The sequence below is a fragment of the Zea mays genome, chromosome 7 (assembly GCF_902167145.1).
Source record: "Zea mays cultivar B73 chromosome 7, Zm-B73-REFERENCE-NAM-5.0, whole genome shotgun sequence".
NCBI lineage: Eukaryota > Viridiplantae > Streptophyta > Magnoliopsida > Poales > Poaceae > Zea > Zea mays.
Genome location: NC_050102.1, coordinates 134523178 through 134595266, shown reverse-complemented (window position 1 = coordinate 134595266; position 72089 = coordinate 134523178). Strand labels below are relative to the sequence as shown.

The following is a 72089-nucleotide window of genomic DNA, read 5'->3' as shown; positions in this document are numbered from 1 at the left end:
CTGAAGAATCCTTTCAAGGTCTCTTGGGTTTGAGATTTTTCCTGCAAAAAGAATACCCAAGTGAAGCGAGAATAATCATCCACAATAACTAGACAGTACTTACTCCCGCCGATGCTTATGTAAGCAATCGGGCCGAATAGGTCCATGTGGAGTAGCTCAAGCGGCCTGTCAGTCGTCATGATGTTCTTGTGTGGATGATGAACACCAACTTGCTTCCCTGCTTGGCATGCGCTACAAATCCTGTCTTTCTCAAAATGAACATTTGTTAGTCCCAAAATGTGTTCTCCCTTTAGAAGCTTGTGAAGATTCTTCATCCCAACATGGGCTAGTCGACGATGCCAGAGCCAACCCATATTAGTCTTAGCAATTAAGCAAGTGTCAAGTTCAGCTCTATTAAAATCAACTAAGTATAGTTGACCCTCTAACACTCCCTTAAATGCTACTAAATCATCACTTCTTCTAAAGACAGTAACACCTATATCCGTAAAAAGACAGTTGTAACCCATTTTACATAATTGAGAAACTGAAAGCAAGTTATAATCTAAAGAATCTACAAGAAAAACATTAGAAATATAATGGTCAGGTGATATAGCGATTTTACCAAGTCCTTTGACCAAACCTTGATTTCCATCCCCGAATGTGATAGCTCTTTGGGGATCTTGGTTTTTCTCATAGGAGGAGAACATCCTTTTCTCCCCAGTCATGTGGTTTGTGCACCCGCTATCAATGATCCAACTTGAGCCCCCGGATGCATAAACCTACAAAACAAGTTTAGGCCTTGTTCTTAGGTACCCAAACTGTCTTGGGTCCTTTGACATTAGAAACAAGCACCTTGGGTACCCAAACACAAGTCTTTGAGCCCTTGTGTTTGGTCCCAACATATTTGGCAACTACTTTACCTAATTTGTTAGTTAAGACATATGAAGCATCAAAAGTCTTAAATGAAATAATCGGCTTATTTGATGCAATAGGAGATTTCTTTTTAGGCATTTTAACATGGGTAGAACGCCTAGAGCTAGAAGCCTCATTCTTATAAATAAAAGCATGGTGAGAAACAGAATGAGTCTTCTTTGCATTAATTCTCCTAATCTTATCATCAGGATAACCAGCAGGATACAAAATATAGCCCTCGTTATCTTGAGGCATGGGAGCCTTGCCCTTAACAAAATTAGACAATCTTTTTGGGGCATTGAGCTTGACATTGCCTCCCTGTTGGAAGCCAATGCCATCCTTAATGCCAGGGCGTCTCCCACTATAAAGCATACTATGAGCAAATTTAAATTTTTCATTCTCTAATTCATGCTCGACAATTTTAGCATCTAATTTTGCTATATGATCATTTTGTTGTTTAATCATAGCAATGTGATCATGGATAGCATCAACATTAACATCTCTACATCTAGTACAAATAGAAACATGATCAATAGTAGATGTGAGGGTTTGCATGCATTTAATTCATCAATCTTAGCATGTAAAATATTATTCTCATTTCTAAGATTGGAAATAGAAACATTGCAAACATCTAATTTCTTAGCCTTAGCAATTAATTTATCATTCTCAATCTTAAGGTTAGAAAGTGATGCATTCAACTTGTCAATCTTAGCAATTAAACTAGCCTTATCATTTTTAAGGTTGACAAGAGAATCATCACAAACATTTAATTTCTCAACCTTAGCAATTAATTTGTCATTTTCATTTCTAAGGTTAGAGATAGTGTTATGGCAAGTGCTTAGCTCACTAGTCAAATTTTCACAATTCTCTACTTCCTGAGCATAAGCATTTTTAACCTTAACATGCTTCTTGTTTTCCTTAATAAGGAAGTCCTCTTGGCTATCCAAGAGTTCATCCTTCTCATGAATAGCACTAATCAATTCATTCAATTTTTCCTTTTGTTGCATGTTTAGGTTGGCAAAAAGAGCAAACAAATTTTCTTCATTATCACTAGAGTTATCCTCATCACTAGATGTTGCATATTTAGTGGAGGCTCTAGATTACCTTCTTTTTGCCGTCCCTTGCCATGAGACACTTGTGGCCGACGTTGGGGAAGAGGAGGCCCTTGTTGATGGCGATGTTGGCGGCGTCCTTGTCGGAGGAGGAGTCGGTGGAGCTCTGAGAGCACCTAGAGGGGGGTGAATAGGTGATCCTGTAAAAGCTTAAACTTAAGGCCACAAAAACTTGATTAAGCGTTAGCACAATAATGCCAAGTGGCTAGAGAGGAATCTAAGCAAGACACGATAACCACAAGAAGATCGACACAGATAGACACAGTGGTTTATCCCGTGGTTCGGCCAAGTCCAACGCTTGCCTACTCCACGTTGTGGCGTCCCAACGGACGAGGGTTGCAATCAACCCCTCTCAAGCGGTCCAAAGACCCACTTGAATACCACGGTGTTTTTCTTTGCTTTTCTATATCCCGTTCGCGAGGAATCTCCACAACTTGGAGTCTCTCGCCCTTACACTTTGATGTTCACAAAGAAGCACGGAGTAAGGGAGGGATGAGCAACTCACACAAGACACAAAGATCACAGCAAATACACACACACAAGACCCAGACTTGAGCTCAAGAGACTATCACGAATTTCTCACTAGAACGGAGCTCAGATCACTAAGAATGTCGAACAAGTGCGCAAGAACGAAGTGTGAGTGATCAACTATGCTCAAAGAATGCTTGGATGTCTTCTCCATGCGCCAAGGGGTCCCTTTTATAGCCCCAAGGCAGCTAGGAGCCGTTGAGAGCATTGTAGGAAGGCAATTCTTGCCTTCTGTCGACTGGCGCACCGGACAGTCCGGTGCGGATTTCTTTCCTTATTTGGCGAAGCCGACCGTTGGAGATTCAGAGCCGTTGGCGCACCGGACACTGTCCGGTGCACACCGGACAATCCGGTGCCCCTTGTGACCGTTGGCTCGGCCACGCGTCACGCGCGGAATCCTCGACCGACCGTTGCCCCGGCTGACCGTTGGCTCACCGGACAGTCTGGTGCCTCACCGGACAGTCCGGTGAATTATAGTCGTACGCCGTTGATGGCTTCCCGAGACTGACAACTTCGCCTGTGAACGGCTCACCGGACAGTCCGGTGATTTATACCGTACACCGCCGTCGAAGTCCCGAGAGCAGCAAGTTCGCCAGAGCCAGCCTGGCGCACCGGACACTGTCCGGTGCACCCAGACTGCGCAGACTTTGGCTGAACAAAGCCATCTCTTTTCCAATTCGATTTCTCCTATTTCCAACACTTAGACACAATACATTAGTCCATAAAACAATGTACTAAGTCTAGAAACATACCTTTCGACTTGATTTGCACTTTGTCCACCACTTTGCATAGATTAACACAAAAGCACTTGTGTTGGCACTCAATCACCAAAATACTTAGAAATGGCCCAAGGACACATTTCCCTTTCAATCTCCCCCTTTTTGGTGATTTATGCCAACACAACAAAGAGCAACTAAAAGAAGTGCAATATCAATGCAAATGAGAACTCAAAAAGGTTTTGATTCAAATTTGGTATATATGGATCATACTTTGCCACCACTTGGTTTGTTTTTGCAAATCAACCTCAATTTCCTATCTCTAAGTCAAACACACTTGTAGAGACATAAAGAGAGTTGTTCCAATAGATATTGATCACAGTATCAAAAACTCCCCCTATTTCCCATAATCAACCATTCTCCCCACAAGAGACCAACTTTTGACAAAAAGAGCACAAGAGTATTTTGACAAAACAAAAGCTCTATTCTATTATTTTCAAAATTCTCAAGTGGTAGCTGATCCATTTATTGCTTTGGCCTTATTTTCTCCCCCTTTGGCATCAAGCACCAAAACGGGATCAATCTTGGCCCTTAAACCTCATTGCCTCACCAAAATCTTCACATAAGAGTACGAAGGCAATAAGGACATGAAGATGAACTTGGAATTAGTTACCCTCTCATCGGAGTGCAGTGGAAGTCTTTCATGGTCCAAGTCCACCTTTTCCCTTTCAAACCTCCTTTGAGACTAAATCAAGCAAACTCAAGCACATGGTTAGTCTCAATGGGTCAAGTTGTAGCACATCTCCCCCTAAATATGTGCATCACTTGCAAAAGGACTTGTGAGGTCCGGGGAGTGTTTGTACAACTTGAGCACCACAAGTAAGCAACAAAATGCATAAGGAACATGATCAAAGGCATAAACACATGTATGCTATAAATCAATCCAAGTTCCGTGAATCTAAGACATTTAGCTCACTATGCAGCCTGCAAAAGGTCTTCTCATCTAGAGGCTTGGTAAAGATATCGGCTAGCTGGTTCTCGGTGCTAACATAAAACACTTCGATATCTCCCTTTTGCTGGTGGTCTCTCAAAAAGTGATGCCGGATGTCAATGTGCTTTGTGCGGTTGTGCTCAACAGGATTTTCCGCTATGCGGATAGCACTCTCATTGTCACATAGGAGTGGGACTTTGCTCAGATTGTAGCCAAAGTCCCGGAGGGTTTGCCTCATCCAAAGTAGTTGCGCGCAACACTGTCCTGCGGCAACATACTCGGCCTCAGCGGTGGATAGGGCAACAGAAGTTTGTTTCTTAGAATTCCATGACATCAGGGACCTTCCTAAGAATTGGCACGTCCCCGATGTACTCTTCCTATCGACCTTACATCCAGCATAGTCGGAATCTGAATATCCAATCAAGTCAAAGGTAGACCCCTTTGGATACCAGATCCCGAAGCAAGGCGTAGCGACTAAGTATCTAAGAATTCGCTTCACGGCCACTAAGTGACACTCCCTTGGATCGGATTGAAATCTAGCACACATGCATACGCTAAGCATAATATCCGGTCTACTAGCACATAAATAAAGTAAAGACCCTATCATTGACCGTTATGCCTTTTGATCAACGGACTTACCTCCTTTGTTGAGGTCGGTGTGTCCGTCAGTTCCCATCAGAGTCTTTGCGGGCTTGGCGTCCTTCATCCCAAACCGCTTCAGCAAGTCTTGCGTGTACTTCGTTTGGGAGATGAAGGTACCATCCTTGAGTTGCTTCACTTGGAACCCAAGGAAGTAGTTCAACTCGCCCATCATCGACATCTCGAATTTCTGCGTCATCACCCTGCTAAACTCTTCACAAGACTTTTGGTTAGTAGAACCAAATATTATGTCATCGACATAAATTTGGCACACAAACAAATCACCATCACAAGTCTTAGTGAATAAAGTCGGATCGGCTTTCCCAACCTTGAAAGCATTAGCAATTAAAAAGTCTCTAAGGCATTCATACCATGCTCTTGGGACTTGCTTAAGTCCATAGAGCGCCTTAGAGAGCTTACATATGTGGTCGGGGTACCGTTCATCCTCGATGCCAGGGGGTTGCTCCACGTACACCTCCTCCTTGATCGGCCCGTTGAGGAAAGCGCTCTTCACATCCATTTGGAACAACCTGAAAGAATGGTGAGCGGCATATGCTAGCAAAATACGAATTGATTCTAGCCTAGCCACAGGAGCGAAAGTCTCCTCAAAGTCCAAACCTGCGACTTGGGCATAACCTTTTGCCACAAGTCGAGCCTTGTTCCTCGTCACCACCTCGTGCTCGTCCTGTTTGTTGTGGAACACCCACTTGGTTCCCACAACGTTTTGCTTGGGACGAGGCACCAGTGTTCAAACTTCATTCCTCTTGAAATTATTGAGCTCTTCCTGCATGGCCAACACCCAGTCCGGATCTAGCAAGGCCTCTTCTACCCTGAAAGGCTCAATAGTAGAGACAAAAGAGTAATGTTCACAAAAATTCACCAATCTAGAGCGATTAGTTACTCCCTTGCTAATATCACCCAAAATTTGGTCGACGGGATGATTCCTTTGAATCGTCGCTCGAACTTGGGTTGGAGGTACCTGAGGTGCTTCTTCCTCTTCAACTTGGACCTCCTGTGCTCCCCCTTGATCACGCGCCTCCACTTGAGGTACCTATTCGTCATCTTGGGTTGGGGGATTCACCATCATTGAGGAAGAAGGTTGATCTTGCTCTTTTTGTTCCTGAGGCCGCACATCTCCAATCGCCATGGTGCGAATCGTGGCCGTTGGAATATCTTCTTCATCTACATCATCAAGATCAACAACTTGCTCTCTTGGAGAGCCATTAGTCTCATCAAATACAACATCGCTAGAGACTTCAACCAAACCCGATGATTTGTTGAAGACTCTATACGCCTTTGTATTTGAGTCATAACCTAATAAAAACCCTTCTACAGCTTTGGGAGCAAATTTAGAAGTTCTACCTTTCTTCACAAGAATATAACACTTGCTCCCAAATACACGAAAGTAAGACACATTGGGTTTGTTACCGGTTAGAAGCTCATACGAAGTCTTCTTGAGGAGGCGATGAAGGTAGACCCGGTTGATGGCGTGGCAAGCCGTGTTCACGGCTTCCGAACAAAAGCGCTCGGGGGTCTTGAACTCTCCAAGCATCGTCCTCGCCATATCGATGAGCGTCCTGTTCTTCCTCTCTACCACACCATTTTGCTGTGGTGTGTAGGGAGCGGAGAATTCGTGCTTGATCCCTTCCTCCTCAAGATACTCCTCCACTTGAAGGTTCTTGAACTCGGACCCGTTGTCGCTCATTATCTTCTTCACCTTGAGCTCAAACTCATTTTGAGCTCTCCTTAGGAAGCGCTTGAGGGTCCCTTGGGTTTCAGATTTATCTTCCTCTTGTACTTAGATAGGCGACGGGTCCGAAGAGGTCCATATGAAGTAACTCCAGGGGTCTTGATGTTGTCATCACATTTTTGGCATGATGAGAGCTTCCCACTTGTTTACCTGCTTGACAAGCTACACAAGGTCTATCTTTTTCGAAATGCACGTTAGTTAGACCTATCACGTGTTCTCCCTTTAGAAGCTTGTGAAGGTTCTTCATCCCCACATGTGCTAAACGGCGATGTCATAGCCAGCCCATGCAAGTCTTAGCAATTAAGCATGCATCTAGACCGGCCTCCTCTTTTGCAAAATCAATTAAATAAAGTTTGCCGTCTAGTACACCCTTAAAAGCTAGTGAACCATCACACCTTCTAAAGACAGACACATCTACATTTGTGAATAAACAATTATATCCCATTTTACACAGTTGACTAACGGATAACAGATTATATCCAAGCGACTCAACTAAAAACACATTAGAAATAGAGTGCTCGGATGAAATAGCAATCTTCCCTAACTCTTTTACCTTGCCTTGGTTCCCATCACCGAATATGATTGAATCTTGGGAATCCTTGTTCTTGACGTAGGAGGTGAACATCTTCTTCTCCCCCGTCATGTGGTTTGTGCATCCGCTGTCGATAATCCAGCTTGAACCCCCGGATGCATAAACCTGCAAGGCAAATTTAGGCTTGGGTCTTAGGTACCCAACTCTTGTTGGGTCCTACAAGGTTAGTCACAATGGTCTTAGGGACCCAAATGCAAGTTTTATCTCCCTTGCATCTTGCCCCTAATTTCCTAGCAATTACCTTCTTATCCTTTCTACAAATGGCAAATGAAGCATTGCAAGAATGATATATTGTCGAAGGTTCATTAATTTTCCTAGGAACATTAACAACATTTCTCCTAGGCATATGATGAACAACATTTCTCCTAGACATATCTCTACCATGCATATAGGAAGAACTAGAAGCAAACATGGCATGAGAATCAAAAGCATCATAACTTCTATAGGCATTCCTAGAATGTCTCCTATCATGATACATGAAAGCATGGTTCTTTTTAGCACTACTAGCCATAGGGGCCTTCCCTTTCTCCTTGGCGGAGATGGGAGCCTTATGGCTTGTTAAGTTCTTGGCTTCCCTCTTGAAGCCAAGTCCATCCTTAATTGAGGGGTGTCTACCAATCGTGTAGGCATCCCTTGCAAATTTTAACTTATCAAATCCACTTTTGCTAGTTTCAAGTTGGGCATTAAGACTAGCCACTTCATCATTTAATTTAGAAATTGAAGCTAGGTGTTCGCTACAAGCATCAGTATTAAAATCTTTACACCTATTGCACATTACAACATTTTCTACACGAGATATTGATTTACTAGCTATTTCTAACTTAGCATTCAAGTCATTATTTATTCTCTTTAAGTTAGAAATAGAGTCATGGCATGTAGACAATTCACCAGAAAGCATTTCATTCCTTTTAATTTCTAAAGCAAGGGATTTTTGAGCCTCTACAAACTTATCATGTTCTTCGTACAAAAGATCCTCTTGCTTTCTAATAACCTATTCTTATCATTTAAAGCATCAATCAATTCATTGATTTTATCAATTTTATTTCTATCTAAACCTTTAAATAAACTAGAATAGTCTATTTCATGGTCATCACTAGACTCATCATCACTTGAAGAAGCATAAGTGGTATCCCGAGTACATACCTTCTTCTCCTTCGCCATGAGGCATGTGTGATGCTCGTTGGGGAAGAGGGATGACTTGTTGAAGGCGGTGGCGGCGAGTCCTTCATTGTCGAAGTCGGAAGAGGAGCAATCCGAATCCCACTCCTTTCCAAGATGTGCCTCGCCCTTGGCCTTCTTGTAATTCTTCTTTTCCCTTTTGTTCCCTTGTTCCTGGTCACTATCATTATCGGGACAGTTAGCGATAAAATGACCAATCTTACCACATTTGAAGCATGATCGCTTCCCCTTTGTCTTGGTCTTCTTGGGATGCTCCTTGCGGCCCTTTAGCGCCGTCTTGAAGCGCTTGATGATGAGGGCCATCTCTTCCTCATTTAGTCCCGCCGCCTCAACTTGTGCCACCTTGCTAGGTAGCGTCTCCTTGCTTCTCGTTGCTTTGAGGGCGATGGTTTGAGGCTCATGGATTGGGCCATTTAGCGCATCATCCACGTATCTCGCCTCCTTGATCATCATTCGCCCGCTTACGAACTTCCCAAGAACTTCTTCGGGCGACATCTTTGTGTACCTAGGATTTTCACAAATATTGTTCACAAGATGTGGATCAAGAACAATAAAGGACCTTAGCATTAGGCGGACAACGTCGTGGTCCGTCCATCGCGTGCTTCCGTAGCTCCTTATTTTGTTGACAAGGGTCTTGAGCCAGTTGTACGTTTGGGTTGGCTCCTCGCCCCTTATCATCGCGAATCTCCCGAGTTCGCCCTCCACCAACTCCATCTTGGTGAGCATGGTGACGTTGTTCCCCTCATGTGAGATCCTGAGGGTGTCCCAGATCTGCTTGGCATTGTCCAAGCCGCTCACCTTATTGTACTCTTCCCTGCACAAAGATGCTAAAAGGACAGTAGTAGCTTGTGCATTTTTATGGATTTGTTCATTTATAAACATGGGACTATCCGAGCTATCAAATTTCATTCCACTCTCTACAATCTCCCATATGCTTGGATGGAGAGAGAACAAGTGACTTCGCATTTTGTGACTCCAAAATCCGTAGTCCTCCCCATCAAAGTGTGGAGGTTTGCCAAGAGGAATGGAAAGCAAATGTGTATTTGAGCTATGCGGAATACGAGAATAATCGAAAGAGAAGTTTGAATTAACCGTCTTTCTTTTGTTGTAGTCGTTGTCGTCGTTGTCCTTTTGGGAAGAAGTGGACTCGTCGCTGTCGTCGTAGTAGACGATCTCCTTGATGCGCCTTGTCTTCTTCTTCTTCCCATCTTTTTGTTTTGGCCCGAGCCCGAGTCGGTAGGCTTGTCGTCTTTCGGCTCGTTGACGAAGGACTCCTTCTCTTTATCATTGATCACAATTCCCTTCCCCTTAGGATCCATCTCTTCGGGCGATTAGTCCCTTTCTTGAAGAGAACGGCTCTGATACCAATTGAGAGCACCTAGAGGGGGGTGAATAGGTGATCCTGTAAAAGCTTAAACTTAAGGCCACAAAAACTTGATTAAGCGTTAGCACAATAATGCCAAGTGGCTAGAGAGGAGTCTAAGCAAGACACGATAACCACAAGAAGATCGACACAGATAGACACAGTGGTTTATCCCAAGGTTCGGCCAAGTCCAACGCTTGCCTACTCCACGTTGTGGCATCCCAACGGACGAGGGTTGCAATTAACCCCTCTCAAGCGGTCCAAAGACCCACTTGAATACCACGGTGTTTTGCTTTGCTTTTCTATATCCCGTTCGCGAGGAATCTCCACAACTTGGAGTCTCTCGCCCTTACACTTTGATGTTCACAAAGAAGCACAGAGTAAGGGAGGGATGAGCAACTCACACAAGACACAAAGATCACAGCAAATACGCACACACAAGACCCAGACTTGAGCTCAAGAGACTATCACGAATTTCTCACTAGAACGAAGCTCAGATCACTAAGAATGTCGAACAAGTGCGTAAGAACGAAGTGTGAGTGATCAACTATGCTCAAAGAATGCTTGGATGTCTTCTCCATGCGCCAAGGGATCCCTTTTATAGCCCCAAGGCAGCTAGGAGCCGTTGAGAGCATTGTAGGAAGGCAATTCTTGCCTTCTGTCGACTGGCGCACCGGACAGTCCGGTGCACCACCGGACACTGTCCGGTGCGGATTTCTTTCCTTATTTGGCGAAGCCGACCGTTAGAGATTCAGAGCCGTTGGCGCACCGGACACTGTCCGGTGCACACCGGACAGTCCGGTGCACACCGGACAGTCCGGTGCCCCCTTGTGACCATTGGCTCGGCCACGCATCACACGCGGAATCTCGGCCGACCATTGCCCCGGCTGACCGTTGGCTCACCGGACAGTCTGGTGCCTCACCGGACAGTCCGGTGAATTATAGCCGTACGCCGTTGGTGGCTTCCCGAGACCGATGACTTCGCCTGTGAACGGCTCACCGGACAGTCCGGTGCACCACCGGACAGTCCGGTGATTTATACCGTACACCGCCGTCGAAGTCCCGAGAGCAGCAAGTTCGCCAGAGCCAGCCTGGCGCACCGGACACTGTCCGGTGCACCCAGACTGCGCAGACTTTAGCTGAACAAAGCCATCTCTTTTCCAATTCGATTTCTCCTGTTTCCAGCACTTAGACATAATACATTAGTCCATAAAACAATGTACTAAGTCTAGAAACATACCTTTCGACTTGATTTGCACTTTGTCCACCACTTTGCATAGATTAACACAAAAGCACTTGTGTTGGCACTCAATCACCAAAATACTTAGAAATGGCCCAAGGGCACATTTCCCTTTCAAGCTCTCATCGGAGTCCCACTCTTGGCATACATGGGCATCGCCCACCTTCTTCTTGTAATATCTCTTCTTTTCCTTCCTCTTTCCCTTCTTGTCGTCGCCCCTATCACTGTCACTAGAGATAGGACATTTTGCTATAAAGTGACCAGGCTTACCACACTTATAGCAAACCTTCTTGGAGCAGGGCTTGTAATCCTTCCCCCTCCTTTGCTTGAGTATTTGGTGGAAACTCTTGATGATGAGCGCCATTTCCTCGTTGTCGAGCTTGGAGGCGTCGATGAGGACCCTACTTGGTGTAGAATCCTTATTTTCTTCTTCCGTCGCCTTGAATGCGACGGGTTGCACCTCGGGTGTTGAGGTGGTGCCTTGCTCGATGATTTGTTTGGAGCCTTTGATCATCAACTCAAAGCTCACAAACTTCCCTATAACCTCCTCGGGAGACATTAGCTTATATCTAAGATCACCACGAATTAATTGAACTTGAGTAGGGTTAAGAAAAATGAGTGATCTAAGAATAACCTTGACCATCTCATGGTCATCCCATTTTGTGCTCCCGAGGTTGCGCACTTGGTTCACCAAGGTTTTGAGCCGGTTGTACATGGCTTGTGGCTCCTCCCCTTGATTGAGCATGAATCGACCGAGCTCCCCCTCGATCGTTTCCCTCTTGGTGATCTTAGTCACCTCGTCTCCTTCGTGCGCGGTCTTGAGCATGTCCCAAATCTTTTTGGCACTCTTCAACCCTTGCACTTTATTATACTCCTCTCGACTTAGAGAGGCGAGGAGTATAGTAGTGGCTTGGGAGTTGAAGTGCCAGATTTGGGCAACTTCGTCCGAATCATATCCTTCATCCCCTACGGATGGTACCTGTACTCCAAACTCAACAACATCCCAAATACTAGTTGTGGCAGAACCTCCAAGTTATTGGGCCCACATGCACCCGTCCTTGTCCCAAAGACCTCAGACGGCCATGCATGTGCACCAGATAACTCAACAGGATCTGTCCGATTGCCCCAAGGACATCGGATAAACCACTTTCAACCAGAACCGCGGGATTAAGTAACACAAATCACACACACCAATATTTTTGCAGCGGAAATACTATTACCAAATTTTACAAGTTACAAAAATTTTATATTATTTTATCGGAGTGGTTACAAAAGTATAAGTTTGAAATATATGCTAGCTCAAGTGACCATCCTCAATAAGAAGTATAGAAGGGTTACTTAGACTTATAAGAAGGCCGAGCCCACCGGCACTTAACACCATCAACAGCATCACAAAGTTAGGACCTGAAAAACAACAGGGAATAAAACCCTGAGTACGGAATTACTCAACAAGACTTACCCGACTAAGGAAAAGACTCTCAAGGGTATGCTGGCTAGAGGGAGTCAAGGTATGGTTTATCAAGAATCAAAGACTCTGTTTTGCAGAAAAGCTTACTAGGAGTGGATCCTTAAAATCCAATTTTATTGTCAGGTTAAGTAAAGTTACCTGCATCTAGAGTTCTTTCTACCCTAGTTCAAGCACTTGGCCTATACTAGCCGTTTTCTTATCAACCCTTCATCTTCATTGGATTGCTACGTGTAGGGCAGTGACCAAGTCTTCATAACCGCGAAGGTACGGCGATCCGAATCGATTATACTCAGCTGAGGATCTCCAATCACACGACATATGTAGCACTTAACCCTTGCATATGTCAACCCGCCACCAGGTTTCTTAAGACCAGATCAGGTTCACGCAAACCGAGAGCACAGATACACCACCGTCCAGCCTCTTGCTACGGAGGGTACACGCTACTCTCGCCACTGCTCCACGCCCATTTCGTGTTATCTTATTCTGGCCTTAGTCTGCCTGAGGCAAGGCTTACCCATGACGAGGCATGTGACCAGTTAAAGGGTCCTCGATCATCAAGCCTACATCGACAAGGTCCTTAATCGACTCAGACGGAGACACAACACCGAGACTCTCTTCTCGTGCAAGTCACCCGCCCGGTCTCAGCTTAATCATTTAAACCCAAAAACTTGGTACCTGGCAGAGGTACATCTTTTCCGATGTTGAACCCATCATGGCCATGATGGATCCACCATCAAGTTTTATTTTCAAAAACATCCCACCCACTTTTGCCAAATCATCTTTTGTAAAAACAAAACATTTTGTTTTCTAAAGCAATGCTAAGCATCAAAAATCTTTTGTAAAACAGGTGATCAAGGAAGGTAATCGAATTCAAGGAAGGTAATGCAGGAATTGTTTTAGCAATCAACTCCTATCACCTAATGCAGCAAGCAAGTGAGAAAGATTTTAAAAACATCAAGGAAGGTGGCAAATGCACCGGGGCTTGCCTGAGTAACACTAGGTTAGTGTTGTTAGGTGACGTCCACTTGGCGACCATCCTTTGTTCTGACACTTGCTTTGTCTGTCCATCTTCAAGTTGGCCCGACAAACGACATCGTCTTGTGGGTTGTTTTGAGCGATGCTCTTTGCTTTGCACGATTCTCAGCTAGAGTACCTAATGAGATGCATGATGCATATGAATGAATCATATGAAGAACTAGCACAAGAATAAACAATGCTACACGATATAGAATTAAACACTTAAAGGTGAGATGCATTACAACATTCATGATACTAGTATCGACATATTACTAAATACAACAATCACCCTCTCTATCTTAACTAGACCTAACTCAAATATCAAGAAATATTAAGCCATGCATAGGTTCTACATTTTTTTAAAGCTAGCGCATACGTCAAAAGATCACCAAAAACCTAGGTTCATTAATATATAACACTAAAGACTTAAATTAAGAATAGAAGTTATTTAACGAGTATTTCTAAACTATTCACTTAGACTAACTTGCATATCATATCAATTAATTAAAACATCTAATTGGTTTAGTAAGAAGAGCATCATTAAACATTATTCTTAGATCTAACGGATAATTCATTATCAACTAGCATAGTCTTATGAAACTGCATTCTGACCACTTTAAATACTTTAAACATTTGTACAACTCTTTTATCATGTATATCATAGATTTTAGTGGAAGCAAATTCATCAATATGGCTCGGTTCTAAATATTCGGAAGCACAAGTAACAACTAACCATGACATTTAATCGGCTACTACATATAGGATAAAAAGACGACTAAGACAGGCTATCGACTTCACTATATAAATACAATTAGTACAATCAACAATATCAGGACTTAACAGCTAATCGCTTCGAATACTAACACTATACGTCACGATATTAATTAAACTACACACTATATATACGAGCAGTTTAACCAATATCTAACATGCCACAATGGGTATATGGCAAACAAGATAATCAAATCAACATACTTAGCCAATCCCTAATGACTCTGCTAACAGAGGTAGCGAATATAGTTCACTAATACTCAACTCGACCATTTTATCGAACAACCGAGAAGCATCGCGCTGGCTTCAACTTTAGCATCAAATCTCCCTCCACGATCGCACACAAAAACACATAAAAGAAACAAACATAGCGTTAAATAACGTAGATCGCCATCAAAATTAATTACCATGAAGCTACGTGAACTTGCGAAGATCTCCCGCTATACGCAGATCATCGGCACGCGTCACGATGAACTCCAAAACCACGACGGCGATAACGTAGAGTGCGGAGACACACTACAAGGATTTGAAGCTGCTGGCCACGGCAAAGTTAAAGCCGGACGAGGAGCCGATGGCGTTGCGGCATGAAGGTGAAGCCGAGGGCGAGTGGCCGGGCCACCAGCAAGCTGCGCGAGCTGAGGGGCGCAGCGACCAGGGGATTGAAGGCGAGGAAGGAGCAAGCTGGAGCACTGGCAGCTCGGCGGAGGTGGACTCGCAGCCATGAATGGAGCAGCGGCACGGTCCGAGTGAACGTCGACCACCATAGCTAGTGCTGAGCTGGGCTACTGCTGTTTCCAAGCGTCCTTGATCAGTGGAGACGAGCCATCCCGGCGCGCAGGAAGCCGTGCGCAGGGGCTGACCGGCGACCATGGCAGATGGGAGCTCAACATGGGGTCGACGAGATCCGAGCTGGGCCAGCGACGCGGCAGCAGGGAGGAGCAGAGGTGGCCGGCCAAGACAGAGAAAAGAAGGGACCACGCTGGTGTCGGTACTTGGTAGGAGCACCAGACCGAACTGCATATTGGAGTGGAGGATGACGACCAGCGCTGGGGAGATGAGTGAGCTTGCAGCAGCGTTGCAGGTGGAATACGAAGTGAGTACAAATACAAGGCCAATGCTCAGCGCAAGAAATGATGAGATAGGAACGCTTGGGAGATAAAGATTGGAGGAAGAAAAATCTGGGTGGGAGGAGATGTACGATGAAGAAGATAGGCGGTGGGAAATAACTAGAAACCAGGGCGGCATCGGATAGGAGAGAAGATATTTTTATATTTTCTTTTCCTTTCTTTTTATAACACGTACATATGAATATGGGTTCTAGGATTAGAGTTTAAAAGAGACATAAATAGGTTGGATTAAAACAATATCGGGTACAAGAAAGAAAAAAACAGATATGATTTGATTTGATGAATACTCTAGAGTCAGATGAATTTTTTTACCAGTTATTTATATCTGAAGGTGTACATCTAAGCGAGAAGCAAACAGACCGAATTAAAACGATATTTCGGCTACACATATTATTTTCTTGGACTTTGAAATAGTAAACCAAATCGGCTAACAATTATTATGGTTTCGGTTGGTTCGGGTTCGGTTTATTTAAACAGCCTGCCCCTAGTAGTGTCTCTTCCGAATTCATAGAGATCGCTCGAACAAGAGCGAAATACTTAGGTGGCCTTTACAATCCGCCTTATTCGATTAATTTTAAACTAGTACCAGACCACGTCATTATCTTTGATATTTTAGACTGCACTAGATTTAATTTAACTGAAACCAGATAAATCTTATCTGCTAATGAACACTCGATTTTGTCATCAAAATAACGTGCTGAACAAACGATCTGAATTATTAACCTTGGGTACGATTTATTCTATAATCTCCTCTTCGATTCGTATTTTTAGTGCAATAATTATGCATAGTTTTGATCTTCAGATTATGGCGTAAGTTGATTAAAGTTTAATTCACAAAAGATTCAAATAGTTTGAATTTGCCTTAATTTTGAATTCGAATTTTAGTCAAACTCACACTGGTCGGAAGTAGACTTAAATTTTTAAATTCAATTTGAATCGAATACACGTCGATCCAAACTAGTGTGGTCCGAATTATAAATAAAGTGCTTCCTAAATTTACATCCGCTAACTCGAGTGATCCAAACTGACATTTTTCTTAAGGATCCATAATTGCAGTTTAATTTAAGGCAAACACCTAGGGTGTTACAGCCCTCCCCCTTAAAAGAATCTCGTCCCGAGATTCAGAGCGAAAGACTTCTAAGAGTAGAGAAGCTGTAACCCATGTCCATATTAGCGATAATCCTAAGGCAGTTCTGAGCGAAGGCGAGTGTCTCAGGATGTCGTTTCTCTAGCGGACATAACATGTATTGCCTTAGGCTAATTTAGAAATGTCCACCAATAGAGACGATGCCTACCAAAGGAACACATAAGGTTCCATGTGTGCAGTTTGCTTTCTGATGACACTGTATTATCTGAGTCTGTTGAGCGAACGACAGATATGCGATTTTACCCAAACAGAACCAGATGCAACCTCTTGGGTAAAACACCCAGAAAGAGGTTTATCAACAAGTGGTTATGGTAAGTTTATAGCACACGAGACGGGTGTGAATGTTGAATAACATCACAGTTGACCCGTGGCTAGCCAGAAAATCTAAGTCCAAGAAAAATAATAAAGACTCGGAAAATATCAACGAAGGGACCCGTTGATGTTGACTTCGCAACCAATTCATTGTATCCAGCACTAGTCATGGCTCGACTTGATCGCACATGCTGGAAAAGCACACATGAGGCGATCGAGGCACGATTAGAGCGACGATTAGGTGGTTATTGGTCGGCTTAACTTAACTTTGGTGAGCACTTTCTTTAGAGTGGGTTAGACCAAAGTGAGTTTAGGCAAATCGATAAAACGATCTCTAAACTCAACCTTTGTTTCAAATGCAGTTACAAGTTAGTCAAAACCAACTTGTTGAACTACTTCTGACATTGAGTAGGTTCTCTCAGTACCATCGGTAAGCCAACGGTCGAGAGCTCACTTTTGTTAACAGGTGATCATGCACTTGGGTAGAAATCCATTTGGTCAGGTTGTTCATCCGTTTCTTCATACGAGATGAACGGACTGGGTTCGGAAATACATGGATTAAATAGGAGAGCGAATGAACAAACTCCTGCATCTCAACAGCAGGGAAAGTCAATCTCCAATTTGAGAGCTAATCAGTTGTTTTTTAACACTAAAAAGCTCCAAGGCTTCACCTTTACACAAAGGATGTAAAGGGAACTTGTATGAATAGTCATTACCAAGATCAAAATAAATAAGACCACACATGAAAGTGGTATTGCCCTTTCGATCCAACAAAGATGATAGATGTTGCTTGATCACTTCGACAAACAACACCGAAATTGTTTCAAGGAAGAGATCTACGGAAGATAGCATGTTAGTGTGGTTCCATAATGGATCATAGCCAAGAACTTCGATACTAGCGTACCGAACAGTACTACCATGTGTCGGCCGCCACATGAGACTTTCGGATTTACGCGGCACCCTAAGTTATTGACTAGGACACCATCATCGAACTAGCACCAATAATGAATCTTATGTAGCAGAAACAGATTGTGCTAAGATAACCCATTGATATAGTCTCATAATGGATCACAACTACTAATCGTGATACCAGTGTGTGCCGAGCAGCACAACCGTGTGTCGATCGTCCACAGGAGGCCCTCGGTTTCATCGTGGCACCATCGATTTTAGTCACAACACCATTACCAAACGTAACCAATAAGAAATCTTGCGCGACACCAATAGATTGAGCAAGGGTGACAATATACAAAGACATACTCCACCTGTAAAAATGGTTATAAGTAGAAAGCCAAATAGATCATGGCCCGACGAAATGAACAGGGCATGGCCATAACCTAAACTTGTTAATGAAGGGAGTACGATGGGAGACTGTTAATTCAGCCACAAGCATATTTCTATGCACACCGTAGAGATTACAAGTCAAGGATTAAGTTGGTATGCCTTCGATAAGTATGGGGAAACCAAAGGCATCAAATTAAGGAAAATGATCGGACATGTCTTTCCTAGGTTAGAGTAATAAAGCTATGGTATGATCCTCAAGAAGAGGCAAGCTGGAATTAGGGATACTAGCTCGCACCAACCAAATAAGAACATAGTTTTGGGAAGGAGAGATGACTCGAGCTTCTTGTTTCAAGTTCGGGTACACTTCCGGTCCAACAAGGAAATTATCTAGGCATTTATTTTTTTTTGTGTTTGGTCATGGAGTGATAACGGAAAAATCAACCTTAGGTCATGGTTCACCAACTAAGATCATGGCCTAATTTTGGGTTTAGGAAAAACAAGTCACTAACCTTCTATCGACACATCAAGCACTAGGACAAAATATATATAACACCTAAACAGATTACCTAAAGAATGGAGGACAGCTATTTCATCGAAGTTCATAATTCAACATTACACCATATTATCTACAATCAATGGTTACTAGAATAAAGATGAGAGAAGCATTTTGGGTGTATAGGTGACAAACATGATGCAACAATCAGGATGCATGCTCGTCCTATACGTCCTCACAAATTTTGCCAACAATATGGCAATAGCGTTCTATCTCGGTGGCATAGTTATGACTCTCACGGTATTTTGCTAGTCGTCAACTACACATACGTTTTCGAGGTTAGTGTACCTGCAGAAAATCCATTACAGCCCAATTCCCAATGATGCAAGTCACACATGACAGTTTATCACAGTTTATACTCTATATATTGCTATATGGAGGCCAGCTCATCATTAAGCGCCAAGCCACGCATAGGCGCTGTTGCCACACTTTAACCATAGGGCAACTCATTATGGTAACTCACCTTCTTACCTGAGCGTAGGTGCGTCGTTACAAGTACATTACACTTCTCAGTATTCACATGTCTGTATACCCATACACATCCATGGGGTACTGAATTCCCAGAAAAGTAAATACTCCACATCACAGTCTTCATATATACATATGTAAAACATGTATATAATCGGACGCCACTTTTAAACACTCCCCTAGACCGACGGTTGTTCGGTCATGCTCTCACAACTCACCTTACCTGAGCGTCGATCCATTCAAAACTGAATGGCCTCAAAAATAACAATACACATGTATGCAATACCCACCCGGTTGTGGGTTATGGTTTTTAACTAAGCCACCTAATAGTCCTTAGTATAGGGCTTAACAGAGGATGTCGCTAGCATTATAATTTTTCAAAACTGTTTTTCAAAACCAAACAATGTGTTTAGTTGAAAATAGGTTTTTCAAAACCAAAACTTTTGTTTTGAAAATACGTATGTGACCGTATATACTTAATCCAGCTCCGATACCAGCCTGTGGCAGAACCTCCAAGTTATTGGGCCCACATGCACCCGTCCTTGTCCCAAAGACCTCAGACGGCCATGCATGTGCACCAGATAACTCAACAGGATCTGTCCGATTGCCCCAAGGACATCGAATAAACCACTTTCAACCAGAACCGCGGGATTAAGTAACACAAATCACACACACCAATATTTTTGCAGCGGAAATACTATTACCAAATTTTACAAGTTACAAAAATTTTATATTATTTTATCGGAGTGGTTACAAAAGTATAAGTTTGAAATATATGCTAGCTCAAGTGACCATCCTCAATAAGAAGTATAGAAGGGTTACTTAGACTTATAAGAAGGCCGAGCCCACCGGCACTTAACACCATCAACAGCGTCACAAAGTTAGGACTTGAAAAACAACAAGGAATAAAACCCTGAGTACGGAATTACTCAGCAAGACTTACCCGACTAAGGAAAAGACTCTCAAGGGTATGCTGGCTAGAGGGAGTCAAGGTATGGTTTATCAAGAATCAAAGACTCTGTTTTGCAGAAAAGCTTACTAGGAATGGATCCTTAAAATCCAATTTTATTGTCAGGTTAAGTAAAGTTACCTGCATCTAGAGTTCTTTCTACCCTAGTTCAAGCACTTGGCCTATACTAGCCGTTTTCTTATCAACCCTTCATCTTCATTGGATTGCTACGTGTAGGGCAGTGACCAAGTCTTCATAACCGCGAAGGTACGGCGATCCGAATCGATTATACTCAGCTGAGGATCTCCAATCACACGACATATATGTAGCACTTAACCCTTGCATATGTCAACCCGCCACCAGGTTTCTTAAGACCAGATCAGGTTCACGCAAATCGAGAGCACAGATACACCACCGTCCAGCCTCTTGCTACGGAGGGTACACGCTACTCTCGCCACTGCTCCACGCCCATTTCGTGTTATCTTATTCTGGCCTTAGTCTGCCTGAGGCAAGGCTTACCCATGACGAGGCATGTGACCAGTTAAAGGGTCCTCGATCATCAAGCCTACATCGACAAGGTCCTTAATCGACTCAGACGGAGACACTACACCGAGACTCTCTTCTCGTGCAAGTCACCCGGCCGGTCTCAGCTTAATCATTTAAACCCAAAAACTTGGTACCTGGCAGAGATACATCTTTTCCGATGTTGAACCCATCATGGCCATGATGGATCCACCATCAAGTTTTATTTTCAAAAACATCCCACCCACTTTTGCCAAATCATCTTTTGTAAAAACAAAACATTTTGTTTTCTAAAGCAATGCTAAGCATCAAAAATCTTTTGTAAAACAGGTGATCAAGGAAGGTAATCGAATTCAAGGAAGGTAATGCAGGAATTGTTTTAGCAATCAACTCCTATCACCTAATGCAGCAAGCAAGTGAGAAAGATTTTAAAAACATCAAGGAAGGTGGCAAATGCACCGGGGCTTGCCTGAGTAACACTAGGTTAGTGTTGTTAGGTGACGTCCACTTGGCGACCATCCTTTGCTCTGACACTTGCTTTGTCTGTCCATCTTCAAGTTGGCCCGACAGACGACATCGTCTTGTGGGCTGTTTTGAGCGATGCTCTTTGCTTTGCACGATTCTCAGCTAGCGTACCTAATGAGATGCATGATGCATATGAATGAATCATATGAAGAACTAGCACAAGAATAAACAATGCTACACGATATAGAATTAAACACTTAAAGGTGAGATGCATTACAACATTCATGATACTAGTATCGACATATTACTAAATACAACAATCACCCTCTCTATCTTAACTAGACCTAACTCAAATATCAAGAAATATTAAGCCATGCATAGGTTCTACATTTTTTTAAAGCTAGCGCATACGTCAAAAGATCATCAAAAACCTAGGTTCATTAATATATAACACTAAAGACTTAAATTAAGAATAGAAGTTATTTAACGAGTATTTCTAAACTATTCACTTAGACTAACTTGCATATCATATCAATTAATTAAAACATCTAATTGGTTTAGTAAGAAGAGCATCATTAAACATTATTCTTAGATCTAACGGATAATTCATTATCAACGAGCATAGTCTTATGAAACTGCATTCTGACCACTTTAAATACTTTAAACATTTGTACAACTCTTTTATCATGTATATCGTAGATTTTAGTGGAAGCAAATTCATCAATATGGCTCGGTTCTAAATATTCGGAAGCACAAGTAACAACTAACCATGACATTTAATCGGCTACTACATATAGGATAAAAAGACGACTAAGACAGGCTATCGACTTCACTATATAAATATAATTAGTACAATCAACAATATCAGGACTTAACAGCTAATCGCTTCGAATACTAACACTATACGTCACGATATTAATTAAACTACACACTGTATATACGAGCAGTTTAACCAATATCTAACACCGCCACAATGGGTATACGGCAAACAAGATAATCAAATCAACATACTTAGCCAATCCCTAATGACTCTGCTAACAGAGGTAGCGAATATAGTTCACTAATACTCAACTCGACCATTTTATCGAACAACCGAGAAGCATCGCGCTGGCTTCGACTTTAGCATCAAATCTCCCTCCACGATCGCACACAAAAACACATAAAAGAAACAAACATAGCATTAAATAACGCAGATCGCCATCAAAATTAATTACCATGAAGCTACGTGAACTTGCGAAGATCTCCCGCTATACGCAGATCATCGGCACGCGTCATGATGAACTCCAAAACCACGACGGCGATGACGTAGAGTGCGGAGACACACTACAAGGATTTGAAGCTGCTGGCCACGGCAAAGTTAAAGCCGGACGAGGAGCCGATGGCATTGCGGCATGAAGGTGAAGCCGAGGGCGAGTGGCCGGGCCACCAGCAAGCTGCGCGAGCTGAGGGGCGCAGCGACCAGGGGAATGAAGGCGAGGAAGGAGCAAGCTGGAGCACTGGCAGCTCGGCGGAGGTGGACTCGCAGCCATGAATGGAGCAGCGGCACGGTCCGAGTGAACGTCGACCACCATAGCTAGTGCTGAGCTAGGCTACTGCTGTTTCCAAGCGTCCTTGATCAGTGGAGACGAGCCATCCCGGCGCGCAGGAAGCCGTGCGCAGGGGCTGACCGGCGACCATGGCAGATGGGAGCTCAACATGGGGTCGACGAGATCCGAGCTGGGCCAGCGACGCGGCAGCAGGGAGGAGCAGAGGTGGCCGGCCAAGACAGAGAAAAGAAGGGACCACGCTGGTGTCGGTACTTGGTAGGAGCACCAGACCGAACTGCATATTGGAGTGGAGGATGACGACCAGCGCTGGGGAGATGAGTGAGCTTGCAGCAGCGTTGCAGGTGGAATACGAAGTGAGTACAAATACAAGGCCAATGCTCAGCGCAAGAAATGATGAGATAGGAACGCTTGGGAGATAAAGATTGGAGGAAGAAAAATCTGGGTGGGAGGAGATGTACGATGAAGAAGATAGGCGGTGGGAAATAACTAGAAACCACGGCGGCATCGGATAGGAGAGAAGATATTTTTATATTTTCTTTTCCCTTCTTTTTATAACACGTACATATGAATATGGGTTCTAGGATTAGAGTTTAAAAAAAACATAAATAGGTTGGATCAAAACAATATCGGGTACAAGAAAGAAAAAAACAGATATGATTTGATTTGATGAATACTCTAGAGTCAGATGAATTTTTTTACCAGTTATTTATATCTGAAGGTGTACATCTAAGCGAGAAGCAAACAGACCGAATTAAAACGATATTTCGGCTACACATATTATTTTCTTGGACTTTGAAATAGTAAACCAAATCGGCTAACAATTATTATGGTTTCGGTTGGTTCGGGTTCGGTTTATTTAAACAGCCTGCCCCTAGTAGTGTCTCTTCCGAATTCATAGAGATCGCTCGAACAAGAGCGAAATACTTAGGTGGCCTTTACAATCCGCCTTATTCGATTAATTTTAAACTAGTACCAGACCACGTCATTATCTTTGATATTTTAGATTGCACTAGATTTAATTTAACTGAAACCAGATAAATCTTATCTGCTAATGAACATTCGATTTTGTCATCAAAATAACGTGCTGAACAAACGATCTGAATTATTAACCTTGGGTACGATTTATTCTATAATCTCCTCTTCGATTCGTATTTTTAGTGCAATAATTATGCATAGTTTTGATCTTCAGATTATGGCGTAAGTTGATTAAAGTTTAATTCACAAAAGATTCAAATAGTTTGAATTTGCCTTAATTTTGAATTCGAATTTTAATCAAACTCACACTGGTCGGAAGTAGACTTAAATTTTTAAATTCAATTTGAATCGAATACACGTCGATCCAAACTAGTGTGGTCCGAATTATAAATAAAGTGCTTCCTAAATTTACATCCGCTAACTCGAGTGATCCAAACTGACATTTTTCTTAAGGATCCATAATTGCAGTTTAATTTAAGGCAAACACCTAGGGTGTTACACTAGTGTGGAGTAAGGTTAGGTGATGCCTCATTTTATCACTCCACATACAATAATTTTCACCGTCAAAAACCGGTGGTTTGCCTAATGGTACGGAAAGTAATGAAGTACGTTTGGAAATGCGAGGGTAGCATAAGGGGATCTTACTAAACTTCTTGCGCTCATGGCACTTAGAAGTGACGGACGGCGCGTCGGAACCGGAGGTAGATGGCGACCAAGAGTTGTTCTCATAGTAGACCACTTTCTTCATCTTCTTTTTCTTGTCGCCGCTCCGATGCGACTTGGTGTGTGAAGGGGATCCTTTCCCCTTGTTGCCGGACTCTCCCGATGGAGTCTTCCCATGGCTTGTGGCGGGCTTCTCGCCGGTCACCACCTCCTTCTTGGCGTGATCTCCCGACATCACTTCGAGCGGTTAGGCTGTAATGAAGTACCGGGCTTCGATACCAATTGAAAGTCGCCTAGAGAGGGGTGAATAGGCGGAATCTGAAAATTATAAACTTAAGCACACACTACAAGCCGAGGTTAGCGTTAGAAATAAAATCGAGTCCAAAAAGAGAGGGCGAAAACAAATCACAAGTAAATGAAGAGATTGACACGGTGATTTGTTTTACCGAGGTTCGGTTCTTGCAAACCTACTCCCCATTGAGGTGGTCACAAAGACCGGGTCTCTTTCAACCCTTTCCCTCTCTCAAACAGTCACCTAGACTGAGTGAGCTTTTCTTCTCAATCAATCGGGACACTTAGTCCCCACAAGGACCACCACACAATTGGTGTCTCTTGCCTTGATTACAAATGACTTGGGAACAAGAAATGGGGAAGAAGAAAAGCGATCCAAGCGCAAGAGCTCAAAGAACACGAGCAAAACTCTCTCTCTAGTCACTAATTGCTTTGAGTGGAATTTGGGACTTGGAGAGGCTTTGATTCAATCTATTTGTGTCTTCTATTGAATGCACTAGCTCTTATATTGAATGTGTTGGCTGAAAACTTGGATGCCTTGAAGTGTGGTGGTTGAGGGGTATTTATAGCCCCACCCACCAAAATGGTCGTTGGGGAACTCTGTTGTCGACGGGCGCACCGGACACTGTTCGGTGCGCCAGCCACATCACCCAACCATTAGGGTTCGACCGTTGGAGCTTCTGACAGCTGAGCCATTGGACAGTCCGGTGGTGCACCGGACAGGTCCTGTTCACTGTCCGGTGCGCCTTCTGGCACCTACTCTGACTCTGCGCGCGTAGTCCGCACTGTTCACTGTTCAATTTTGCAGTCGACCGTTGGCGCAGTAGCCGTTACTCCTGCTGGCACACCGGACAATCTGGTGCTACACCGGACAGTCCGGTGAATTATAGCAGGGAGCAATTTCTAGAAACCCGAAGGTGGCAAGTTCGAAGTTGATCTCCCTGGTGCACCGGACAGTCCGGTGCGCCAGACCAGGGCAGCCTTCGATTTTCTTTGCTCCTTTGTTTTGAACCCTTTCTTTTAACTTTGTATTGGTTTGTTGTGAACCTTTGGCACCTGTGGAACATATAATCTAGAGCAAACTAGTTAGTCCAATTATTTGTGTTGGGCAATTCAACCACCAAAATCATTTAGGAAAAGGTTTGACCCTATTTCCCTTTCATTTACTATTGAAGATGTTGTATTGAAATATAATAATTTAGAGTTCGGATTATGTATACTCACTTGATACATCGCTTGGTTATGTGCATTGCATGCCTCCATAAATTCTCGTTGTTGTCTCATCTCCTCACGCATCCTCATAATCTCCAACTCCTGCTTGTTCGGTCAACGAGAGCACGAGCTACGGGAAGATGAACCCGTCCTCTAAGATCTCACCGACGACGAGTCAATGAATCCGTCGAAGAGTGTGTATCTATAAGTGATTCAAAAATTGTGATTACTGCATAATCAATTTAGTGTCAACCATGTAATTTCATAAGTTAGAGCTTACCGTCTATGCGCTTTTCCATCACCACTTGCATACACCACCGAGGGATCCACCGGTTCATGTCGCCAGTCGAAGTCAGGGCCATGGCAACGAACCATCTCCTCCCCATATGCTGCCTATACATCATTCACAACCTTACAAATGCAAAAAATTCTATACTTTGAATGTTTGTACTTTTGGGTCAAAACTCACCAGCCGATCCATGGCTGTCTGGCTGCAGAGCTGATCAGAGTTGGTAGGGTTTGGTCCTTTGTGGCCCTCCTGGTAGACCTCAATGTCACTAGGCTTTTGGCCACGCGTAGCTTCCTGTGTAAACAAAAAACATCCATAAGCAATCGTACTATTTGTTGATCGACATAGCTAGATCAAACTTACCATTCTTTTAGCTTTTTGGAGCATGTCGTCATCGCCAAACTTGTGGCTAGGATTGGTTCCTCGACATTGCCTGTGATGCGCTGACGCTTTCTGGAAGCCTTCGAAAGCCTAATATCGACACCAAGCATAGTACGCATCAGGCATGGGCGCCATCCATGGAACCATTCTTCTTGCTAATCCCCGTCGGCCAGAGCAAAGGCCAATGGGCGTTAATGTAATCCCCGTCGGCCTGTATCAGGGCCGACGGAAGTTAATTAATGTTCGTCGGCTGGAAGGTAGCCGACGGGATTTACTTTATCCCCATCGGCCTTTGCTTTGGCCGACGGGAGTTAACCTGGCTGACAGGAATCTTCAGGATTCCTGTAGTGGATTAGGCACTATAGGTTCTTTTGGATAGGTGGCTAATGGAGCCACATGTCCATGAGACCACATGGTCATAGATCATGCACTGCTCGTGGGCGGAGGAGTGCCAAAGAATAAGGTCGTAGTTAAAAGTGTTAGATTCTGTTGTGTCTATGATCGATTTCTAAGTCTCTAGAATACCAATTCGTACTGCATGAAAATCTCGATGAAGAGTACATCTAATCTACTGAGAGGTTTAGGTAAAACATTATCATCGTTGTTGATGTTTATAGCCGCTGCGGTGATGGTGGCGATGTCTTGCACCGTAGACCCGCCTCCTCCGTTGTTCTTTCGAGGTTGACGTTGGGCGTTGCCGGTCGACAGTGGATCTCCTCCTCTAGTGGCACCTACGGAGGCTCGGATCCCATGCCTATTGGGGGTGATCATGGGGTTCAACGTCATAGATCACAGCTCTTCCAGTCACTACGCACGCCTATGTGATGGGACCTGTGTGTATGTCGATTAGGGTTTGTAGCCGAGCGATTAGCATTGGCTAAACCTGTTGGTCTCTCCTTAATCTAGAACTCATTTGGGAGGGCTTCACTTCAAGAATTGCAGCTTCAATTTTCCAGCTTCACCATAAAACATCTTTAATAGATTGGTAAGGTGGGGTTCAAGAGTGTTTGCCTTGCACATCGATTCCAGATTCTATAATACAATTAATTTGTGTGATTTCCTTAATTACCCTTGATGATTAGCAGGCATTAATTGGTAGGTCATGTAACCAATAGTATGGTGGTCTTGTGTAGCATCCCAAAGATTCAAATCTTGAAATTTTCTCAAACTAGCTCTAAAAATTCAAAATGAATTTCAAATTTCATTTCAAAATGTTTGTTTGCGAGTTGATATCAACAAATAAAATATAGTGGTCTATATTTCCTCCAAAATCCTCCTCAAAATATCCTACAAATATTTCCCCAGTGATCCCCCTCAAATTCTTTCCAGAAATACTGTCCAAATATTCCACCGATATATCTCCAAGTATTTTCCTCTTGAGAAATACCTTCAGAATCATTTTTCAAGTCCCTACAAATATTTTCTTCATAACTTTCCTCATGCTCATACGTATACGTATGCCTCCGGTGTCATACGGTGAGCTCTACAAGCTAATCTCACTTATACAAGACAAATACATGCTAATCTCCCACTAATCCTCTCATCCTCCCACTAATCCTCTCATCCCTCCCCCTAATCCCCCCACCATGGCTATAAATAGAGGGGCAAGGGCCTCCTCTCATCCCACCCCAAGCCATTTCATGGCAACTCTCTCCCTCCCCCCCCACACGCCCACTCCATGCTCCACACAAGCACACACTAGCACAAGGATCGTTTGGTCGTTCTTCGATCGTTCGTCCCCCTGTTCTTAGTTTGTTCGTTCGTTCGTCCGATCGTTCGATCGTTTGTCTGATCGTTCATGGTTCGTTCGTCCGTTCGTTCATCCAAATAATCTTTGTCCTGCCGTTATGCTGCCGAAATTCCAATCGTTCGTTCGTTCGATCGTTCGTCTGTTCGTTCATAGTTCCTATGCATCGTTCATCGTTTGTTCATAGCCCCTATTCATCGTTCTTCCAGATAATCTTTGTCCTGCCGTTATGCTGCCGAAATTCCGATCGTTCGTTCGTTCGATCATTCGATCGTTCATCGTTCGTTCATAGTTCCTATTCATCGTTCATCGTTCGTTCATAGCCCCTATTCATCATTCTTCTAGATAATCTTTGTCCTACCGTTATGCTGCCGAAATTCCGAACGTTCGTTCGTTCGATCATTCGATCGTTCATCGTTCGTTCATAGTCCCTATTCATCGTTCTTCCAGATAATCTTTGTCCTGCCGTTATGTTGTCAAAATTCCAATCATTCGTTCGTCCGATCATTCGATCGTTCGTCTGTTCGTTCATAGTTCCTATTCATCGTTCATCGTTCGTTCATCGTCACTATTCATCGTTCATCGTTCGTTCATACGACTGTTCACCATTACTATTCACCATTACTATTCATCATTACTATTCACCGTTACTATTCATCATTGTTACTATTCATCGACTCTATTCACCATTGTTACTATTCATCGTTGCTATTCATCGGCCATCCGATCACCCCAAATTTCAACTACTCATCCATCATGCTGTCCAGTCCACCTAAGACCAGTCAGACCCATGTTCCAGTCATATGAACTATGGTGACTGTGATTTTCCTTCTAGTGGGAACTTCCCATCTGGTCACTCATCCCAGGTTTCTCCAAGTTGAGCATGCTTGACTTTGAGATTCCTTCGAACCAGGCTTGCAAACTCAGATTCCAATAATTTTTGTTTCTAAATTCTTATCAAACTATTCCCTATCCAACCATGTCATCCCTTAAGCATGGTCCATATTCCAGAAAACTCCCAAAATACTCTTGTCCCATATTCTGTCTATAACTCTCTTGTTCACACTAAGTCAGACGACTTATTCGTCACTATTCTCACCAACAGTGAACTTCACTGTGCTACACCACATACACCCAGCTATAAATACACCCAGCTACCCTCTCCCTCTCCACACACTCAACACCCTCAGCTAAGGCAAACCCCCACCCACTCAGATACTCTGCACCGCTGGCTACACGCATAGTGTCGCTTCGCCTCCAGTCCACCCTCCTAGTAAGCACCTCCGCTCCACCACCAGTAGTATCTCAACACCACATAACACAGATTCTGCTCAAGACTCTACCCATCCATATATCACTATTTTGACCACTATACTAAATATCTATTGATATACTTGTTGGTTTGCATGTTTGCTTATTCATGTTGCATAGTTATCGGAGCATTCGGGCCGTCTCGTGGAGGCTAGATTTGCAAGTCTACGCCAGGCAGTGGAGCTAGAAGCCAGTTCTGCAAGCTCTCCCCCCCCCCTTTCGCCGGATAAGCACGGCAAGCTCACTGGATCCCTTTGATGCATAAATTACCTATGATTTTTCAACCACAACCCTCAGCCTGTTATTTTATGCATAATATGATTTTGAGACAAGTTATTATGGCCACCCAGCCACTTGCCACAATCAATCCTTGATATATTTGCTACAAATGATTTGAGAAAAGGTGTGAGTTTTCAAAAGAAAATGCTCTTCAAAATGTGTATGATGAAGGGTTTTCACCCTCATCACCTTTGAGTAGGGATGATCAAGGACTCCCTGGTTTAGGGGAGGGCCTCAGGTGTTGGCTCAGCTGGTTTAGGCGTGAGCAGAAGGATTGTCCCCTCATATAAGGACCAGTTTGTCATCCTTCACTACCTGTACTCATGATAAGTACAACCACTCGAGACTGTGTGGGCAGTCACTCAATCTGAACTCGTACGGTTCAAACCCTAGGGTTATGAAGGCTGGAGAGCACCGGGAGGATAAGGAGGGGGAATGTTTTGTCCGGTTTGGGCATGGCGGTGGCCTGACTCCTTTCGGTATAACCGTTAAGGTAGGGACGTGCGAGGAAAGAAAGAGATTCGGATTCGGGTCTCACTAGCTATGAGATCGTAGAGCCGGACTAGTGGGTAAAGTGTACACCTCTGCGCAGAGTTTGAAAACCTATTCGAATAGTCTGTGTCCACAGGAATGGACGAGTCTGGCGTGGTCTGACAATTAGTGTTTTGTTTTAAAAAAAGGGTGTGTTTGAGAAAAATGGTTTCTAAAAAGGTCCGGCGGTTGAGCTGTGAGCTATGGTGGACGGGAAGTCCAGTAGCTGTTTTTGAAAATGAAAACCAGTGGGAAACTGATGAGATACCTGGATTGTTTAGTCTAGGGTGATTTTGTTCTAAAATGAAAAACTTCCTGCTCCTTTGGGAGAGGATGCGCTTTGAAAAATGCAAAATGTTTTACAAAACAACCCTGCATCAAATATTGTTGTTTCTACAAAATATCCTGAGCTCCACATATTCCATGTATTATATCTGATTTCCCTATTCCGTGGGTGAAGGTGGGCTGCTGAGTACGTTTGTACTCACCCTTGCTTATTTGTTGTTTTTCAGAAAAAGGAGATCGGGTAAGAGTTGCGACTGTTCCCAACCTTGCTTGTGGCTGTTGGACCGCTGAATTGCTTCGCTGCATATATCGGGCTGCTTCAGCCCCACTCTGATAATATGTCCCGAGTTGTGGACCAACTCTTAAAGTTGATTGCCACCTTTATAGGTTTGTCTCATTTAAGCAGATCTAGAATCATCTGATGTATAAATGTGTTTACTAGCCTTCTGGGACTAGTAATTGTATCACATTTGAGTCCCAGAGGATCTGGAGCGCTTTAGGTGGTATCGGAGCTGTTAGGTTGGCCGCAGGACGTAACCCTTAGCCTGATCCAAAAGTTTTTGAGTCAAAACTATTTTCTTAAAAAAAATTCTTGCTCTCATCCCTTCATTTCAAAAATGCTTTTCCCCTTTCCTTCTCTCAGAAGTCAGATGGAGGTCCGTTGCCAAACTAGTTTTTGCCAGAATGGAGATGGTTTCCTCAAGTTGCTGAGAGCATGCACAGTTCGCCTCGGAATCAGGAGCCAGCCAGAGTATGATGGTCGTGAATTCGTCGAGCATGACACAGAGAAGTGTGTCGTGACTGTATACATTGGATCAAGTCTGCACCATGTGGAATGGAGTGTCACTGCTACTGGGCACAGATTCAAAGACACCTGCCAAGTCGTCGCTCGCAAGGCATTGAGGGCCCTGTGTCAAATTTATGAAGAAGAAGTGGCCGACACACCGCTCAGATTCTTTCCACCCTTTCAGAGAGACCGTCCCGTTTGGATGACTAGGATGCGTGCATTGGAAGAGCAGCAACTGCTTGAGGACGACTCCACAGTCGCGTACCTCACTGCATACCTGCTTACCCTGGATGCACAGTATGATTTCTTGGCTCGGCACCACCGTCAGATGATTGCCCGAGAAGAAGATGCAGAGAAGCTCAACCGTAAGCTCCATGTGGATCTCACCTTAGCTCAAGCCCGTGTAGCTACCTTGGAAAGTCGTGAAGCCATTGCTGTTGAAGCCCTGAAGTAAGCCGAGGATGAGCACGTCCAGAAGTTGATGGAGGCCTACTTGGTAACCCATAACCAACGTAGAGCCCTGCGGATCCAAGAGCCCGCTTCATCCAACCCTGTTCAACCCATCAGAGCTGAAGACCCCCAGATTCTTGAAGGTCACCCGGTCTCTATCAAAGGAGAAAAGAAGGCTTGGGAACTCCCGGAAGGAGCCATAGTCTTGGAAGGAATTCCAGTCTTCCCTCAGGCTATGGATAAGCAAGAGCACCCTGAATCCTCCCAAGATCCCCCGCCGGAGTTGTTTGAGCCCCTCACCATGAAGAAGATTCCAGCACCATCCCTTGAAGTCAAGGAAGAAGCTGCAAGCACCCCGCCAGCACCGCCGCCCTCTGAGGAGCTACAAGAGCCAGTCCAACTTGAAGAAGAGTTCGACCCCGCCTTACCATCTCAGTCACCACCAGAAGAAGTCATCAACATCAGCTCCCTCTTAACCCATCCAGGAGATGTCTCAGATTGAAGTTGTCCTAGCCTCGCCAGAAGAGAAGCTACCAGATCTGAAGTTAGTTATGCCCAGTCCTCTGCATGCATTGGGCAGTGAAGTTTTTTTCACTTTGGCTAGAGCCCTGCGTGTATGAGAGGTAATCGTGTAGACCCGTGTTTTGCAAAACTCTATTTGTGTGGCCCCCTAGGGCATTTCAAAATGAATTTCGCTTGATGTTTTCTTCCCTTTTGAGTGCATATGTGATGCTTTAACGTTAGTGCTCATAAGTTGCATTTAGCATAGTTCTCAATTCAGGAGCCAAGCAATAGTAGTTATGCTTAGCCCCGAATCTGAGTAGTCCGTGCTTTGGAAAAACTCTATTATTCCCTTATTCAAAATATTTGATTTGTTTGTGCTTATCATTACTGAGCTTGTGTGTTCTCTTTCTTTTTAAGAAAGGTTTTTCTCTAAAAACGTAGACCACAAATTAGAGCTAATCCTCACCTTATGCTTCCATTCTCATCTTAACCCATCTCAAGAGAAAAGCACCTTACCCAAGAAGATACCGAGAAGCTTACCCTTGAAGCCTGGAATAAGCTACAGGAGAAACATGTCTAGTCACTCAGTCAAAAGGACTGATCATGAGAATCAAAGCACTGCCCCTGAGTCAAAGTAAACAGAAAAAGAGGACAGAAGGAGTTATTACCTTACAAAGAGGCAAAGATTCTTGGAACCAAAGTCCACAAACATCAGGGTCATCGACCCCACCACCCACCCGTGCCCCCCGCATGCGTGCCCTGCCTCCAACCACCGTCCCACTCCCCCTTGCAGCGCACTACCGCCGCCCCACACCCCCTTTGCAGCGCACCCACTGCCGCCATCACCGCCAGCAACATCGTCCCCCTCCCCTTGTCGTGTTTGCTGCCGCGTGGCACCTGCTCCATCACCACCACTCCGCAACCGAACACCCCCACTCGTCTATAAAACCCCCACACCAGCTCCCTCAGTTCCCATCTCAAAGCAAAACACTCCCGATAGAATCCCCTCTGTCAAATCGCAAGCAACTCCATTTTCCACTCCCTCGCCCCTAAGATCACAATGCTTGGTGATTCTTGGGTTGAAGACTGTTGTACATGGTTCATAGTCTTTGGTTTCCTCCTCTGTATGATGGTAATACTCTTTGATAGAATCCTCCAGTGGGAAGAGCAAAGAGAAAGAAAGAGGCAGTAAGAAGAGAAAAGAAGATAGTGAAGAGAAGATAAGAAGAAGGTTCTCCCAAAATCAACTCTGTGTCAGTCATCTCTCCGCAGCCTGCTCAAGCAGCAACAGCAGGAGAAGGCCCCGTAACACCCTTGTTATGAGGTACTTCAAGGATTTTAAATCCCCGAGATTCAAGAGTCCTACCCTCATTCATTTTAAGTGGGGTAGTGTTCCAGTAAGGTTGTTGCTGTGGAAAAAAAGAAGGCCTGTAGCAAGCTTGTGGAGGACCAGATCATCAAAGCATATAAGTTTCTGGATGAGAAGTGGTCACCCAAGTTTTGTCGATGAAGCACCAGAAGATCAATCAAGGAAGGAATCCATGTGGGAGTTTGCAAGAGAAAGGTTTGCGTGTTGGCATCGATGCTTCCTCAATAAGCTAGCTGCCAAGCGAAAGCTAGAAGCCTGAAGATGATCTTTGAGTAGCCAGAATCAGCGTTTGCAATCGACAACCAGATGCTCCTCAAAGGCCGGATTTTGTTGAAGTTCCATCTCCTTAAAGAGTCTGTAAAGTGAAGATATGTAGCTGAAGTAAAGCTATACCCATAACCCTTCTAAGCCAAATCTCGAGGACGAGATTCATTTTAAGTGGGGTAGATCTGTAGCATCCCAAAGATTCAAATCTTGAAATTTTCTCAAACTCGCTCTAAATTCAAAATGAATTTCAAATTTCATTTCAAAATGTTTGTTTGCGAGTTGATATCAACAAATAAAATATAGTGGTCTATATTTCCTCCAAAATCCTCCTCAAAATATCCTAAAAATATTTCTCAAGTGATCCCCCTCAAATTCTTTCCAGAAATACTGTCCAAATATTCCACCGATATATCTCCAAGTATTTTCCTCTTGAGAAATACCTTCAGAATCATTTTTCAAGTCCCTACAAATATTTTCTTCATAACTTTCCTCATGCTCATACGTATACGTATGCCTCCGGTGTCATACGGTAAGCTCTACAAGCTAATCCCACTTATACAAGACAAATACATGCTAATCTCTTACTAATCCTCTCATCCTCCCACTAATCCTCTCATCCCTCCCCCTAATCCCCCACCATGGCTATAAATAGAGGGGCAAGGGCCTCCTCTCATCCCACCCCAAGCCATTTCATGGCAACTCTCTCCCTCCCCCCCCACACAAGCCCAATCCATGCTCCACACAAGCACACACTAGCACAAGGATCGTTCGGTCGTTCTTCGATCGTTCGTCCCCCTGTTCTTAGTTTGTTTGTTCGTTCGTCCGATCATTCGATCATTCGTCCGATCGTTCATGGTTCGTTCGTCCAAATAATCTTTGTCCTGCCGTTATGCTGCCAAAATTCCGATCGTTCATTCGTTCGATCATTCGATCGTTCGTCCGTTCGTTCATAGTTCCTATGCATCGTTCATCGTTTGTTCATAGCCCCTATTCATCGTTCTTCCAGATAATCTTTGTCCTGTTGTTATGCTGCCGAAATTCCGATCGTTCGTTCGTTCGATCATTCGATCGTTCATCGTTTGTTCATAGTTCCTATTCATCGTTCATCGTTCGTTCATAGCCTCTATTCATCGTTCTTCCAAATAGTCTTTGTCCTGCCATTATGTTGCCAAAATTCCGATCGTTCGTTCGTTCGATCATTCGATCGTTCATCGTTCGTTCATAGTCCCTATTCATCGTTCTTCCAGATAATCTTTGTCCTGCCGTTATGCTGTCGAAATTCCGATCATCCGTTCGTCCGATCATTCGATCGTTCGTTCGTTCGTTCATAGTTCCTATTCATTGTTCATCGTTCGTTCATCGTCACTATTCATCGTTCATCGTTCGTTCATATGACTATTCACCATTACTATTCATCATCATTACTATTCTTCGACTCTATTCACCATCGTTACTATTCATTGTTACTATTCATCGTTGCTATTCATCGGCCATCCGATCACCCCAAATTTCAACTACTCATCCATCATGCTGTCCAGTCCACCTAAGACCAGCCAGACCCATGTTCCAGTCATACGAACTCCGGTGACTGTGATTTTCCTTCCAGTGGGAACTTCCCATCTGGTCACCCATCCCAGGTATCTCCAAGTTGAGCATGCTTGACTTTGAGATTCCTTCGAACCAGGCTTCCAAACTCAGATTCCAATAATTCTTGTTTCTAAATTCTTATCAAACTATTCCCTATCCAACCATGTCATCCCTTAAGCATGGTCCATATTCCAGAAAACTCCCAAAATACTCTTGTCCCATATTCTGCCTATAGCTCTCCTCTTCATACTAAGTCAGATGACTCATTCGTCACTATTCTCACCAACAGTGAACTTCACTGTGCTACACCACATACACCCAGCTATAAATACACCTAGCTACCCTCTCCCTCTCCACACACTCAACACCCTCAGCTAAGGCAAACCCCCACCCACTCAGATACTCCGCTCCGCTGGCTACACGCATAGTGTCGCTTCGCATTCAGTCCACCCTCCTGGTAAGCACCTTCGCTCCACCACCAGTAGTATCTCAACACCACATAACATAAATTCTGCTCAAGACTCTACCCATCCATATATCGCTATTTTGACCACTATACTAAATATCCGTTGATATACTTGCTGGTTTGTATGTTTGCTTATTCATGTTGCATAGTTATTAGAGCGTTCGTGCCGTCTCGTGGAGGCCAGATCTGCAAGTCTACGCTAGGCAGTGGAGCTAGAAGCCAGTTCCGCGAGCTCTCCCCCCCTTTCGCTGGATAAGCACGACAAGCTCACTAGATCCCTTTGATGCATAAATTACCTATGATTTTTCAACCACAACCCTTAGCCTGTTATTTTATGCATAATATGATTTTGAGACAAGTTATTATGGCCACCCAGCCGCTTGTCGCAATTAATCCTTGATATATTTGTTATAAATGATTTGAGAAAAGGTGTGAGTTTTTAAAAGAAAATGCTTTTCAAAATGTGTATGATGAAGGGTTTTCACCCTCATCACCTTTGAGTAGGGATGATCAGGGACTCCCTGGTTTAGGGGAGGGCCTCAGGTGTTGGCTCAACTGGTTTAGGTGTGAGCAGAAGGATTGTCCCCTCATATAAGGATCGGTTTGTCATCCTTCACTACCTGTATTCATGATAAGTACAACCACTCGAGACTGTGTGGGCAGTCACTCAATCTGAACTCGTACGGTTCAAACCCCAGGGTTATGAAGGCTGGGGAGCACCGGGAGGATAAGGAGGGGGAATGTTTTGTCCGGTTTGGGCATGGCGGTGGCCTGACTCCTTCCAGTATAACCGTTAAGGTAGGGAAGTGCGAGGAAAGAAAGAGATTCAGATTCAGGTCTCACTAGCTATGAGATCGCAGAGCCGGACTAGTGGGTAAAGTGTACACCTCTGCGCAAAGTTTGAAAACCTATTCGAATAGTCTGTGTCCACATGAATGGACGAGTCTGGTGTGGTATGACAATTAGTGTTTTGTTTTCAAAAAAAAGGTGCATTTGAGAAAAATGGTTTTTAAAAAGGTCCGGCGGTTGAGTCGTGAGCTATGGTGGACGGGAAGTCCAGTAGCTGTTTTTGAAAATGAAAACTAGTGAAAAACTGCTGAGATACCTGGATGGTTTAGTCCAGGGGATTTTGTTCTATAATGAAAAACTTCTTGCTCCTTTGGGAGAGGATGCTCTTTGAAAAATGCAAAATGTTTTACAAAACAACCCTGCATCAAATATTGTTGTTTCTGCAAAATATCCTGAGCTCCACATATTCCATGCATTATATCTGATTTCCCCATTCTGTGGGTGAAGGTGGGCTGCTGAGTACGTCTGTACTCACCCTTGCTTATTTATTGTTTTTCAGAAAAAGGAGACCGGGTAAGAGTTACGACTGTTCCCAACCTTGCCTGTGGCTGTTGGACCGCTGAATTGCTTCGCTGCATATATCGGGCTGCTTCAGCCCCACTCTGATGATATGTCCCGAGTTATGGGCCAACTCTTAAAGTTGATCGTCACCTTTATAGGTTTGTCTCGTTTAAGCAGATCTGGAATCATTTGATGTATAAATGTGTTTACTAGCCTTCTGGGACTAGTAATTGTATCACATTTGAGTCCCAGAGGATCTGGGGCGCTTCATCTTGGAACCGGTCTCTTGGGACAGTTGGATCCAATGGGAAAATAGAGAAAGGGGATTATAGGCTCTAACACAGGGTGTCAAAGCAGCAACGTCCATTGCTTTGGTACTGTACGGAGGTATTTATAGGTAACCAAGGGACCGCCCGGCCCTGTCGAAGAGATTTAAGCCCTCATTTACCTAGTTTATCCTCGGAATATTCACTCGTAGGGGGTTACAGTGAGTCATTACAACATACTTTATTATAGACATAGCCCAACTCACTCTGCCCACGTGGCGTCCGAGGGCAGGGCCCACCAACATGGGCCAAATTGTACACGGGCCCCTCCCAGTGCTGAGGGGGACAAGGCCTTATGGTCTTCACGGCCTCGGCCTCCCAACCCTTGCAGCCGTTGGAGGTCTTCGTCTTGGCTTGTCGGAGTGAAGAGGGGTGCTTGGACCTTCGCATGGACGATGTCCGCAGCCTGACCGACGAGGCTCGCTAGAGCGGCCTTCGCTCTGCGGAATGTTGATGTAGGTGTCGTCGAGCGAAGGGTGGTGTGTTCGCCTTCGCCTCAACAGGTGGGTAATTTTTGTGCAACATCATGAGAAGGTATGAAAACATTTTTTTGAAGCACCCTTCGAAGAGCTTAAAAAATTCATGAATCTGATCTCTAGTTTCAGTTTTTTCAAAACTAGAGCTCGTGGAGCTGGACCTGTTTGGATAGAATAAGCTAAAATAGACTTGAAATTCTTGAAGTGAAGCTCTCCCAAACAGGGCCTTATATGGTGACGTGTGACCGGGGACTGCAACCAATGGTTAGGATAGCCCCCCGATCAAAGGCACAAATGTACGGTTAGAATTAACTCTACCTTAGTTCCTGTTAACCAGCTCGTGTAGAGGGCACACCCTAACAAAAAGTGCACGAAGATGGTGAAGGATCCGCCTGACTGCACCCAAGTGCGGCTCACATGGGTCATGGCAGACGATGTCAGGTCTAGTGAAGGTGAGATACTAAAAAGCACCAGCAAGGCTCCGGTAGGATCGCAAGAGCGTTTAGTCTACGTATCGATCTAGATCACACAAGGCTTAAATCTAGATCACACAAGGCTTACAGTCAACCATGTTAGCCCGCTCGAGGATGTCCATAGTGTACTGTTGCTGCTGGAAGAAGCCCTCGAGGCAAGACTCATTGGCGGTCCCCAGAAAATGGTTCAGGGGGCCAAAATCCTTCATGACGAACTCATGCTTAAGTGTGGTGATAATCCGAGACATGAGAGCTAAAGAGGAGGCAGTGAGCACGATGCCATCAACATAGAGGAACAGGTACACGGTGTCACTACCACGTTGGTAGATAATGTCCAACTTGGCCTCAACAAAGCCAAGAGAGAGCAGGTATGTGGCAAGCGGGTGTACTTGACATGACCATACAGAGACTTGTTGAGCTTGCATACAATACAGTATGAGCAGAATCCACAAATCTAGCATGCTGGCTGCAGTAGACACTAGACACTAGACGATCTCGGTAAGAGTCCCATGAAGTAAGGCAATCTTAACATCCAATTGATGAACCAGCCACGAGCGGGAGAGTGCAAAAGTGAGAACAGTGTGTATGGTAGCAAGCATAGTTAACACCACAACACTGGGTAAAGACCCGAAGAACCATACATGTATGTTTAATTGCTTAGGAGTTAGGAGCATGTCATATAACTTTTGTTGACAAGTGGTTTATGTTATATGTGGTAAAGTCCACTTTACCCCAAATATCATCTAAAGTAATACTCATTTTCATGTGATATTATTTTTTCAAGTCATATGTTGACCTTAAAAGTTTAAGAACATGTCTTCTACAAGTACTATAAAGTATTTCAAACCTGGATGCACACTTTTAGGTAGATGTTACTATGTGGCTCAATATTTTCACACTAACACCCTTTTCAAACTTATTATATGTGTAATAATCTAATTGAAGAAAATAAAGTCCAGAAACTAAGCATGGATAATCACTTACAAGTAGGGATGGCAACGGATAAACTATCCATGGATAGTGTCTCTGGACATCCATATCTGTGACTTATATCCGATATCCGAACCCGTACCCGTTACCCGCTATAGATAATAAACAGTATCCACATCCGTTACCCGCGGGTAACGGATATCCGCGGATATATCCGTTTGCCCACTACACATACAACATATTTAAATCCAGCAAATTCAAATATGATATCATATTTGTCCAGCAAATTTAAATATGATATCATATCCGTTTGCCCACTATTGAATCTTCCATCACGAGCATCTAAAATAAAGTTGCATGCACATTAGTATCTATATACTTTAAATATAATATATTGGAAAAATGAAGAAAAGTGCTGGATTTAAATATCAAATATAGCAGGGACTGTGGTGGCGGACTGGCGGGCGCGGTGGCAGCACCCGATAGCGGATGCGGTAGGAGTCGGAGTCTGGGAGAGGAGAGATGGAGTGGGCGGCGGCGGTAGGAGTGAGAGAGGATCAGAGGAGAGATGGAGTGGGTCCGGAGCGAGAGCGACCGAGTGAGGGCTTCGCTGCCTGGAACGGTGGAATCTAGGCTTGTGGCCTTGTGGGACGGGAGTACGGGATATTTTAACGGATATTCGGGTATTTGGGTATGGATACTGATTTTTCGTATCCATTTTAAAAATATCCACGGATATCAAATGCTATCCGTATCCGTATCCATGGATACAGACTCGTACCCAAAACCGTGTTCAACGGGTTTTTTTATCCGCGGGTACGCGGATAAATCACATCCATTGTCATCCCTACTTACAAGAGACATATCCTTGTTGGTATGACATATCATAGAAATTGGTATTAAACGCCAATTGAATTTTTATATGTGGTATTTATCATTACGTTATCTTTTAGTTGATATCTTTTATCAGTTTTACGTACTTTTTTTGTGCATTATATTGCTTAAACATTCTTGTGCATCATATTCGTACATTTAGGAAACAAACGGTCTATGTAACATTAGAGTCAGTTAATTTTTATGATATTCTGTTGCACGCAGGAAACATCACAAAATTTAACTATCTTCTACGCTACTACTGTCATTTTTATTTTTATTTTAAATGGAGACAATCAAAAGGACTCATATCAAATCTAACCCATAATAACTATAACAAATAAGAAAAAAATCCTGCGTACATTGGGGGCTCGAGTTGGGATTGGGATTGGGAACAAGAAAAATCTAAGCGAGGAAGACAGAAAGTATAAAGGAGATGAGAAAGAGGCGACGGCCCCGATCGAGCCACAAGAGAAAGGCCGTCCGCCCATCTTGCTATCCTCCCGAGCGGCCGAGTCTGCTCCAACTCCAACTCCGCGCATGGACAACCACGTGTCCCGGAGGCCTGGAGTCCCCGTCCGTCCCTTCCGCGCGCGCTCCCCAAGGTGAGATCAGCATCTCCGTCTCTTCCCCGCCGCTCCTCACTCCCCTACCGCCACCCCTAAAACTAGCCCCATTCCCTTACCAGCGTCCGATCACACTCCTCGGTCCCACGCTTGGATGGATTCCGTCGGTACAAATCGGCCCCCGCTGCGCCCCGTTGCCGCCGCAGCTACTCGACGCAGCGCGCTCCTGCGCCCCCCTAGCCACCTCGGGCTCGGCAATCGGTGAGTGGTTCTGTCGTGGGTCTCGATCAGATCAGATGGTTGATTTCGACGTGCTACTGCTACATTCCTTCGATTCGTGGCGCGGCTTGGCTCGACACTGAATGCTGTGCTCGCTGTGAGTCTGTGCAGTTTTGCGGAGACTAAGCTTGGGATCGCGTCAGGGTGTGGAGGAGGAGGAGGGTATTTTGGAAAGGCAGGTGTCTCGATTTTTGGTAGGTTTGTGCCTCAGTGGCATGCTGATCTGTGGATTATCTGATATAAGCAAATTTCGTGGTGGCGCAGGTACAGGGATTTGATGCCTTGCGGAGTACCACGACGAAAGTTCAGAGCGGGAAGGCGGGGAGGAGTGTGACCAAGGTATCTAATCACACCATGCTCCAGGGCCTGTAGCGCACTACTATTTCATTGAACCACTGGTTCATTATATTATGTTGCTTGATATCATTGGCCAGTTTCAAGTGATGGGTTGGTACCGTGCAAGTAAATTTTTGTTGTATGCAAATGTGTTCTGTATTTATACGCTGTAGTGTATCCTGACACATTTTGCTATTCCAAAATTGAATTTTGCATCTGAACTTACTGTGCATTGTTTGTCATGTGTTCTTTTGGGGATGATGTTTATCCATTTCGTATTTACAGGAAATGGGACACACTTCATCTGGCAATGAAGTGCCCTTGAAATATTCTTCAGGCAAAGCCTTCCCCCTAGGAGTGTCACAAGTTGACGATGGGTTAAATTTTGCAATATTCTCACAACATGCTTCTTCTGTCACCCTTTGCTTGAATTTTCCTGAGAGGTAATATTTTCCCTCAAACTGTGTTGTGATGTTACTTTCCATGTCATTCGACCTAACTGCTGGCTAGTTAACTGAACTTCTTTTGTTTCCCTTCAGATATGAGCTTGTAGTTTTTTTGCCACCTTAGAATTCTAATCTTCTCCATACAATTTTAGTTACCACTGTTACTGTATGTGTTCATACTTCATGGTTGCTTTCTTTGCATATTAAACCTTGGTTAGTCAGTCCATGGCTACTCTTGTTTCAGGGTTTCAAAGAGATGTCAATACTGTTTGCACAACCCGCCACACATCATTTGGTGTTTTGGGATGCGCTTGGCACACTGAAATCTGAAGTGCTTCAATGAACACCCTGTCACCCTCACCCCTGATCATCCACCAACTGAAAAGAATCATATAGGGATGAAACTGGTCGATAGTAATATTTCCTATATGGAAAACAATTCCCACTCAGTCAAACTCTATATTTTCAATTTAACTTAGTGATGACACCAATTCTGTGCTGAAAGAAATTAGAAAAAATCTAAAGTTTAAATACTGTAATGGTTATAACCGATATCACTTTTACTGAAATGATCCCTAATAAATGAAATTTCCATTTCATCACACAACATACCAACAACCAAATCGAAGCCATAACTGAAGGACTATTACCTGATAGGGTCCACAAAGAATGATATAGTTCATGATCCCTCACATTTATTTCCTGTAATGATCTGAATTGTAAACTTGGAGCTTGGTTCAAATCATCACCATGCTGAAAAGCACTGAATTGTAGCCTTTTACTTCTTGCTCTCGAAAAGTAATATGGCATACTCAATATGCCTTCTGATTTTTTTTCAGAGGCAACCAAGATGATGTGGACATTGTAGAGTTTGCTTTAGACCGCCAGAAGAACAAAACTGGAGATATATGGCATGTGTCAGTGGAGGTAATTTTCTTTAGTTCTGATACTATTTTACCTTTGGAGATAAACACATTATTCTTTTTTATGGACAGCTTGCTCCGCACTAACATTCATCAAACAAGAACCGCAATATTTTTTCTTATGTATATTTTTATTGTGGTTACATATTCACTAGTGCATGCTCCATTTAATAAAGATCACCTGCATTTGGGAGGGACTGTACCTGACGTGATACCCATATTTTCAAATTGCTGACCTTCTGTTATGAGCCTATCTTCCCTGTTGACAGAAAGCACTGTTGAGTACTGTCTCATAAAATGAGCTATTTTGCTTCATCAGTTCTAGCTTCTTTGCCCTCTATCTGTTTTGGTGCCCCTTGTATGCATACTCAATTACTAAATTTTCATCCACTTATAATTTACTATAATTGTACTTCTGTACTCATCTGTCAGCTTTAAAGAAGTCTTTTAATTTCAGGGTTTGCCTGCTTCTGGTGTTCTTTATGGGTATCGCATTAATGGTCCTCAAGGGTGGCAACAAGGTCATAGATTTGATGACAGCGTTATTCTTCTGGACCCCTATGCAAAATTAGTTTATGGTCGAAAGCACTTTGCTGTTGAAAAAGAGAAGCCAAGCCAGCTTTTCGGAACATATGATTTCGATAGCTCACCTTTTGACTGGGGTGACAATTATAAGCTTCCTAATTTGCCTGAGGTATTAAGATCTTTTATCAATTATCATAGTGCACAAAATATCCCAAACACGTAATTCTCACCACATTTTCGTTCTTTAATCTAGACAGATCTTGTTATATATGAAATGAATGTCCGTGCCTTCACTGCCGACGAGTCAAGCAGGCTTGCTCCAGCTATTCGTGGAAGTTACCTTGGTGTCATTGATAAAGTAAGATTACCTATTATTATCACAAATTGTGCTTTCTGCTGATTTAGTTTTGGGTACCTGATATTGACACAGGCTACCTTCCAGTTTCCATGCTGATTTTTTAATGACTTATACATGAAATAGTGCTGGTTTCGTAGATTCCTCATTTGCTGGAACTTGGCGTTAATGCAGTGGAACTACTTCCTGTTTTTGAGTTCGATGAGCTGGAGTTGAAGAGGTTCCCTAACCCAAGGGACCACATGGTAAAAGTTTGATAACCTTTTTGATGCAGCACTTCAAATTCATCAGTGGCGTGACACCCCACCTTTTCATTTCAAAGGTAAATACATGGGGATATTCTACAATCAACTTTTTTGCGCCCATGAGTCGTTATGCTAGTGCTGGTGGTGGACCTGTGGCTGCTTCCAAAGAGCTCAAACAGATGGTCAAGGCATTTCATAATTCTGGAATTGAGGTATTGACATCCTGTAGACATAATAAATCTTATGCTTGACCGATGTTTTTGATAATCTTGTCCAAAAAATATTTAATTGTATAATCATATTTCAATAGGTTATTTTGGATGTAGTTTACAACCATACAAATGAAGCTGATGATGTTAACCCTTACATGACTTCCTTTCGTGGTATTGATAACAAGGTGATTGCAGAATACCTCTTTACTTGCTGTTCTATCATTTAAGTTCCAAGTCCATGGAGAGACTTGTATGATGGGGTGTCATCAATCTCTGGACGAATTTGTGAGGAAAACAAATTGTTGTTCTTGTAGGTCTATTACATGTTAGATCTCAACAACAGTGCACAGCTGCTGAACTTCTCGGGTTGCGGTAAAACCATGGTCCTAAGCTTCTCTTTCTAAATTGAGGTCTATTACATGTCATGTTTTTTGGATGCAGTCTGGTACTGCTAGATGCCTATAGGCTATAGGTTAAACACTGTCATGATTTGCATGGTATGCTCCTTGGTTTTAGGGTGGTTCTGTCTTTTGTTACTTATGGCTTATCTCTTGCAATGGTGTTTATTCAAGCATCTCTGGTGACTAAACAGTATATGTGGTTACTAACTTTGTACCATGGACCTTGAATGATACAATGTAGTTTGATGCGCGATACATGTTTTCATTGTGTGTCGCACTGCTGGCAGACTGTACCTGGCAATTACATAATTAATGTGGCTGCTAGGTTAACTCATAGAAGGGTGAAGAAAACCACTCATCCATTTTTAAACTGGTATCGGTATACTGTGTCACACTGATTTGAGACCTGCAACCTATAGGGCAAGCCTTGTTGAACATTTGTGAAAGCCTGCTTAAATCTCATGTTGGTCTAGTACTCTAGTTCTTGATAGATAGATTTTTCCTGCAATATATGTTCTGAATCTTATAATTAGCAGGACTTCTATTACTCTTCATAAACTGTCTGGTGTAATGCAGGGAATACACTAAACTGCAACCATCCTGTTGTCAAGGAGCTTGTACTTGACAGTTTAAGACATTGGTATGACATAACTTACAGCTTTGATTTTTCTGTGGCACCTATGTGTAGATTTCATACATACTTGTCAGGTTTACGTGAATGCTCGTTCACATATTTGTTCTTAAGAGTAGTTGGTGGCTTGTTGCTTTGATTACTACAGCATTTAATTTCCACTCCCATTAATGAAAATGTATACATATATCTATTTGGAGCTGAGCTTGGGTTGGTGGACATATCTCATACACCCCGTGGTCCATGAAAACTACCTCTAGAATACAGGACACATTTGGTTCCCGACCCAGGGAACACACCTGCACAAAGCAGCCATGCAAGCATTTTATTTCGATCACCTGGGTCGAATCGACCTGCTTGGGTGCAGCCCCCCCAGGCTAGGGTGCCAATCAAACAAGCCCACAATGCGGGCTCTTGTTAGGCCGTCTTCAACAAACCGTAAATATGGTCGTGCAAAACACTGTTTTGCACTGTAGAGTACATTGTTTACAGAGTAGAGTTGAAATAGGAGACGAGATAGGAGGTGAGATATGAAAGCTGTTGGAGACAGCCTTAGTTGATAACTAGCAATCATTTGGTTGTGGTATGATATAACTGATGCTATAGATTTTTTTGTAAATAGCTGCAGTAAGATGGATAATGCATTGCCTAGTCCTATTTTACTTGATATCAGTTTCAGTTTTGTGTTGTTTCTGATTGCATGAGTGCTTTTGTTTCTTCAAGGGTTAAGGAGTATCACATAGATGGATTTCGGTTTGACCTTGCGAGTGTTCTTTGTCGTGGACCAGATGGCAGTCCTCTTGATGCACCTCCACTTATTAAGGTACTTCTTGCAATATCAAGCCTGCAATGGTTTTTTTCCTTTAGCTGTCATTTTTGTGCTTTTTTAGTCAGATAAATGAAGTACTATATTTGCTGCAAACACAAACATAGATTCTTAAATGTTACTATCATTATTTTAGTGAAAGTAGTGCTACTATATCTGACAAATTCGTATGAGTGCAATTATGCAAAAAAAATCAATGTTTATTGTTGGATGAGGTGTGTATGGCTAAGTTTTTTTTGGGTATCGGAACATTTTAATTAACCCTGCCACCCACTTGAAGAAAATTGTTGAGGATGAACCATGTGTTGTCAACACAAAACAAATATGACCCATCATTCTCCGACCCAATAGATTCATTCTTATTTGTAAATTTATCAGATGTTCTTAATGATTTTATCTGATTCTTTATTTATTTGGTTGAAGGAAATTGCCAAAGACTCTGTATTGTCTAGATGTAAGATCATTGCTGAACCTTGGGACTGTGGTGGCCTTTATCTAGTAGGGAGGTTCCCTAATTGGGACAGGTAATTTGATAGTAATTTTTTGAACTTACTAATTTGACAATATGACGAAATGTACGAACGAACGAATTTAAGTGTTTATTACTTTATTTCATAGTTTTTCCTTTTAACTGTTTAGTACTAGCTACTAAGACCCCCCTTAATATTATGGTGAATGTAATGCAAAAGAGTCTTGTTCTCTACAGAACTTAGATGATAGAATTGTCTCTGAAGTCTGAACTACCTATTCTTAAATAAATTACAAACCACACTGCTTGTGCATGAGATTTTGGTTGTTCATTGTTGAATGGAACTCTTGCCGCTATATTATTCCATTCAGACTCAGCATACATGCTTCACTGTCCTGGAAAGCAATGGTGCTGGCTCTACATTGCCATTAAGAGATCATGGTGCCTGTTTGATTCTTTACTCAACCACGCCATAGCTGTCCACAGTTTAGGGAACTATTTGGTTCATTGCTAGAGATATGGCGCCATCAAAGCTTGCCAAGGCTTTGCAGTTCATTTTTGTCATCACAGCACACCAAGAGTCTGACGGACAAATCATCTGCTCACCTATGGTGGTGCCGGAGTGGGTGTGGTGTTCTGTGATGATGTCCTAGCAGCCCCCATATGACGATTATGTTTGCCATTGGTTATATAAGAAATAATGAATATGTTCTTCATTTCCACTAATTATATACGAAATAACGAATGTGTTCACCATTGATCTTCTAGGTGGGCTGAATGGAACGGGAAGTACAGAGATGATATTCGAAGATTTATTAAGGTACTTTCTGACCAGAGAATCAGAGGTGGCTTAGAAATTAGGAATATATACTGCAATACACATATGAAAGGGTTCTATTGATGCCATGATAGAGATGATTCTTATGCATAGTCACAAAGTTTTCGGATCGATAGGGTCAAGGAACGGGGTCGAGGAACGTGGTACACTGCCTGTGAGAAATTTTTACATGGTGGAAACAAAAATGACCCCGCATATCCGGGTCGGGGACGATGTTTCTGGGTCGAGGGTCGCTACCACTGTACCCGTTTCTTGTGACTATGTTCTTATGCTAGTTTATCCTTTTTATAAGTACGCTAGTGTATCGTTTATTTGGCTCATAAATTTCAATCCGCACATTCTCTTTTAACTGTTACATAGGACCACTCATTTGACAATATACTTAGGCTTAGGTTCACACTCCGGTTCTGTCCATTTTTTTCATTTAGTAGTTTGTGCTCATCTTTTACAGAAAACTGAGTTTATTTTGGAAGCAGTCAATGTTGAGAAAGATGAAGACATCCCTTGAATGTGGTGCAAAAGTCTGATGATCAAAGAAATCCTACAGCAGTTTTTATTCACTAGTAAATAATGCGGCAACTCTGAAATAATATCTATGGAGTATGGGATAATGGACATCAAAACATTCAGTAATGTAGGATTTACCTTATTAGGGAGATATACACCTTGCTTGGAAATGGTATCCTGAAACAGATCCTATCTTAGCAACTTCCAGAAAATGGACAATAGGGTTTTCCGAATCCATTCGATTTATTAGATTTCGAGGTCATGGTTAGTTTTTCCCAGTCACTTATCATCTGCTTTTAAGGTTTGATGTTATCACCAAATTAGAATCTTTCTATTGAGTCTATTGCAGACTGGAAGCCTTATTGACAATTACATAAGAAAGTGCCTCTAGCCGAGTTGACCATGTGGTTTGAATAGCATTTCTTAGGTCCTGAGTTTGAATCCCAGTTGGAGCGAATTTCAAGGTAAGGTTAAAAAGATCACTCGCTGGTTCCCCTGATTGTGTGCACACGAGATGGATTGACCTATGGTGGGCGGATCCTCGTGTAGGGGTTGAGGACTTAAAGCACGAGTAAAGATCAAGTCTATAGGGGGCGGACCCTCATGTTGCAGGGGGTGGGGGTGCAGTTTTCATGACCTTTCTCGGTCAGACTCCGATTAAGCTTCTTAACATAATACTGTGGGGTCGGTCTTTCCCCTACCGGATGGGTTTTTTATTGACAATTACATTTCTTGTAAACAAAAAGTACACACGATTGTGATCCACATCATCATTAAAAGATTATGAAGAGATAATAGTACTACTGGATCAAACTGGCTGAATCATATTGCTTATGAACGTCCTTTCCATTTTCATGATTCATTTGCAGATTTCCAGTTCATATTTATATGCAAGTGATCCACATGGTAGTGGGCTGCTTACGCTAATATTTTGCAGGAAATGGTTATCTTCTAGGAGTTTGACAGATAATTGTCATTTTAGTTTTTCAGGACATATTCTTCACCATATTACATGGACCCCTTCAATTTTTTAATAAGAAACAGGATGTACAATCAAAACACTAACTATTTTACACATCAGTGGCATTAGACAAATTTATACCTCAATGTTTAAACGAGTCTTTAAAACACTCTGTCAGAATGTGTGCAGCATTTTGTTTCGTGATTCATCTGTACCCCTCAAACTCTTATTCTCAATCACGAAGGAATCATCATTGACCCGATGCCACTAAACATTTGCAGGGAGATCCTGGTATGAAGGGGGTGTTTGCAACTCGCGTTTCTGGTTCTGCAGATCTCTACCAGGTGCTCTTGTGCTATTTCTTTATTGGCATATTGGTTTAGCCATTGTTGACAATATTACTTGGTTGATTATGCCATTTAAGTGCTACTTCCTTTTGGGGCCTCCAATTTACTCAATGGTTTTCTGTGTTTTGATTAGCTCAATTGAAACTATGCACTTGTTTATATGTATCTTGCGCTAACATTTTAGTGCAATATTTTTTCCTAACACACAGAAGAACTGCACATCATTTCATTTATTCATTAAGAAAAGGGTGTGCAACTATACATAGAGTACAAGGAAAGGGGAGACGAGCCCCCCCCCCCCCCCCCCCCCCCCCCCCCCCCCCCCGGCCCACACACAAAGAAACATACAGCCCACACTTCGCCCTTGAGACAGAAAACATGGAGAAAGAACATAGATGTTTTGATGGTCTCACGATCTATTTTTGGTGGGAGATTTGGAAAGAAAGGAATAGAAGAACTTCTCAAAACTTGGAGAAGTCAGTCTCGACAGTTGCCTATCTCATCAAGGAAGACATTTCCTCGCAGTGGGTGGCTGCTGCTGCTTTTTAAGTGTTAATGAGTGTTAGTGAGTGTGGAGGGTCTTTTTCTTTTGGAGTGAGTTTGATTGTGTGGGAGGCTTTTGTTACCTTTTGCTTTGCTTTCTTTTCTTTCAGCAGTGTATTTCTCTTCCGTATCTAATAAAATTTTGGTCACATCAATTCTCTTGCCGTGCTTTCGAAAAAAAGCTATAAACCATCAAACTAGTGTCTCCTGGGTCCACTTGTTTAAAGGCAGCATCTGTATAGCAAGTAACATTGTAACAGTGAGATGCCATTTGAAATTATAAAACCAGTTCGGTGCTAGACATTTCCTTTTTTCTTTATGGGTTTTTTGAGGCTTCGTTGGCGAGTTCTAAGGTTTTATTGATTTGAAAAGCAGCATTAATTTCTTTTTTCTAACAGTCATTTGCGAAATAAAGTTCCCTGATGTCTTGGTTGGCAGGTGAACAATCGGAAGCCTTACCATAGTGTGAACTTTGTAATTGCTCATGATGGATTTACTTTATGTGACCTTGTTTCATATAACTCCAAGGTAACTAGCAAACAGTGCAGTATTCTTGATGTCTTGTATACAATGTGTCTCATGTGTCAACATTCCTCTTTTGAATGAAATAAAAAATCATCCAGCACAATGATGCAAATGGAGAAGGTGGTCGTGATGGGTGCAATGACAACTACAGCTGGAACTGTGGCATTGAAGGTAAATACTTCACTGAATACCAAATTAGGTTTTTATATCGGAGTTATCAAAGTTTTGGAGATATTTTTTTCACACTGCATAATGCTGATATATTTCAATGAAGAATAATTTTTTAAAGTTGCTTAAAAATACTAAGTGCCATTTTTAAAAAATGTCAGAATGAAATGATCAGGAGAATAATGAACTTTAAATGTGATGGGTCAGTGTTTGTATAGTTTATATACAGAACTGAAAAATTACTCATATTGTTGATGCTTATATGACATGATTAAGACAAGTATTACCTACCTTTTCAAACTAAAGTATGGTATTTTTTTCATTTAATTTTACGTTGCATATTTAGTGCTATTAAAATTTGTGCTCTTGCCATATTACAGGAGAAACAAATGATTTGAATGTGCTAAGTCTTCGTTCAAGGCAAATGAAGAACTTCCATGTGGCATTAATGATTTCCCAGGTTTATATTATCGACCATAGTTACCTTTTACGTGTAACTGAGTATAACTTATGAGTTACATTATATACAATAGGGTACTCCAATGATGCTGATGGGAGATGAATATGGTCACACACGTTATGGAAACAACAATAGCTATGGACATGATACTCACATAAATAATTTTCAGTGGGGCCAGGTTGCATGTGTTAATTTTCTGTTAGTAATTTTTTTTAGTTATGCATGTAACAGCCTTAAATGCTAATGTCCTCTTTAATTAACATGTATGCAGTTGGAAGAAAGGAAGGATGGCCATTTCAGGTTTTTCTCAGAGATGATCAAGTTTCGGCATAACCATCCTATATTGAGACGAGACAGGTTTCTCAACAAAGTAAGTTCAGAGTTAGTGTGTCCGTAAGTGTTATTCTTACAATTGCCATCTTTTGCCATGTGACCAGTACTAAGTATTAGCCATATTTTACTGTATGAAATTCTTGGTTTATTTTTTTTCCGCTTAAACGATTATATTACTGAGATCTTTGTTGTTGGTAGAATGATGTCACTTGGCATGAAAATCGTTGGGAGAACCAGGACAGCAAATTTTTGGCATTTACGTAAGGAAGTTACCTTAGCGGAAGTGCTACGTTCTGTATACATGATGATATTTCTTATGTATTTTTACTGAATCTTTGACACTTATCTGCTTCTTCATGATTCTGGTGCAGGATACATGATCACAGTTCTGGTGGAGACATCTATTTGGCATTCAATGCTCATGAGTATTTTGTGGATGCTGTAATTCCCCCACCACCACACCATAAATCTTGGAGTCGTGTGGTATGGATACTGTCTGATTCTGCTAACATGTTTATACCGAGTAATTTGCTGTTTAGTCCTAGGATGTTCAAGTGCCAGGTATCGTCCTGTAAATTGTAATAGCATTGTCTACAGCAATTTTGTTGTATTCGTTACTTGTGTCTGGCTAGCTTTTGTGCTGCTTCTATCTTAACTTCCCTTCAGTTACCTTACAATTTCTATATCGCCTCCACAGGTGGATACCAACCTGGAATCACCAAAGGATATTGTCCCAGAAGGGGTGCCATTCACAGGTTCAGGGTACAGGATTGCTCCCTACTCTTCCATCTTGCTTAAGGCAAAGCCTTAGAATGGCGGAGGCAAGTCATTCTCAAGTAAGCACGAATAATGGTGTTGTGATCCCTAACTTTCCAAGCTCTTAGCCAACTGTACTGCAAGTATAGCAAACTTTGGTATGTGAAGTCGGACCAACCCTTGCGGAAATCAACGGAAGCCATGGTTTGCTAAAGGTATACTCATGGAGAATTGGAGATATGGCAAACACATACGCAAGTAACCTCCACACATCTAAGCAAGAAGAGCCTTTCATTAGGGGATGCATGGCTCGAGGAAACTATATTTGCATTTGGTTGATTCATTTTTATTTGTTGCACATGTCAGTATGTCACCTGTGTGTGTCAAGCTCTTATTTGCTTAAAAATTGGACATTCCTTTGTTACATATTTGTGTTGTACTGTGTTGGAGCTAGCGTTCCTGGTATATTGCACGGGGGTGGGAGGACGGGGGACGCTTTGTCGCCGTGGTCTTAGGCTACCAGCAATGGTTTTCTCTATATTTCTGCTCCTGTATCACTTTTTTGCGTCACATTATCAATATTTCATCCTCTACTTTTTTCTATCTCTAGTCGTGGTTCTCTCTAAATTCTCTTCCTATACGTCACTACGACTATCTCTACTAACTATTAAGCCCTTAATGTAGACCGCCCCCGCCCGACCTTCGGAAACCTCGCCTCCGCAAACCACCGCGAGAGCCATGTCCGCTGAAAACCCAGCTGCAAACCGCTCGCCCGCCTCGCTGTGATGCCCGCCCGTCCGCAAACCACCGACTGCCGCGATCCTCAAGCCCGCAAATCCCTCCGCGAATCTCGCCGCAAACGTCGCAACAGCCGCGAACCGCCCGCTGCATGCCGCACGCCCAGCCGTGGAACCCCGCAGCCGCCCCCGAGCAAACCCCGCCGCGTCCCCGAGCAATCCCGAGCAAGCCTTTGATTTTCTACTCCTCGGCCGCAATTCGTCCGTCGTGGCCCCGAGCAAGACCTACCTAAACCCGCACATGCCGCGACCTGGGGATTAGGGTTCAGGACGGGGACGTAGACGGCGGCGGCGAGGTGACCGCGTCGCCGCAGCACCTGGTGTTCGCCTACTACATCACCGGCCATGGCTTCGGGCACGCCACCCGCGCCATCGAGGTCCGCCGCCGCTCCCTCCGCCCGCTTGTGGCTTGCCTGCCTGGTGCCGGCGCGTACCGTTTCCTGACTCCATCGTCTCCAGGTGGTGAGGCACCTGGTCGCCGCGGGGCACGACGTGCACGTGGTCACCGCCGCGCCCGAGTTCGTCTTCACCACCGAGATCGCCTCCCCTAGCCTCCACATCCGCAAGGTCCTGCTCGACTGCGGCGCCGTCCAGGCCGACGCCCTCACCGTGGACCGCCTCGCTCGAGAAGGTTTGTTCTTTTGGGCTCTGCTCTGTAGTTTGCACACACAACTCGATCGCCCCCCTTCGTTTCTCTGAGTTCTTAATACTGGTGCGCGGAGTGCAGTACCACCAGACGACCGTGGTGCCCCGGGAGTCCATCCTCAAGACCGAGGCAGAGTGGCTCAACTCCATCAAGGCCGACCTTGTGGTACCAATACTATGATCACTGATCGTTACCGGTTCCTGTTGTCACTCTTCTGTCTGAACATCTCTGCACACCAAGTAGAGCTTAACTGAACCCATTTGAGCTAACGCTGGCAGGTTTCAGATGTTGTACCCGTCGCGTGTAGGGCAGCTGCAGATGCTGGCATTCGATCCGTGTGCGTCACGAATTTCAGGTAAGCGGCAGCCCCGCCTCCCCCTAGCCACGTCCTTCTCCCCCCACAGATCTCCGCAGTACATGAGGTTCATCGATTCGCCTTCTCCGGGGCTGCCGGATCTCCACGGCGGCTGGGGATGGGCAACTGCTGCGTATTAAACGAACGGAGCCACCGACGCCGGTGGCGGCAAGAAGCCCAAGGAGCTGAAGCAGAAGAAGGGCAAGAAGCCGAACCCCTTCTCGCTCGAGTACAACGACTCGGCGCCGGCTAGCGCGCCGAGGCTGGTGGTGCTGCGGGAGCCCACGGGGCGGGACATCGCGGAGCGGTACGAGCTTGGAGCGGAGCTCAGGCGCGGCGAGTTCGAGGTCACCTCAACTTCATGGAGAGTGTCTGGTGGGTGTTTGCAAAGCTCTGGGAGAAGGACCTCATATATAAGGGTGTCAAGGTTGCATCTCTAACCTTTACAATCTCGGAACTTGCGCGTGAAGCACATGTAGTACTTCTACGCGTAGCTGCCATTTTGGTGGATCAACAGCTCAATTTATGTAGAAGTGGATGGTAAGGTATGTAGATATTCTTCATTAGATTGCTCTAACTAGGGTAGGACTATCATCTGCATATGACTCTTATGGGTAAGTGCTGATAAAGCTTTGTTGTTTGGGTTTCATCAGGAGATAGGCATAGCCCACATGCGTTGGCACCTTTGGCGGAGAATCTATGACCTGTACTTAGGGTAATATATGGTATTCTGATATATTTCCCTTATCTTGTTGATTAAGTTCAATTCTCCCAGTTCGCTGAGTAGTTCCTGTCTTACTATACTGCTTGAAATAATCTCATAATATTTCAGGAATAGGCAATTTGCAGTTGTTGAGAATAAAGGATTCTGGAACTGGACCTTTAGCCTGGTGGATGAAGATGACAAACTGTTGGCTCAGATTGATCGTAATTGGAGGGGCACCGGCTTTGAGGTAATATCCTTTTCATCATATAATGATCAAAGCATACCCTTTTGTTATACCCGATGGACATCCATGTCCATCCATGACCTTATGAACTAATTGCATGTTTGACAGCAAACAATGTTTCCGATGACATACAGATTAATGATTTACACTTAGATCATTAAGAACTGTCTATCTAAATTGTTGTGATGGTTTTGCTTTCTTTAGATTTTTTTCTGTGTAGCCTTTTATACAGTACTGGGCTTTGCCATTGCCTGATGACACAGCTATGATGGTTCTATCTCACAAGTCACAACAGATCCATGTTGCAGTCTGGTGCATCTGATTTAATTGTGTTACAACCTGCGTCTTGTTGGACTTTTCTTTTTTTTTCCATCAACTGTACACCATATTGTTCTTACAATTACTGTAGCTCTTCACAGATGCTGGCCAGTATGCTATCTGGTTTGGTGATGATGTACAAAGCGACAAGTTTGCTCACTTACCGTTTATTATATCTGGGTATGTGGGTGCCCACTTTTCCCAGTTAGTTAATGTCTCACAAAAGCTCCAGACCAAAGAATTGCATGTTGTTCGCCAGCTGACTTTGCCTGAAAGGGCAGTGGCTCTTGCTCTCGCCATTTCCTTGGATAGTGATTACTTCTCTAGAAGAGGTGGCTGGTAAGTAATTGTCCTTTGTTCCAAATTCGACTTGTCAGGACTTAAGTGGATTTTGTTTTACTGGTTGACAACCTCCGGTGCTTGAAATTGATCGAAGTGTCTTTACTCCTTTCAGGGGACTTCCGTTTCTGATTGCCACGGAGTAGGCACACGAACCACCATCTGCCATATACAAGGAATTTCTTTATTCTCATTCCTGAAGAGGCTAGCAGTTACACTCATTACTGTTGTCAGGTGATTGGCATCATCGCTAGAGGCAGAAACTGTTTCTACCGTTCTGCGTGCTTCTGACTCATTACTGTTGTTAGGAGATTTCCGAAGCATTACTTTCCCCTTTGTTCCTGCTATGAAGATGCACACATGCGTGGCTTGTTTGGATGGCTATGGTCATATATTCCTCTCACTCCAGATGTGTTGAAATAGTTTGGTGTTAGATATAGGCTAAACTATTTCATGACACATGGATTTAAAGATACATGGACATCCAAACGCTACCGCATTTAAGTTCTAGAACACTGGAGCCTGATGTTTACAGTGCAACTCGTCTGCTAGGCTACTTGGATGTGAATGTATATTGACATATTGTTTAGGAATTAGATCCATTTTGGTTAGCCTGGCTAGACAGTTAGACCTAAAAGGGCCATTTCTGGTACTCGTTCCGACGGGAACAAAACGAGGCCTGATGCAGCTGTCAGCTGTGAGTACTGAATTGATCGGCTGATATTTCCAAACGATTCTGGGTCAGACAACTCGGAACAGTGGAAGGCACCTAGCTTTGTATCATTGTATTCAACCAAGTGCGCACCAAGTGGGCGGGGCCTTGAAGGCCGAAGGTGCGTGGGCCCCAGCGTGGAGGACGTCGTGCGGAAGGAGATGGTGCGCGCGCTCTCCGTCGCGCCCAGCCTCGCCGGGCCGCTCCTCAGGATGCACTTCCACGACTGCTTCGTCAGGGTACGGGTTGCGTTTGTACTGTAGCGGCTTCGATGCACTTTCTTGTAGGCTTGCATTGCTAGCTAGCTAACCCGGCCCGCCGTACGTTTCCTGCGTTGCTCGCCGATCCGTGTCCGTACGTGTGCAGGGGTGCGACGGCTCGGTGCTCCTCGACTCCACGGCGAACAACACCGCGGAGAAGGACGCGAAGCCGAACCTGACGCTGCGCGGCTTCGGCTTCATCGAGAGGGTCAAGACCGCGGTGGAGAAGGCGTGCCCTGACACCGTCTCCTGCGCCGACGTGCTGGCTCTCATGGCCAGGGACGCAGTGTGGCCGGTACGTACGTACTACGTACACACGCACCAAAGCATGCATATACGTACACGTACGTACGTTATTATGAGAATCTCTTCTTACTGGCTAGCTGTTTGTTCTCACTCGCTCAGAGCAAGGGCCCGTTCTGGGCAGTCCCGCTGGGGCGGCGGGACGGCAGGGTGTCCATCTCCAACGAGACCGACCAGCTGCTGCCGCCCACGGGCAACTTCACGGAGCTGGCCCAGCTGTTCGGCGCCAAGGGCCTGGACACCAGGGACCTGGCGGTGCTGTCGGCCGGCCACACCATCGGCACGTCGTCGCACTGCTTCTCCTTCTCGGACCGCCTCTACAACTTCACGGGCCTGGACGACGCCCGCGACACCGACCCGGAGCTGGACCGGGCGTACATGGCGCGCCTCCGCGCCAAGTGCGCCAGCCTGGACGACAACACCACGCTGGTGGAGATGGACCCCGGCAGCTTCCGGACCTTCGACCTGGGCTACTACGCCAACGTGGCCAAGCGCAGGGGCCTCTTCCACTCCGACGCCCAGCTGCTCGCCGACCCTTCCACCCGCGCCTACGTGCTCCGCCACGCCACGGGTGCCCACAGGGACGAGTTCTTCGCCGACTTCGCCGCGTCCATGATCAAGATGGGCGCCGTCAGCGTGCTCACCGGCGGCCAGGGCGAGGTCAGGAAGAAGTGCAACGTCGTCAACTAACTTATATATGGCCCCCTGAGGAGTCATGTCTTTCTTCTTCGTTTTTTCGTTCACAACCCATACCCACTGTAAGTCCGTAAGTCGTCTGTCAAAACTCAATTGTTTTTTCGACCTGTGCAAGTAATTTATTTGTTCAGATATTTAATGATTTGAGTTTTTGTTCCCTTTTGCATATAGGCAATTCTTCTGAAAAAAATCAGTAACGCATGTCGCTAATGGTTTAATCGAAGAGCAGGTACATCTAGGAGGAAGGGAATTAACAACCCGCACGTTAAGAAGCTGGCTAAGCATCACATGGTGGACCTTGCCAAGGTTACTGGCACCGGGACGTACGATCGAATTACGTCGATAGGTATTGAAGCGGTTGCCGGAATCCAGCCAAAGTATCTGCCCGCTCCTGGTGGTGTTCATGGTATTACAATCTTGTAGAAGATAAGTATGAAATACTATGTGGTTCAAGATTTTAGGTTTCTGAATTAGTTTTCGAGCTGTTCATACCACTATTTTGTTGGTAAAATGAAGCCTTCAATGAAATGGTTGGCTGCTCACTTCTATTTTTTTATTGCTCTCACAATTTCAATTTCCACTTATGTGAATGACCAAGCGATGATGCTATCACAAGCGATAATGCTATCGCAGATGGTGTGGCGTGAGCCTACAATTTCACTGTAGTTATGAAACTGATCAGTCAATGATGATGAATCATACGGTACTTTTTTACTTCAGCATGTTCTTTGATAGGGGATGAATTTGCATGCGGTGTTATGAACTGCAGGCGGAGGTGAGCAGTGGGAGCGTTTGCGTGTTAAAGTGCACCACACTACAATACCTGTTTTTGGATGTTAAGCATTTACTTTAGCTTAATCAATCTTGTAGTTTTTTTAATGTTATCTTTGTCATCCATGCAAGAGGATCTCCATTGTGTTTCGCAAGACGAGAGCCACCAAGCACCTGTTCGGTTTTGTGTAGTACTTCACGCTCATTCATATCCTGGATACTTTTATCCTTATCCGGATGATGGTGCCTAGCAACAATGATAGTCTGTCATCGACCTAGACGAGTAGCCGTAGATCTCCCTCAACAATTTATGTGCCGTCGCAACGGACAGACACCTACCTAGTAAAATATTATTATTCAACCTTATTCATCATCTATTATTATTTTTTTCTTTAACTATTAAATACTAGCCAATTCCAGACAAGGGGCGCAGTGCTAGACTGCTGGTGCTCAATGTGGCAGAGTCCTGCTCGCTTCCACCGGCGCCGGCTGGGGGGCCTTGCAGGAGCGGTCGTTCTGGTCGTATGGTGCTGCATGTTGCCCAGGGGAGGGGGAGCAGTCGCGGAACCGTGCGAAGAGTCTTAGGCTATCCGCAATAGTTACTCCTAAATTTTTCCCTCTATATCATTTTCCTCTCTATTTTTCTCCTTATTTTTTCATCTCTCGCAGCGGTTCCCCCTAAATACTCTCCCTATACCCCACTACAACTATAAAATATCATTTTTTATATCAACTATCATTTTTTATCTACTAACAATTACTCGTGGACCCACATCACAGTGTTTAGGGCGATGAACAGTTATACGCTAGATCTGAGAGAGAGAAGGGGGCCGACGCGTAGGGGGCGCTGTAGGGGGCACCGCTGCGGCCGTGGGGTGCCCCCTACAGCCGGCATGCAAGGGGAGGGGGATGGCTAGCGTTTACCGCTGCGCACAGCCTTAGAGTTAGGGCCGAAGGAGAAAGGCAGGGACCAGAGAGAGACGTGGTACTGTTCTTTATTTATGATCTAAGAGCATCCTAACAATGACTTAAATTAGTGCTCTATTTTAAAATATAAGGCTTAACTCATAAAAATAGCTTCAACAATGCTCTATTTTATATTTTTTGTTAAAAAGTATATGACACTATAACTTGTTCGCTGACTTTAATCTGTACATTAATCTGTACCAGCTTCTATTGCTTCTACATTGTTTTTGTCTCTATGAATTATAGCTGCAGTAGCCCAACACAGCCGGCTTTAATCCGAAGTGAGCCGCATGAAGTGACTTAAATATACTATACCCCAATCTAGTGCCATATCCTTGTTTTCTATACCATTTTCAACATTTTCTTTTATAATAATATACTTTATAATTTACGTCCTAAAACACATGATTTAGGATATAATTGTTGTAACACAATTTATTTTTAGTGCCCTAAACACTTCAAATAATATAGAATTTTGATTTATTTTGAGTCATCTTGTTGAAGATACTATAAAGGCTTTTATATAGGTCCTATACAACTTACACATATCCATCTAGGATTCTAACTTAACAAACCAATCTATCTGTATCTAATCTAGGACGTAACTTAACAAACTAATCCCCAAAATTTTAGGAAGCCAATCTAGAAAAAAAGAAACTTACCCACGAGGGCATTTATGCTGCCTGAAATATTGGATGATGACCCTAACATCTCTTGCTGAAAGAAAAATGGACCATAACTAGTTTGTCTAGATATCATTTATCATAGGTGCATAAGACTGTCTTCAGCAACGTCCCCTAAATTTCATCCCTAAAAGAATATTCTCTGTCCTTTACAGCACTCTCTAAAAAATTTGTTCTCTATATTTTCTCCATCTCCAGCAATGTCCTCTAAATTTCATTCTCTATATCAACAGTGTACCATATTTCACATTCTATATTGATTTTTACCAGTCATGTGCACGTGAACGAGCAAACACAATAAATAAGCACAGTGTATAGAGTAGAACCGTACGTCCTCCATTTCTAGCGGATGCATGTCGTGCTCTAAAATTTAGAGGATCCTTTACAGTCTCTTGTTGGAGACAAAAAGGTGCATGCGTCCTCTATATTTTAGAGGACAGGACCATTTACAGGTCCCTGTTGGAGGTAGTCTAAGGTTCAACACAAACCAAGAAAGAAATTCAGTTAGAGACTTGTCGGGGACCATAATTAGGGGTACCCTCAAGACTCCTAAATCTCAGCTCGTAACCCCCATCAGCACAAAGCTGCAAAGGCCTGATGGGTGCGACTAAGTCAGGGATCGGTCCATTCGAGGGACGCGATCACGCCTCGCCTGAGCCCAGCCTCGGGCAAGGGCAGCCGACCCCGGAGGATCTACGTCTCGCCCGAGGACCCCCTCCAGCAACGGACACACCTTCGGCTCGTCCGAGGCCCAGTCTTCACCAAGAAGCAACCTTGGCCAAATCACCACGCCAACCGACCAAATCGCAGGGGCATTTAATGCAAAGGTGGCCTGACACCTTTATCCTGACGCGCGCCCTCCAGTTGACAGAGCCGAAGTGACCGTAGTCACTTCGCCGCTCCACTGACCGGCCTGACAAGAGGACAGCGCCGCCTGCGCCGCTCTGACTGTTGTGCCACTCGACAAAGTGAGGCTGACAGCAGCCATGTCCGGCCCTAGGCGCCATGGGAAACTCCGCTTCGCCCGACCCCAGGGCTCGGACTCGGGCTCAGCCCCGGAAGACGACGAACTCCGCTTCGCCCGACCCCAGGGCTCGGACTCGGGCTCAGCCCCGGAAGACGACGAACTCCGCTTCGCCCGACCCCAGGGCTCAGACTCGGGCTCAACCCCGGAAGACGACGAACTCCGCTTCGCCCGACCCCAGGGCTCGGACTCGGGCTTAGCCCCAAAGGACGACGAACTCCGCTACGCCCGACCCCAGGGCTCGGACTCAGCCCTGGCATCAGCCGACGGTCTCCGCCTCGCCCGACCCAGGGGCTCGGATTCGACCTCGGCCTTGGAAGACAGACTCGACCTCGACCTCGGAGGAGCCTCCACCTCGCCCAACCCAGGGCACGGACCGACCACGTCAATAGGAGGCGCCATCATTACCCTGCCCCAAGCTGACTCAGGCTACGGGGAACAAGACCGGCGTCCCATATGGCTCGCTCCACTATACGAGTAATGATGGCGCCCCGCACGCTCTATGACTATGGCGGCTCTCAGCCCCCTTACGGAAGCAAGAGGACGTAAGCAAGGACTCGACAGCCCCGACAGCTGTCCTTCCGCCAGGCTCCGGCGCTCCTCCGACGGCCACGACATCACACGAACCGGGTGCCAAAACCTCTCTGGCTGCCACAATGGCATGTACTTAGGGCGCTAGCTCTCCTCCGCTAGACACGTTAGCACACTGCTACACCCCCATTGTACACCTGGATCCTTTCCTTATGCCTATAAATGGAAGATCCAGGGCCCTCTTACGAGGGTTGGCCGCGCGGGGAAGGACGGGACGGCGCTCGCGTGAGGCCGCTCGCTCCCTCCCGCGTGGACGGTTGTAACCCCCTACTGCAAGCGCACCCGACCTGGGCGCGGGACAAACACGAAGGCCGCAGGATTTCACCTCTCACGCCCGTCTCCCTCCGGCTTCTTCCCCCCTTCGCGCTCCGTCTCGTGCCGACCCATCTGGGCTGGGGCACGCGGCGATAATTTACTCGTCGGTCCAGGGACCCCCCGGGTTCGAAACGTCGACAGTTGGCGCGCCAGATAGGGGCCTGCTGCGTGTTGACGAACAGCTTCCCGTCAAGCTCCAGATGGGCAGTCTCCAGCAACCTTTCCAGCCCGGGACGGTGCTCCGTTTCGGGAGTCTTGAGTTCATGTCCCTCGATGGCAGCTACGACATGATACTCCTTCCCCCGCCGTGCGATAGCGACAATGGCGGCCGACAACCCGCCCACCGGCGGCGGAATTGACGACGCCTTCCCCGTGTAGTGGAAGAACAACATTCGAGCTCGCCCCGTCCCCTCCCCCGCCGACGGAGGAGGAGGCGGGGCAACCAAGGCCAAGCAGGAGGCGGCACCTCGTCGGCTGTCGAGCGAGTCGACGGCGCCGGCGCCCCAACGGGGGGCACATCGGGCATCGACCTCGCGTCTGAGACGAAGACGAGCGTCGTCTCCCCGCAACACGCCAACCCCAAGCAAACGGACGACGCCAGCACGCTCGCGAAGGACTTGCTGGGCGTCACCCTCGTACCAGAGACGACGGTGCAGTCAGTCCCTGACGTGACTTCGTCACCGCCCGTCGACCAAGAGGTACCAACCGATTCCCATCTCACGCCTTTTGGATTCAGCCTCGACCCGCCAAGCGACTTCGCTTTGGTGGATGCTCTCGTAGAGGCGAGTCCAAACCCTCTGGGGTATCGTATGCGGTCACCCTGGGACCGACTGACGGCCGTCTCGACCTATGGGCCCTCGGGGTCCGAGGAAGATGACGAGCCCGACTTCTGTTGGGATTTCTCCGGACTTGGTAACCCCAGTGCCATGCGGGACTTTATGACCGCGTGTGACTACTGCCTTTCTGACTGTTCCGACGGTAGCCGCAGCCTCGGCGACGAGGACTGTGGCCCAAGTCGTGAATGTTTCCACGTCGATCTAGGGGGTCCCAACGAAGGCAACCATCTTGGTATGCCGGAGAACGGAGATCTCCCTAGGCCTGTGCCTCGCATTGACATCCTTCGGGAGCTAGCTGTGGTCCCCGTCCCGGCGGGGGGTCATGACCCATAGCTCGAGCAAATCCGCGAGATGCAGGCCAGGCTCGACGAGGGAGCAGGAACACTTGAGCCGATCCGCCGGGACATCGGGCAGGAATGGGCGGGCCAACCACCGGCCGGAGAAGTGCGTCATCTCCCCTAGGGCTTCCAGCACCGCATCGCCGACGATGTCAGGGTAAGGCCGCCACCCACTTTCAGTGGGGTCGGCCAGAACCTGGCTGCAGCGGCAATGCTTCTCCACGCGATGCCGGAGCCATCTACCACCGAGGGGCGGTGTATCTAGGGAGAGCTCAAGAATCTCCTGGAGGACGCCGCGGTCCGACGGGCCGAAAGCTTGTAACACCCCAGGTGTTACTCAGGATGTCCATCCCAGGGTTACCCCTTTTACCCATTATCACATGGAGACTGAATTGGGCAAAGTATACCAAACTTGGAATTCTAGGTCCTAAGCAAGTGTAATCCACCTTGGATGTCATGCCCTAGTTTGTAATGCACATCTAAGTGGAGATCTCCCAAAACCCTAGAGCAAAACCCCCATAGGCAATTATAACCCTAATTGAAGCCATGATCAAAGGATCATGTAAACATCATGATCATGGTTTGGGCCAAATATAAAAGTTGTAATATACTTAATAACCTACAATTAATAGTAAGGAAGTACCCCCAAAAAGTTTTCAGAAAAGTCCTAAAAAGATCACCAAAGGTTGAACACAAGGGAAAAATGCAGATTTTGTCTAAGTCAAAAACCAACCCTTGAGCAAAGATCCCTCATGTTCACCTTGACCCCCTTTTCAAAACCAGTCGACCCAATTAACAAAGTGGCGCCAAATGAACCCTAGAATGCCTTGGAAAAGTTTGAACCCAGGCCAAAACCGTTTGACACGAGTTGGCACTGGTTTTGTCTCGGTTTGCACAGGGCAGACAGACAAGACTTGGCGCTACCATATCTCCTCAACCAGACCACATCTACTCTTGGAACTCACATGAACTAGGTAGCTCTAGGTGCAGGGAAGAGATCTCCCACAGGCAGTAGGGCGAGATTCGTACGCCTGGCCGCTCAGCAGAGCGAAGAACACGGGCAGAAGCAACGTGCCACGTGTTCGACGCGCTCTGAGCTCGCCAGAGCACGCCCGCGCGCGCGCCCCGCGTGCCCGCGTCGCGCCAAACGGTTGAGCCGGCGCCCCGGCCGCGTCCGCGCCTATGAAACCCGCCCCAGCGCTCGGTTGCCTTCCCCATTGCTCCCTCCGTACCTCGCCGGACTCGCCCGAGCCAGCCATTGCCTCCGGCGACCTCCCGGCAGCCCGCCAGTGCCGACCAAGAGCCACCGCCGTGGCCAACCCCTCTCCAGTCCCCCTCCGTTCGATTCAAGCCCCCAGATAGCTTCACGGTGAGACCGTGAGCCTTGCTCAAGCTTGAACCGAGGGCCCGCGTCACCGGAGAAGCCAAATCGCGCTCACCGGAGTTCAAGAACTCGCCGGCGCACGTGGACCGGGTAAACCCCTTCACCATTTCCCGATTCGTTGCGCGCATGGCCTCTGTGTCATCCCGTGAAGCTCCTCGTGCCCATTAATTGAACTCTCCCGCCGTGGTTTGGCCGGAGCAGGCGCCGCCGTCGATCCCCGCCGCCTGTGTTCGTGGCCAGGGGAGCTCCGACCACCTCTGACGCCGACCCGCACATCGATGTGACCGTCGCGACCTCCTGAACATCGCTGACCACCTCGCCGGACCTCCCTCGCCGCCGGTAAGCCGCGCCACCCTTTTTCTTTCCGCGGCTACTGTTTCAGTTAAGGGAGGGACTACGGGTGAGAGGGAGAGAAATCCAGGGGGTTAAGTGAAAAGTCAGAGACTCAAGTGAATAGTGGCGTAAGGGTAGATCTGCGAGGTTTGATTCGGTTTAAACCCAGGGACCTCGGCGCAAACTGTTTTTCCAGAAAAGCTTAATTAAAACCTGATTTAAATTCAAACAGAAACTTTAAAAACCCATAACTTCTGTTTGGTTTATCCAAATTTGGTCAAACTAATTTTGCCAGACTCTAAATAATGTAACCTATCTAAGAAAAATATAAAACCCCATAAGCACTAGAGAAAAATATAAGGTTATGATTTAATTACAGTTTGAACCAAAAGCTTAATAATAGCAAGAAAAATGGTTGTACTATTTAACTAAGATTAGAAAAATTTGGAGAAGTTTATATATACCTACTGACCTAGTTAAAAATGTTAAACCCCTCTGTCCATTACATTAAGTTAGTTTTAACCCCTTATTCCATAATATGCTTAAGTTTAAGAAAAATAGAAAAAGTGACATAAATAATGAACCAGAGGGCACCCCTATTTTTGTTGAGATACTTAGTCAATGTAGTTCACTGGAAAAATGTATCATACCTTGTTGTAGTGTAAAATAAGAAAGCTACCTTTTTAATTAATAAAACAAGGATAACTTAGAAAAACCCTACAAAAATAACCCCAAGGTAAAAACACCCCCACCCTTGGGATAACTGTTGTTTTATTAAAGAGAACTTAGGAAAAATATGAAATCTGCTGTTTGACATTTTTCAAATAATGATGTAGTAGAAAGAGCCTTTTTGACATTAAACTTAAGAAAATCATAACTAAATGACCACCCCTTAGTTTTCTGTGATTTTTAGCACAGAGACCTATTATTACCAGAGGATGCCAACAAAAATAACCTCTAGGACAGAACCTACCCCTAACTAAGAGGTGTAGTGTGAAGTGGCTCATTTTGCCTAACTTTTGTTATTTTTGTTTAAAGCCTAAATTTTATACTTTAAGCCTCAAATTCTCAAAACCAGCTAAAATAGCCAGTGACAACCCACTGTAATTTTTACAGAATTTTTGAAAATTATTAAAACACTGTCGTAGTTCAAACCTACACTAGAAACCCTAATTGGAAAATTAAGGAAAGGAAGATAAATAATGTAAATTAATGTCATCCTAAAACCTTTATATAAAATTGTCCACTGAAATCTATAAAGACAATACCAATCCACTATGTTATCCTAAAAGGAAACCCTAAGTTAATTCTTAACTTAGTTTCTTTTAGCTTATGTTATTAAATCTTGCATAATCATGACATCCATGTTCATTGCATTTCGATAGACTGTAATCTTGCTGACGGAGAGTACATCCTCGTGCCGGAGCAAGGAGCTGCTCAGGAGGTAGTCCCAGATCCAGCACCAGAGCCTGCACCAGAGGACCTGCCTGCCACTGCTTTGGAAGGCAAGCCCCGGTTTTATGCATAACCTGTTATTTATACTATTTTACTTCACTTAATGATTGTAGGATTGCTTGTGCACTTAGGTGTAGGAATTGTTTGGAACCCTAGTTGCATGATCTCAGGAATCCTTTTGAGATGAATACTAGTATGACAGGTCGAGTAGTTGCTTTACTTAATTAGGATCTCGGTAGAAGACGAGTGATTTTTCTAGCACTCGCGCGAGATCAGGAAATTGATTGTACCCACTTTTATACTGTCATGATACTAGTTGGTGGACAACAATCCATGGGGATTGGTTGTTTACGAGATGGAAAATGGAATAAGGATTTACGTGCGGATACCTGTGTCAAGCGTTTGAACGTACTAAGCACATGCCGAGAAATATGGTAAATCGGTAAGCCTAGTACCTGAGTGAACCCGGCAGTGGACATATCCCCTCACGCGTCCTGAGACGAGGTCTCCCATTCCGGTTATGGTGGGTACAAGTGCGGTCACTGCAAGACGGCCAGTCGGGGTCAGTGGGGCATTGTACGCCAAGGCGGTGAGCCCTGATCTGCTGACGGGGAATCGATGGGGACGGTTGATGTGTGTGGGGACGGAGTGCCCCTGCATGTCGTGTGTTTAGGTTTACCTTGCAAGGATAAAAACTCGATTCGAATCGTCTGCTTCTCGCAGCTAATGAGACTTCTTGATCCATTGTACTGCATTGAGTAATAAGTGGAAGTATGATGAGTTGAGATAAGATGTTGATTGTTAAAAATGCTTGTTACCATGTATGAGTAGATAGTTCACTTTTAGCCTTAAGAGAGTCACACTTAACCTTGACTAAGTTAAAACTTTGATTTAGAAACTCAGCTAGTGCTTTTGGCAACCAAACCCCACAGCCAAACAGCTGCATGTCTAGAGGTAGAGGAGTAGACTCCTCACACCGGGTAAGTCTAACTGAGTATTAGTATACTCAGCCTTGCTTGTGGCATAATTTTTACAGGTTCTCTGGAGGAGATGGTTGCTGGGATAACTTGGCCGTCCACCTTGCCACCGGGTTGGACTGTTGAGTGGGACCCTGCCTCGGCTGAGGAGGAGCATGAGGAGTGATGGGACAGGCTTCCCCATCTCTCTGTTTAATTATCGTTAGTGTTATTCCGCTGCACTTCAAACAATGATGGTTACTTTTGCAAAACTCCGATGATGATGATGGTGATGTAATAATTTAACATTGTGACATGTATGGTTTTATGCTTTATTGTATTTGCTCTGTGACTCACCTTCGAGTGAGATTGTGGTACTTGATCCTGTCAGTGGCCGTGTCGGACTAGATCCGAGGGATTGACGGGTTATTCCCATTTAAGTGTGGTCTAGCCTCTGAGGCGGGATTTGGGCACTTAAGTTGGAATAATTCGGGCAGTTCCGCCACAGCTGGTATCGGAGCTTGTACCACCACAGAGGAATCAATAAAATGTAAATACCATCAATTTTCTAAGTAAAATTTGATAGAGACAATGTTGGATAGATAGTAGGGCGAGCAGGATAGACCTAGGACGTGAAGCCTTAGGAAAATAGAAGGGTAGCTAGGTGGCTAAGTAACTAGGCCCTACAGGCCACTTTTACAGGATGGGAGTTCCTCCCTATTCCTTTTATCTTGTGGTGAGGTCGTTCAGGACGAGCATGCATGCATTCATAATTAAGCAAATGGATAACTGAGTAAAAGAAACATAAAAACAAGGTAACAATCAACTAGGTCCCCAGTGCCTTTTTCTTTTTAATTAGAGACAGGCTGAGTTTTATTTTCCTTGTTCTTTTTGAAATTCTTTTTCTTTTACTTACGCTTAACCGTGCACAGATGACTTCCCACGGATCCTCCGATGACGGAAATGCACTGACCCACACTGACGGACTTGCACGAGAGGGATTTCCGCGCATCTTGTGGGAGGTACTTCAGGGGGCCGGATATTTGACACCCCCTCAGTACGCGGTGCAGCAGTTCGAGAAGCACCGGGTGCCCCGCTGTAGGGTGAGGATGACTTTGGAGCCTCATCCACTGCAGCCAGGCTGGCGCTCCTTGGACTCAAAGTCTTTCGGGTACCGGGCAGAGGACACGATCGAGGCGATCGCTCTGCATGGATTGACTACCTTCTGCGGATTCCATCCCTTGGAGCTGGCTACCCACCCCATTGGCTTGTTCCCCGCTGAGAAGGAGGACGACCCAATGTGGAAGGATCGGGTGGAGCATGCCAAGGACATTTGGGCCATCTACCCAGGTCAGACTGCGCACTTGACAGTACGGTGCATGAATGCTCTGTACCGTCTGCAGGTGATGCGCGGTGAGGCAATGTCCCATCTGATGGCACTACTGGAGGCAACAAAGATCACGCTGGATAACAGAGAGGAGCTCGTGGTTGACTTGTCTCAAGAAATGGTGGAGAAGGACTTGCAGGTGGAGCAGTTATCCACTGACATTCAGGAGTTGGAGGAGCTGGTGGGCACCAGGGAGAACACCATCGAGGTTCTCGAGGATCAGCTCATTAACACTCAGCAGCAGCTTGCTGAGGCTAACGAGCACCTGGACATGCATCACCAGGAGATCCAGGACCAGGAGGCCAACGAGGATGTCGACATTGAGGGAGGAGATGAGCCTGCCTCCAGTGTGGACACTGCTGGCTCGGGAAGACCACCTTCCCCCGAGTCGAGTGTTGCTTCGTTCGCTCACTAGGTGTCCAGGGTAGGCTTAGAAGTCGGATAGTCGGACTCCTCCCAGCTAGCTTAGCTTTTGCACCCTTGGGGTACTAGGCTAGATAAAGTTGAGTCATTTTGGAACAAATGGATGTAATCATGCTAAACTCTCTTGGGAGCTTGTTTGATGAATGCTGTTATCAGTTTAAATTTGGAAGGAAGAACTTATGCCTCTTTAAAATCCTCTTGTTGAAGTCAGAGTCTAGCATGTTTATTTTAACTTTTCACCCCGATAAAATATTGAACTTGGAGATATGGTGTTAAGCATGTATGTGGTTTTTCAGATGGCCGGGAGGCAGCGTCGTGGCCAGAACGAGCGCGTTCCTCCACCGCCACCACCACCTCCCACTTTGCAGGAGCTCATGGCTCAACAGAATGAGATCCTAAGGCAGCTGGCTCAACGTCAGCCACCACCCCAGCATTATGGTGGTGGAGACCACCAACGTCACCCCGCAGCGGCCACCTATCAGGAATTCCTTAGCACCCAGCCTCCATTGTTCACAAGGGCGGAGGACCCACTTGATGCAGATGTGTGGCTACGAGTGGTGGAATCCAAATTCCCACTGCTTCATGGAGTGTGTTCAGAGGTCACCAAAGTCAGGTTCGCCGCCCAGCAGCTTCGCGGGCCTGCACGGACTTGGTGGGATCATTTTCTTGCTATGCAGCCAGAGGACCGTGAGGTGGAGTGGAGGGAGTTCAAAGCAGCTTTCAGAGGGCACCATATACCAGCCGGGATTATGGACAGGAAGCTCAATGAGTTCTTGGCACTTACTCAGGGCAGCAGGACAGTGTTGCAATATGCCCAAGCCTTTAATGACTTGTGCCAGTACGCAGGATATCATGCAGATACAGATGAGAAGAAGAGGGACAGATTCAGGAGGGGGCTCAGCACTAAGCTCCGGGATCGTCTCAACACCGTCAGGGCCAACAGCTACAATGAGTTGGTCAACATGGCTATCTCCCAGGAGGACTGCATTACAGCCAGGCAGGCAGAGAAGAAGAGGAAGACCCCTGTGGCAGGACCCTCAGCTCAGCCACAGCGCTTCAGGATTGTGTCTGACACCCAGGGCAGGGGCCCCCAGCAGCAGCAAGGGAGATGGGTGATCCGACCACCGCAACAGCAGCAGGCACCAACCGCACCCAGTTTCCAGCTCAGAGAAATAATCAGCAGCAGCAGTACCGCCAGGCAAATGACAACAGATGCTTCACTTGTGGCAACACTGGGCATTATGCCAAGAATTGCCCCAGGAACCAGCAGAGGCAGGGGCAGAATGCTAATCAGAACCAAGGCAAGAGGCAGAAGGTGCAAGTGAGGCAGGGCAGGCTGAACTTCACCACCATGGCTGATATTCTAGAGGGAGCACCCGTCATGACTGGTATCTTTACCGTTTTGAATTATCCTGCTATTATTCTATTTGATTCTGGTGCATCGCATAGTTTTATCAGCGCAAAATTTAGTGCCAAGTGCCAATTGCCTTTTCACCACACCAATGGAGGTATCACAATTTCAACCCCAGGGGGCAGGGTTGCCACTTATCAAATTAACAAGAATGTGCCTATAAAGTTTGGTAGTCTGATAATTAAAACCAACCTTCTCATTTTGGGTTTGGAGAGTGTGGATATTATATTGGGAACTGATTGGTTGACCAGAAATCAGGCTGTGATAGATGTTGCAGCTAGAGCCATTGAGGTGCACTCACCAACTTGTGGTGGAACCACACTATATTTGCCTGACCAGGGTTGTACCCGGTCTTGTGCCTTTGTTATGATAAAATCCCCAGTGGAAAAGATCCCAGTGGTCTGCGACTACCCGGATGTTTTTCCGGACGAATTGCCAGGGATGCCACCTGACCGAGACATTGAGTTCGCAATCGAATTGCAACCCGGGACTGCTCCTATCTCCAAGAGACCCTATAGGATGCCTCCCTCAGAATTGGCAGAATTGAAGAAACAATTGCAAGAATTGTTGGACAAGGGGTTTATTCGTCCAAGCACTTCACCATGGGGATGGCTAGCTTTATTTGTGAAGAAAAAGGATGAGAGTTTGAGGATGTGTGTTGACTACCGCCCTCTCAATGCGGTGACTATCAAGAACAAATACCCACTGCCCCGCATCGATGTTCTGTTCGATCAGTTGGTGGGAGCCAAGGTATTCTCCAAGATAGACCTTCGCTCAGGATACCATCAGATCAAGATCCGTGCTAGCGATATTCCCAAGACAGCTTTCTCTACCAGATATGGACTGTATGAGTTTCTGGTGATGTCTTTTGGGCTGACCAATGCCCCGGCTTATTTCATGTACCTGATGAACTCAGTGTTTATGCCAGAATTGGACAAGTTCGTGGTCGTTTTCATTGATGATATTCTGGTCTATTCCAAGAATGAGGACGAACATACTGAGCACCTGCACGTTGTGCTTCCGCGACTGCGTGATCATCATCTTTATGCTAAGTTGTCTAAGTGTGAGTTCTGGCTGAGGGAGATTAAATTCTTGAGTCATACAATTTCTCAGGATGGGATATCAGTTGATCCTGAGAAGGTGCAGGAAGTAATGGATTGGAAACCCCCGACTACAGTGAAGCAGATTCGGAGTTTTCTGGGTTTGGCAGGGTATTATCGACGATTTATTCCGGATTTCTCCAGAATTGCCAAGCCAATGACTGAACTGTTGAAGAAGGGAGTCAAATTTGAGTGGAGCCAAAAGTGTGAAGGTGCCTTTCATACCTTGAGGCAGCATTTGACAACAGCCCCAGTGCTAGCTCAACCTGACAACACCAAGCCATTTGAAGTCTATTGTGATGCTTCTGGTACTGGTTTGGGATGTGTCTTGATGCAAGAAAACAGAGTCATAGCTTATGCTTCCCGGGCACTCAGGCCCCATGAGCAGAACTACCCTACACATGATTTAGAATTGGCAGCTGTAGTTCATGCTCTTAAGATATGGAGACACTACCTGATGGGAGCTCACTGTAACATCTACACTGATCACAAGAGTCTCAAGTACATTTTCACTCAGGCAGATCTGAACATGAGGCAAAGGAGATGGTTAGAGTTGATCAAGGATTATGATTTAGAAGTGCATTACCACCCAGGGAAGGCAAATGTTGTGGCAGATGCCTTGAGCAGAAAGGCCCAGT

At 44.9% G+C, this 72089-nt stretch overlaps 2 protein-coding genes and 1 long non-coding RNA gene across 4 annotated transcripts; all 3 read left to right on the top strand.

The window, feature by feature from the left end:
* The first annotated feature begins 40919 nt into the window (after positions 1–40919).
* On the top strand, positions 40920–52705 carry LOC542095 (isoamylase-type starch debranching enzyme ISO3). 2 transcript variants are annotated; one of them, XM_023300566.2, is made up of 25 exons: positions 40920–41055; positions 41139–41277; positions 41407–41470; positions 41560–41634; positions 41917–42074; positions 42917–43004; positions 43458–43694; positions 43779–43883; positions 44021–44125; positions 44203–44337; positions 44436–44522; positions 44652–44709; positions 45315–45378; positions 46093–46192; positions 46619–46719; positions 47433–47484; positions 49252–49314; positions 50299–50388; positions 50484–50556; positions 50934–51013; positions 51087–51191; positions 51285–51383; positions 51545–51606; positions 51718–51829; positions 52044–52705. In XM_023300566.2, exons 2-25 carry the CDS (start codon positions 41171–41173, stop codon positions 52155–52157), a joined length of 2334 nt encoding a protein of 777 aa, XP_023156334.1. In that variant the 5' UTR covers positions 40920–41055; positions 41139–41170; the 3' UTR covers positions 52158–52705. The 2 variants fall into 2 exon arrangements, with proteins under 2 accessions (XP_023156334.1, NP_001105198.2); NM_001111728.2 differs by having other exon boundaries at positions 41031–41277; positions 52044–52650.
* Positions 52706–54224: 1519 nt separating this feature from the next.
* Positions 54225–56314, top strand: LOC103634180 (uncharacterized). The gene is made up of 4 exons (XR_002263864.2): positions 54225–54615; positions 54733–54853; positions 55270–55507; positions 55623–56314. It is a non-coding gene; the product is annotated as an uncharacterized lncRNA (long non-coding RNA).
* A 15-nt stretch (positions 56315–56329) lies between these two features.
* LOC103632885 (peroxidase 1) lies at positions 56330–57521 on the top strand. Its single transcript, XM_008654599.4, has 3 exons — positions 56330–56458; positions 56586–56774; positions 56885–57521. The coding sequence occupies exons 1-3, from the start codon at positions 56381–56383 to the stop codon at positions 57470–57472; spliced, it is 855 nt and encodes a 284-aa protein (XP_008652821.1). The 5' UTR covers positions 56330–56380; the 3' UTR covers positions 57473–57521.
* Positions 57522–72089: the final 14568 nt, after the last annotated feature.

Excerpts from the sequence above, each read along its gene's own strand:
- LOC542095 (XM_023300566.2), top strand. The coding sequence starts at position 41,171 with ATGGATTCCGTCGGTACAAATCGGCCCCCGCTGCGCCCCGTTGCCGCC. Across the intron at positions 44,710-45,314 it reads GCTGAACTTCTCGGGTTGCG|GGAATACACTAAACTGCAAC; the intron begins GTAAAACCATGG and ends GGTGTAATGCAG. Across the intron at positions 49,315-50,298 it reads GTTCTGCAGATCTCTACCAG|GTGAACAATCGGAAGCCTTA; the intron begins GTGCTCTTGTGC and ends CTTGGTTGGCAG.
- LOC103632885 (XM_008654599.4), top strand. The coding sequence starts at position 56,381 with ATGGTGCGCGCGCTCTCCGTCGCGCCCAGCCTCGCCGGGCCGCTCCTC. Across the intron at positions 56,459-56,585 it reads TCCACGACTGCTTCGTCAGG|GGGTGCGACGGCTCGGTGCT; the intron begins GTACGGGTTGCG and ends GTACGTGTGCAG. Across the intron at positions 56,775-56,884 it reads CCAGGGACGCAGTGTGGCCG|AGCAAGGGCCCGTTCTGGGC; the intron begins GTACGTACGTAC and ends TCACTCGCTCAG.